Source organism: Helianthus annuus, chromosome 7 (assembly GCF_002127325.2).
Source record: "Helianthus annuus cultivar XRQ/B chromosome 7, HanXRQr2.0-SUNRISE, whole genome shotgun sequence".
In the NCBI taxonomy this organism is placed as follows: domain Eukaryota; kingdom Viridiplantae; phylum Streptophyta; class Magnoliopsida; order Asterales; family Asteraceae; genus Helianthus; species Helianthus annuus.
Genome location: NC_035439.2, coordinates 91793140 through 91865228, shown reverse-complemented (window position 1 = coordinate 91865228; position 72089 = coordinate 91793140). Strand labels below are relative to the sequence as shown.

Below are 72089 nucleotides of genomic sequence, written 5' to 3'. Positions count from 1 at the left end.
GTAGTGCTTCACGGCACTTTTTCTTGGATCACAACAGATCACCTGAAACATGTTTGAAAAAGGTTTTGTCGGCAGAGAAATACTGAGTGAATCATTCATTTTAAATAAAATGACACGTTGTTATAATTTACAGTATTAAGAGCGATTACAATGTTTCCATATCAACCAACTACCCACAGTATTTGTCACTCGACCGGATCTGTAACTGTGGTCATATCACTGTTGGGCCCGTTCACCCACAAGTGACGTAAATCACTATTTAGGTCCGACTACCTAATAGTGTATATCATGATTTAGGCTCGCTCACCTAAAATGATATAAATAGTAGTAATGTGCACAATACCCCACATACTGGCTGTAATTTGGTGATTACAAAGACTTAATCCCTGTAATTATAACTTTGGAAAATAATTTGGAGAATTGTAAAATAGTTGATAAAAAGAGAATGACTCACATTGTAGATTTAACGAGCAGAGTATAAGCCTACTGATTAGCCTTGTTTAACCTAATTTTAAATAACAATGCACACAAACTGGTTAGTAACTAATACAGCAGTTACGACAATTCACGAGATTAAACCCTCACAACGATTAACAAAGTGCAATACTTATTGATTCAGCGGATTCACAACGAATGACAGAGTATAGCCCGAGTTCGGACAACACTCAAACATTCAAGTCGAAATCACGATGAATAACAAAGTATAAGCTCAATTTGAGCAGCATTCAAACAATCGTTGGATAGTTTCAATCGATCAGACGTTGAATCGTAATAGCGATCGAGTTATTACCCTGATTGCGGCAGCGTTTTGAGATTAGTGTGTGTTTAAGACTATTTCTGTTATATCTCAGCGACTATTTGGAATTTTTACGTTGTTTCAGTGTCAGAATTCAAGTCCCAAGGCCCCCTATTTATACCCGAAATTTGCACCTCCCGCGTGTCGCGGAAGAATCCGTGGCACTTGCCGCGTATCGCCTGGGGTGTCAATTGAGGGTAGGGTAGGTTAGTCACTGGTATAGGCCTGGTGAGTCGACAGTTTATGAATTCCTAATTCAGACAACGAATTTCGAAGATAATTATCATTTAGGGTTTAACCCCCTTGAGTTTTAGGGGCCCTGATCCTAATTCCAATTGTTCCGAAAATTTTAGTGTGACACCTGTGTCACCGCGACCATCAAACAAATACCAAGCCGATGAAATATTGTATTTCATACTTGGGATCTTGTATAAATATGTGTATCTTTTGCACATATCAATTCTTGTTCAATTTCAAACTTTATATCGCTTTCTGGAGAATTATACGCAAACTGGTGCGTAAACGTACTTAGTTTAAATGCGACGAATACTCCGGAACATCAACATATACTTAACATACGTTAAATAACCTTTACATAACATAGAAATAAGTTTTGAAGGCTTTGGTATGGCAAAAACAAGTTAATTCGCTTACAGGGACTAAACTTGACAAACTGCGAAAGTATGCCAATTTGAACTGTAACGAACATTCCGGAACATGCCCATAAGTTAAACATGCCATAAATATCCTCTCCATAGCTTAGAAATAGGATTTGAGGTGTTCGGTGTGCTAAAATAAACTTTTGGATCATTCAGGGACTAAAAGTGTCAAAAAGTGCATAAGTTTGCACTTTCGCGCGTAACTTACGTTCTGAATACATCTGGACATCCAAAAATTTATGAAAGCATCATAATATTATGCCTTAGTGTTTCGCATGAGAAAAATCCATTCATCGCGTCATTTGGATCGTTTTTCGCGCTTATGCGCATTCCGTCGTAATTAACCGAACATCGCAACCGTACGGCCAAACGAACCGACATCCGGGATATTTTCAAGCATATTTCATGTTCCCTATGTCTTAACATCATTGCGGAGCTTCAAATTGGGTTTGACGGGTGTTAGAAGTGTCGTTACGCAACGAAACATGTGCAGGGACCATTTCTGCAAATTCTGCAGAAATAAGGGCTAGGCGTGACGCGAGGGGTCTAGGCGTCACACGAGGCCCCTTCTGATCAGCAAAAGTCATTCTCAGCAGTTAACAGCCCTTAGAAACCTCCAAAGGGCAATGCCACTTGTCAAATCCCTATGGTGGGGGCAAAATAAGCCACCACAACATTTCGACAAGTGTACGGTTTAGATCGTGGCACGATATTCAAGAAACGACCCTAACGGTCTTGCTTTTCCTATAAATACCCCCCCCCATTTTGGTGTAAAACCCACAAATCTGATCTAAAAGCTCTAAGTTGAGGCCTTTGCTTCATACCTGAGCTCCTGGATCGAGATTAGCTTTCGGGGACCCTTCGTAAGTGTTCTTTCGTTCTTTTATCGCTTTCTAGTCTTAAAGTCAAACTATGTTTGACTTTCTGCGTTGACCAACTTATGGTCAACACGAAGTTCGTTTGAACTTCATAACGTGAGCGTGATCACGATGGTTATAGTCTCTAATGACTACACCTACTGATCACCACGTTATCTAGGCTCAGTGACGAGTCGTAGTTTCGGCCAAAATGCGCATTCTTGCGTATTTTGTAACCAAACTACTCGTGGGAATCAAAACCGTTTGTTTTGATACCAAACCTGTTTTCTAAACTTAGTTAAGCATGTTCTATCATGCTTAGCTCGTCACTTTTAGTTTAGTGCTTATATAGGGTCCTAAGGTAAGCGATCTAAACAATCGCTTATACTTTCGAACCCGACCTATTTGGTCGATCATTAGGATCCGACCAAACACATTAGGTGACCATAGCTGTAACCTTCTGAGGTTATACCTTACGGTCACGATGTTAGGCGTTGTAAACGCGTTTTACGCGAACGACGCGTTAAGGTAGCATAAGCTACCTAAACAGGTCGTAATGGGTCATAAGCACTTAGGTTAGGTTTCATTTTAGAATGTAGGCTTTGTTAAACCATATTACACGAGCCTCTATACTCGTTTGGTTTACGAACCCTCATTCTACCCAATCTTCCGATTTAGGTCCGGTATATTAATATAGCTACCTACTAGGTGCCGTTTGATATTCCGTGATCTCTAGCGTTGTGTGATTATTACACAAGGACTTCTAAGCAATCTCAGGTGAGTACATAGACCCCTCTTTTACTGTTTTCCAAACTGTTTTGGGGTGAAACACATGTGCCTACTTGTTACTTTCATGCTTTCCATGTTATCACATCATATACCTGCTATGTTCGTTAGTACATTATAGTACATGATTTCATTACATTTCATGCTATGTATGCCCATTGTGTGCGTACTTAGTACATTGTTTTACATTACATTTCATGCTATGTATGCCCATTGTGTGCGTACTTAGTACATCGCTTTACAATATATTTCATGCTCGTACTTAGTACATTGTTTTACATTGCATTCTGTTGCATATGCTCATCTAGCATATGAACACATTATACTACATTTTGAACCGTTGTAACCATTTGACTATGTGAACCGTCTTAACCCTTTGATTATATGAACCGTTTGTAATCATTGAACCGTGTGAACCAGTTGTATCTGTTGACATGATTTACATTTGACAATAGACATTTGACTATACATAAACATTTCTACAATTGTTAAACATTTCATCTTGATGGTTTGGTTTGAGTAAGTGATCTAAGTAACGAGGCATGTTATGTACTCTTTGGTTCTTGTTTAAAACAATGTAAACTTTCATGTTTGATTAATAAAACGAAACTTCAATTGCCATGGATTTGAAACAATAAATTCTGTTACAACACTCCCCGACGTTTCCGCCACGTTTTGTATGTTCTTCGTGGTCGGGGTGTGACATTTAGGGTTTATGCAGAATTACTTGGGTTTCTCAATTAGGGTTTCCTTACTAGACAATTAGCATAATAAGTATTGATTTTAGTGAGAGTTGTTACACTTATGTTGACTTTGGTACCTTGGGTTGACGTTTGACTTTTGTTAACTTTAAGGTTAGACTTCCGTTTTGTTTGCTTTTGAACGTTGTCTAAAATTACGTGTGATGCCATTTTACCAACAAGTAGGGTTCCCGGATTTGGGGCCTTACATTTTATCTACGTATGGTGCTACATCGCCGACCCATATAATTACATCGTGTTCGAGGAACTTCATGTTTAACCTCTTCCTCTTTCTCCCCATAATCTTCTCTTGAATCATCTTCGACAATAATCAATGATTTGTCAAACCCGCAAAACAATTTTGTTACTTGAGTTAACCAAGGATGGAGATTTGATGTTTATAAGTTATACGAGTTGAAGTGAGGAAGCATGGGAGGTCTTCTAAAAATTAAAGTGAAAATGAGAGTTAATGACCAAAATACACTTGTACACAATGAGCATGTGGTGTTTCTCGTTTAATTTTGTAGTTAGTGTTAAACTCTAAAGATTATTTAAAATGACGACTACATATCTCAAACGAACCCCAACTAAACTACTATTTAAGTAATAACTCTAAATAAATATCTACTGCCTCAAATATAAATTAGATTTTCACTCCTAAACAAACACCACAAGTTACCAAGGATCAACATTTTGTCTCGGTGACGATATTGGGCCACAACAAAAGTGGCGGCCCAAATATATTATTGTTTTCTAAATGGATTTTTAAATTGCTACTAAGCTTAACTAAATTTAAAATTTAAAGGTTCACCACTTCACCTTGTATTTTATTTTGTCAATAATATATTCAGTTATTAAGATAACAAACATATACGATTATAAAAATAATATTTAGATATCAAGATGTAAACTAAATTGTATGTGAGTGTTAAAATATTAAGTAACAATCGTATATGGTTAACAAAATATAAATATTAACGTCGACGAGAAAAGACTAATACTAAGGGTGAATGGGGCACTCCCCTCTTAGGGGAGTCCCCTCTCTTACGCACGGCCAATCAGCACGCGCCACGTCAACTCCCCTCTTAACTCCCTTCACACCCTCAATTTGATGGCGCCACTCCCCTCTTAACTCCCCTTGTTTTTTTATTAAAAAAAGAAAAAAGAAAAGGTTTTGATTGGTTGAAAAAAAGGTGGCCCACCATCTCTCACCCATATTCAATCGGTAACCTCTCACCGATTCCCTTCAATTAGGTGACTCCCCTCGTTGATGGCGGCGGTGTTCCCGCTAGGGGACTTGGGTCACCGCACCCACTCCCCGCTGGTGCCCCGTTCACCCTAAAGTTTTTGTCAGGGTGATCAATATCAGATTTAAATCGTACACGGGTAGTCGGGTAACATAATATAAACTCTACTAAATATAAAAAGGGTATAATGTAAAATATAACAAAATAGATAACAACTTATGACACAATGCTAAACAAAAATTCTAAAATCTACAAGCTAAAGATCTGAAAGCGAAAACCTAAAATCTAATATCGTAAAGTTCGGCGAGACGGTTCAAGTGCGCCTAAAATAAGTTCAATCGGAGTCCGTTTGATACCCTTTTTACGACTTCCTATTTTTTGGAGACTGCGTATTTGAACCTTTCCCAGTTTGATTACGTAGTTAGGTAGTATTTGATATGTAGAAATGAGAGATGGAATGGAAGAGACTGTTGCGAGTAAATGAAATAAAATATGTTTTTGGTTGGTCAAGGTAATGAAATCACCCACTGCATAAGACATTTCATTCCCTTAAATTCATTCCATCCACACCCCTTGTTTTTTTTTCATTCCATTCCCCCTTCATCACCAACACCGCCCACCACCACCACCATCCGCCACCATTGCCACCGCCGCCGTCACCACCCGCCACCCTCCACCGCAGACCACAACCTGCCAACCGTCGTCGTCACCACCCGCCACAACCGCCACCAACCACCCCTACCTTGAAAATCGCTACCGCCCTCCGCCGCAGACCACCGCCACCACTGACCACCGTCACCACTAACCACCGCCGTCGCCACTGGTGGCCTGCCACCGACACCACCTTCACCGACCAACGCCATCGCTGACCATCGTTGCTGCCCTCTGCCACTAACCGTCGCCACCACCCATCGCTGTCGGCGCCACCTGTAACAACTCCTATCAAAAAGTCTTAATTATTATTTTAATTATCCAATAGGAAACCCTAATTAAGACACCCAAGTGATTCTGCACAAACCCTAAAATTTTCAGAACAATCAGAATCAGGATCAGGATCAGGGCCCCTAAAACTCAGGGGGGGTAAACCCTAGTGGACGATTATCTAAATAACTTGTTGTCGAATTCGAATTTGGAGAAATCATCAACTCAGCAGGCCTAGTCCCACACGTGGCAACCCTATGACCATTAGGTGTCCTTTACGGACCGTAAGGAAAAAAAGTCTTACGGTCCGTAAGCATGTCAAATTTTGTGTATAAATAGTAGACATTGGGACTTGATTTCTGGCACTAAAACGACGAAGAAATTCGTTATACACACTGAGATATCATAGAAACAGTCCACAACACACACAATTTCACGAAGTGCTGCTGCAAAACAGGGTAATAACTCGATCGCTATTACGATTCAACGTTCGATCGATTGAAACTATCCAACGTATGATTAAGTGCTGCTCAAATTGAGGTTATACTTTGTCATTCGTCGTGATTTCGACTTGAATGTTTGAGTGTTGTCCGAACTCGGGCTATACTCTGTCATTCGTTGTGAATCCGCTGAATGTTTAAGTATCGCACTTTGTTAATCGTTGTGAGGGTTTAATCTCATGAATTATCGTAACTGCTGTATTAGTTACTAACCCAGTTTGTGTGCATTATTATTAAATTTAGGTTAAACAAGGCTAAATCAGTAGGCTTATACACTGCTCATTAAATCTGCAATGTGAGTCATTCTCTTTTTATCAACTGTTTTACAATACTCTAAATTATTTTCAAAAGTTATAATTACAGGGACTAAGTCGTGGATATCTTGAATCACTGGCTAGTGGGGTATTGTGCACATTACTAATTTTCTCCCAGTTAGGTTCATTGACCTACTAGGGATAATCATCACTATTTGGGTTCATTGACCTAATAGTGGTATGACCATCGCCACCATTGTGACACGGTGCCAGATAGAAATAAGATATAAACCATTGTAATCGCTCTTATGTTGTAATTAATAACTATGCATCATTTTATGTAAATAGAATGATTCACTCAGTATTTCCCGCTGACAAAACCTTTTTCAAACATGTTTCAGGTGATCTATTATGATCCAGGAAAAGTGCCGTGAAGCACTACAAGCTTAAGAAAGTGGCTCATGATAAAATAAAGAAACATGTTTTGTAAAATAAAAGATTTCTTCGTGAAATCAAATGATTGTAAATTACCGGGGTTTTATCCCGAGTTGTGAAATAAAATAATCGGGAAATATTTCAGTTTTAAATATTGAAAGATCCTGTTTTAAAAGACTTTCGCTGTCGCCTAAATTAAATACCACGGGATTTCTGTCCCGCGGCTCCTGAAACGGGTCAAACCGGGTCGGGGGCCGTGACAGAAAAAGGTGGTATCAGAGCCACTGATCAAGCCACTAATTTAAGCCAATTAAGTATTTAGAAAATACTTAATTTTTATTAATTGCTATTCTGTGATTATGTGTTTTATTATTTGACTAATTGTGTACAATATGGGCAGATCTTTATATGCTAGCCAATGTAGCGATTAATGCAAATCCTTAAATAATTTGACCCAAGTTTTAGCACCTTTATTATCTACCGTCTAGAAACCTTATTCAGTAAATAAATAAATTTACAAATAAAACCTAGTGTGTTTTAAATTTCAGTTGTTTTGGTAGTTACCCAGTATGAAATAATATTTAAAAGTTTTTCTATAATATTTTGTTATAAATTTTAACTTAGTAATTGTGTGTATTTTGCTAAACAGCATGAGTGACTTGTCTGACGCCCTTCAGAATTTAAATCTCTATCCAGTAAGAATAGAGGTTTCCAGAGATTTCAATAGGTATATACCAGACATAGAAGAACCTATAGAATTCAACGCTTTACCTCTCGAGAAACCCAAGCCTAAGAAAATGGAAATTGGGGAAAGTTCTAGGCAAATTGAAAGGTTACCATCTCAGGAAGAGCTAGATTTTATATTGACAAGCTATAATACTATTAAGCCTGTTAATGAAAATGTTTTTATTCACTTTCTTGAAACACAACTACCAATGAACTTAGAACCAACTATTCCAAATTCTTCAGTCCACTCGCAAATAGACGAATGGTTAACTCATGAAATACAGTTCCAAAACAATCCCTATAAGCTTTTTCCTCAGCTCAATCCAGAACCTTTACCAAATCCACCAATGAGTAACAAGAATATGGCTAAACTCCGCCACTTTGGCAAAGAACTAATAGATACTGGGAATGGGATCCAAGAGATTGGGGGATAGATCTCCTGGAAATACGATGAGAGGGAACGCCATTACTAGAATATCATCTGACAAAGGATAGGGGATTTATGGAACTGTGGTTGTGTAATAGTAATAGTAAAAATCAGTCTGTAAAATAAACTAAAATAAAACTTTGTAAGATAATGGTGTGTATTGATGCATACTATTAAATATAAATGGAAATCAAGAAATCAATAAGTTTGGCTATATGCGTATTGTGAAATTAATATAATTATTTTATGTATAATTGTTATTATTAATACTAATAAATATATTATCAGATGGAAAACGCTAGTAATGAACCAGTTAATGAGGTTAATCAATCTGAGCAACAACCGGGGGATCAATATATGACTAGGCAGGATATAGAAAATATCGTTGCTCAAGGGATAGCCAACGCTATTCCAGCAATAGTTGCTCAAGGGATAGCCAACGCTATTCCAGCAATCGTTGCTGCTGTTAAAAATCCAATAGAACCACAAGAAATCGTTCCTAGCAAACGTATTTCTGAAGATAACTTCAGTAATAGCGTAAACGGAGGCAATAATCATACTAATCATGAGAATGAACCACGGCAAGCTCCTCCCCCTAAGAAAATGAAAGCTGCAACGCCTGGTTGCACTTACAAAGAATTTCTTGCTTGTAAACCCACTGAGTTTGCAGGCAATGAAGGAGCGACTGCGGCACTGAGTTGGTTAGAGAAAACCGAGGCAGTAATTGCCATAAGTAAATGTGCTCAGGATGATCAGGTCATGTACGCGTCAAACCTTTTCAAAGAAGGGGCGCTAGAATGGTGGAATACGGTGTTACAACCAAAAGAAAGAAGGATGGCGTATGCTATGAACTGGGAAGAATTTAAGAGCTTTGTAGAAAGAAAATTCTATCCCGAATATGAAAAAGAACAAATGACAAATAAGTTTTTAACCCACCGGATGGTGGGTGTAGATTGTCGAAAGTATACTTCGACATTCTTCGAGTATGCTCGAGTAGTGCCAACCCTGGCTTCGCCAGAGCCGGTACTTATTTCTCGTTATATTTGGGGATTGATTGCTGAAATCCTTAATGTCGTCAAGGCTGCGAAACCTCGCACGATTGATGATGCGGTGGATTTAGCCAATACTCCGACTGACGAACTAGTACGGACAAGAGAAGAAAATAGAAGGAAGGAAGTAGCCCAAAAGATTACCCAAGGATTCCGTCCGGGTAACCATAACAATTTCAAGAAAGGAGGGAATGGGCAATCTTCCACTAGCCCATTTTGCAATTCTTGCAAAAGGAAGCATTTTGGAAGATGCAAAGGATATTGCAATTTTTGCAAAATTCCAGGGCATCAAAAAGAAGACTGCAGGAGGAAGAGATTTTCAGTCTGTTACAACTGTGGAGAAGCTGGACATCTTAGGCCAGATTGTCCAAAACTGAACAAACTATCTGACAATAAAGCCAAACCTGCAGAAGGAGCACAAAGGAATGTAAGAGCCTTCCAACTGACTACTCAGGAAGCAGAGCTCATTCCAGATATGATAGTTGGTACGTTCTTAGTTTACAACGTTTACACAAAAGTATTATTTGACTCTGGTGCAAACCAAAGTTTTATAAATATTTCATTCTGCCAAACTCTTAACTTACCTTTAACCAGCATTAGGCAAATTTCTACAGTAGAAACGGCAGATGGGAATTCAGTTAAAATAAATAAGGTTCTGCAAAACATAGAAATAGAACTTTTAAGTCATAAATTTCTGCAACCCCATTATCTATGAAATTAGTTGAATTTGATGCTTTGTTAGGAATGGATTGGTTAGTAAACAACCATGCTTAAATTATTTGTGATAAGAAATCCATAAAAATTTGTGCACCCACTGGAGAAGTAATAATGATTACAGGAGATAAGCCATGTAAACCCATAAAGTTTATATCAGTAATGAAAGTTGCTAATTATGAACAAAAGCAAGGAATAGTATAAATGATTTCAGTAATCATTAATACTAAAGATAAAGAACTTAAGGAAATTTCTGTAGTTTCAGAATACCCAGATGTATTCCCAGAAGAATTACCAGGGTTACCACCAGACAGGGAGGTAGAATTTAGGATTAATCTAATTCCAGAAACTATACCGATAGCCAAGGCACCTTATCGGTTAGCACCCACAGAAATATTAAAACTGAAAAATCAATTAGATGAATTATTAAGTAAAGGTTTCATACAACCTAGTTTATCCCTGTGGGAGGGGGCACCAGTGTTGTTTATTAAGAAAAAGGATGGTCCGATGAGAATGTGTATTGATTATAGAGAATTGAATAAGGTTACAATTAAGAATCGATACCCACTACCTAGGATTGATGATCTTTTCGATCAACTTCAAGGAGCTAGATATTTTTCTAAGATATACCTACGTTCCGGATATCATCAATTGAAAGTACAAGAGGAAGACATACCTAAAACTGCTTTCAGAACTAGGTATGGTCATTACAAGTTTATAGTCATGCCCTTCGGATTAACGAATGCACCTGCAGCATTCATGGACATGATGAAGAGGATCTGTAAACCATATTTGATAAATTTGTAATTGTCTTCATCAACGATATACTTATTTATTCCAAAAGTCAGGAAAAACATTATCAGCACTTGCATGCACTCTTAACTTTGTTAAGAAAAGAGAAGCTTTTCGCCAAATTCTCTAAGTGTGAATTTTGGTTGCCAGAAGTACAATTTCTAGGTCATATGGTGAATCATGAAGGTATTCACGTAGATCCTGATAAGATAGCAGCAATTACCAAATGGAAGGTTCCGCAATCCGCAATGGAAATTAGGAGTTTTGTAGGTTTAGCCGGATACTATAGACGATTTATTAAGGATTTTTCCAAGATAGCTATATCATTAACTAAGCTAACCTGTAAAACAGTTAAGTTTGAATGAGGACCTAAACAAGAAGAAGCCTTTAGGATCTTAAAGCATAAATTAACAAATGCCCTAATCCTAGCCTTACTAGAAGGAACAGAAGATTTTAAAGTATATGGTGATGCTTCAAAGCTAGGATTTGGATGTGTGTTAATGCAACGCAAAAAGGTAATTGCGTATGCATCAAGGCAATTTAAAAAGCACGAAGAAAGCTATACCACTCATGACTTAGAATTAGGAGCCATAATTTTGCCCTTAAGATTTGGAGACATTATCTGTATGGAAGTAAGTTTACTGTCTATACGGGTCATAAGAATTTAAGATATATATTTGAGCAAAAAGAATTAAACATGAGGCAAAGGAGATGGATGAAAATCCTAAGTGACTACGACTGTGATATTCAGTATCACGAAGGAAAGGCTGAAGACGGCTAGAGATCGCCAGAAGAGTTATACAGATAATAGACGAAAGCCGTTGGAGTTTCAAGTTGGAGACAAAATGCTATTGAAAGTATCTCCTTGGAAAGGAGTTGTTAGATTCGGTAAAAAAAAAAAGGAAAGCTAAGTCCAAGGTACGTAGGACCATTTCCAGTGATCCAACGTATAGGACCAGTTGCTTATCGTTTACAACTACCAGGAGAGTTAGCTGGAGTACATGATGTATTTCATGTATCCAATCTCAAGAAATGTCTATCAGACGAATCTTTGGTAGTACCTCTCCAAGATATAAAGATAAACGAAAAATTAAAATTTGTAGATAAACCTCTTCAGATAGAAGATAGAAAGATCAAATTTCTCAAAACACAAACGATTAGTGTTAGTTCAAGTAAAGTGGGATTCAAAGATAGGACCCTAATACACTTGGGAACGGGAATCAGAAAAGAAGCGAAAGTATCCTCAATTATTCCAGTAAATCTCGAGGACGAGATTTTTATTAAGGTGGGGAGAATGTAACAACTCCTATCAAAAAGTCTTAATTATTATTTTAATTATCCAATAGGAAACCCTAATTAAGACACCCAAGTGATTCTGCACAAACCCTAAAATTTTCAGAACAATCAGAATCAGGATCAGGATCAGGGCCCCTAAAACTCAGGGGGGGTAAACCCTAGTGGACGATTATCTAAATAACTTGTTGTCGAATTCGAATTTGGAGAAATCATCAACTCAGCAGGCCTAGTCCCACACGTGGCAACCCTATGACCATTAGGTGTCCTTTACGGACCGTAAGGAAAAAAAGTCTTACGGTCCGTAAGCATGTCAAATTTTGTGTATAAATAGTAGACATTGGGACTTGATTTCTGGCACTAAAACGACGAAGAAATTCGTTATACACACTGAGATATCATAGAAACAGTCCACAACACACACAATTTCACGAAGTGCTGCTGCAAAACAGGGTAATAACTCGATCGCTATTACGATTCAACGTTCGATCGATTGAAACTATCCAACGTATGATTAAGTGCTGCTCAAATTGAGGTTATACTTTGTCATTCGTCGTGATTTCGACTTGAATGTTTGAGTGCTGTCCGAACTCGGGCTATACTCTGTCATTCGTTGTGAATCCGCTGGATGTTTAAGTATCGCACTTTGTTAATCGTTGTGAGGGTTTAATCTCGTGAATTGTCATAACTGCTGTATTAGTTACTAACCCAGTTTGTGTGCATTATTATTAAATTTAGGTTAAACAAGGCTAAATCAGTAGGCTTATACACTGCTCGTTAAATCTGCAATGTGAGTCATTCTCTTTTTATCAACTGTTTTACAATACTCCAAATTATTTTCAAAAGTTATAATTACAGGGACTAAGTCGTGGATATCTTGAATCACTGGCTAGTGGGGTATTGTGCACATTACTAATTTTCTCCCAGTTAGGCTCATTGACCTACTAGGGATAATCATCACTATTTGGGTTCATTGACGTAATAGTGGTATGACCATAGTCACCATTGTGGCATGTCACCATTGTGACACGGTGCCAGATAGAAATAAGATATAAACCATTGTAATCGCTCTTATGCTGTAATTAATAACTATGTATCATTTTATGTAAATAGAATGATTCACTCAGTATTTTCCGCTGACAAAACCTTTTTCAAACATGTTTCAGGTGATCTGTTATGATCCAGGAAAAGTGCTGTGACGCACTACAAGCTTAAGAAAGTGGCTCATGATAAAATAAAGAAACATGTTTTGTAAAATAAAAGATTTCTTCGTGAAATCAAATGATTGTAAATTACCGGGGTTTTATCCCGAGTTGTGAAATAAAATAATCGGGAAATATTTCAGTTTTAAATATTGAAAGATCCTGTTTTAAAAGACTTCCGTTGTCACCTAAATTAAATACCACGGGATTTCTGTCCCGCGGCTCTTGAAACGGGTCAAACCGGCTCGGGGGCCGTGACACCACCACCCGCCGCCACCGACCATCGCAACCCACTGCTGCTACCCACTGTCACCACTCACTACCGCCATCCATCGCCGATTTTATTCCTTCGTCTTTTCCTGCCTACCAAACAGTATAAGGTAATGATTCATTCCATTCTCATATGGTTATCAAATAAGACTATAGAACGGTAACGATCCATTTCATTCATTTGTTTATTCTATTAACTCATCCATTCCATTGTTTCGTCCATTACATTACCTCATATCAAAAACACCTTAATCCAAGCCTATATATAATGTTTAGGTTTTCAGGTTTTAATAACTAATCAATTTCAGTTATAAACGATTTGAAAAGTTTGAATATCGTAAAAATGGTTTGGTTAACGGCCCACATTGGATGTAAATGAATTCAAGCTAATTTGAATAAATAAAACTAGTTTAATACCCGTCCGGTGGACGGGGGTATTTTAATGTCATAGTAACACAAGTATTATTTTCTTTGCGTTCACCCTAGAGAAAACATTAGTTGTTTCAAATAGTGTATTGGTATGAAAGTAATTCAAACATCAATTCAATCCAACCATTGATACATAACTAAAAATGATTCGTCTCAAACTAAACTATTTGGCCCATTGACACATAACTAAACGAATCAAAGATATGAAAGTCAAACCCAAAACTGAGACAACTGGCCTTCTATTGCTACAAGAATCTGCAATATATAGTCGTCTCAACAAACTTACACATCAAAAATAGACAATAAACCTGTAATTATAAGAGGAAAATTTCACTAATAAAGCACTATTTACATTATTAGCGTGTGTAATGTGAGTTTAAACCTCAAAGTCAATAACCACCAACATACTGACCAGAAGCAATCTCATATCTTCCCAGTGACACATCTTCTCCACCATAAGCTTTAGAGACATTAGTCACTCCAGGATAATCTTTAGCCCAATGCATATATTTCCACATGTAGAAGGCATATTGTTAAATCGTCCAACTAAACCATTTACCGCACTTGGATAATTCATAGAGCTATTATGACCCATACCACCACACTTGTTGCAGCTAACACCATGCCTAGAACCAACATATTAATTCCCATAGGTGCTGATGCAGCAATTGGGATAATAATCTTTGGGTCCTCCTTTTTAAGCATATCGAGAAGAAAGTTGGTTTTTGATGAAGCTTTTATCTTCTCGACTTTAAGAACATTTGACTTCACACGTTGTTTAACTTCATCGACGAAGCTCTCTTCTTTAACCTTTAACTTAAATTATACTTATTATAAATAACATTCCTTACAATTATGTAAATCTCTCTTCGTCTTGCTCTTTTATTTAATACAGATATTTGGCAGAAATTCCCATTATGTCCTCCCTCGTTTCTTGAAATGCAGTTGCCATGTTAAACCAGTTTAGTCTTGTATTTTGTAACTAAAGAATATTTGTTTAGTTTTCATTAACTGTCTGATGAATCCTGTCACATTGCCAATTTCCATCACCGTTATTTGTAACTTTTTTACTTCATCTCCGTTCACCCAACATGAGTGGCCGAATTTTGGTCATATGATGTACCCACTACGCCGAATTTTGGCTCATGAAGCACTGGTGGATAGCAGGGCCATTTTGAGTGTTGTTCCGTGGTGTTCCTCAAACCTGACAAAATTAAAGTCATGACAATTCCTTTAAAGCTAATTTCCACCCTCTCACCCGTGACTTTGTGTATCGTTTATATATAAATCGCAAAATAGAATGTAATCTACAAACAATTGAATAACTTGTATTCTAAAAGTGATTTATACTTGGATGATGGTGTTACCATGTATAGAGGGCACCGCGCCATAAAATTGAGATGATGATTTACATCAGCAAATAGATCAAGAACTATCATTTTCTCAAATGGGACGGAATGAGAGAGCCTGAAGTTTACAAAAATATACTGGCGAGTCATCAATCAAGATTTAATCTTTTATCCAACACAACACAAATTCCATAAAATAACTGAAAAACGTACTTAGAATTCCACAGTTTAGTTATCAGAGATGGTAATTTTGACCCATTCAATTAAAAATGAAATATTTGACCTGTTCGCTAAAAATTACATGTTTGACCCGTTTACTAAAAACAATAATTTTTACCTGTTTACTAAAATGGTAATTTTGACCAGGTCGCTAAAAATGGAGAATTTGTCCCGTTTACTAAAAGTGATGAGTTATACATGTTAATTTTGTCTCGTTTACTAAAAGTGATGAGTTATACATGTTAATTAAAGTAGCTTCCTCGACCGCTTATTAGAAATGAAAACTTGACCCATTTATAGAAAAAGCACACACCGTGCTAACGGGAAGCTCAAATACACTATAAGGAAAAGTTATTCCTCAATTGTAATAAAGTTAACAGTTAGAAAACATAGAAAACATGATTCACATAGTTTTAAATTCAATTAAAAAACTCAAAATAGTCCCGTTTTGAATTCACTTGGTGCTATATTACTGCATATTTTCATGTTGAACGCAAAGATAGCACTTCATAATATATGAGATCTTGAAACTATTAGCATAAAGGAAAAAAGGTTAAATTTTACCTTAATTTTACGCTTACGGATTTCTTTTTTTTCAACTTCTGATCTAGCACTTCTTTGCACCTCAAATATAACAATAGCTCCTGCAACCTAAATAAAGTTCAAAATCTAAATAGTAATTAAATCGTTAAAAATTGATTTCAACCTGCAAAACGTTGTATGTACGTCTATATGTATATGTGTGTAAAACCATGGACAAAATCAGTTCGATACTTATCTGAACGCGTGACATCTTTCACGCTCTCATTTCTATATATACAGGAAGCCCAAATTATTTTATTAATACATAAAAGTTTTACATCACATTAAATTATTTGTGAAAATAATATAAATCTGTAATTGTATGAGACAAGCGGATTGTTTCAAAAACACATTGTGTTTTGGACAATGTGTTTGAGGTCAATATGACCCAACAAATTTCAACATGTACCTGTTATTACCTTAATTCTGATGAACAACTTCTCGCCATTGGTTGGGAACTATTAAACCATGCCTGCACGAAAAGTGAGATATGAGATCATGCCAATAGTCGTTGATCAATATGCATGAATATTCTCAATACAACGAACCTTAGCCAGGTATAAATTTCTACCCTGCAATCCCTTTTCTGCAGGATTCCTGATTACATGTAAAACATGAAATCAATATTTTGTACAGAATTTAAAGAGTAAATTACACAGCTTGTCCCTGTGTTATGTTAATATTGCGGTGTGGGTTTACACATTCTCTAAAGTAAAATAATCAAGATCAACTTAACAAAGCTGAACCACAAAAATCAATTTGTTAATCAAGATTATAAATGAAACTAATCGATTGAACTTTAAATAAAAAAATCATGTCAGATTAGTAGAAATCAGAGCATAATACCTGAATGAATGAACGTTTAAGTCTTGAAGAATTGTATGATACCTGGAACAAAAGAATTGTAGAACACAAATTTTCGCCGATGTCAACTGGTGCTTGGAACGTGGATTCTCTTGGTAGGGGTGATGCATCACAAACGCCAATTGTTGGTTAGAGCCACCATTTACAAACACTAGACCCTAATTCAATGGAAAATATAAAGATTAGCCCTAAAATATAAACAATATCTTCAAAACCACTTACATAGATAAAAATGTATACTATTTAGATGAAGGTGACCTCTAAATCAACATAAACACATACACAATCACCAGCGCAAAGATGCAATTGCATTTTGAAAGTGACGCATCAAACCTAATTTTACTCCATGACGAACCACAAATTGCAGAGAGGGACCTATGGCATGAAGGAGACGAAAATGAAAGAGTCGAGGTTCTGCGTTTTGATTTGGAGATTCGGATTGCGGATATGGGACGATAGTTTTATGGCTGGTTAGAAGAAGTGGACCTGCAATTACGGAGAGAGTGGGGAGTTGGGAGCGACAGTGTTGCAAGGAATTAAGAGGAGAGTGGGCATGGGAGTTGGGCGATGATGAAAACTGGCTAAACTGTTATGAACCGCCACAAAGAAGTTAAAATTAAGGGGCAGAAAAATGCGGAGCAAAACCACCAGCATGAAAACTGCCAATAACCGCCCTGAACCCTCATTAGAGCGGTTATTTTTTTGTGAGTTTAAACGGCTGAGATTTCATCTCAGCATGATCCGATGGTGGATATCGATTTGGATGGTGGTTAGACTTAATGGGATCCATATATATATATAATTAGTTACATACGGGTCAAATAAAATATCATCACTTTAATATTACTATTATGTTTTTTCTTTGAATTCTTAAATGAAACTTTTTTGTTTTCTGGTGTATTAACATATATAGAAAAATAAATAACTATTATGTTTATTCTTTAAATGAAGAGTAAACTGTCATTTTGGTCCCTGTGGTTTGGGCATTTTTGCCATTTTAGTTCAAATCTCAAACTTTTTACATCTGGGTCCCTGTGGTTTGCATTTTGTTGCCATTTTAGTCCAAAATACAAAAACCCTCTATTTTGACTGTTGAAAACTGATTATTTTGTCCTTTAGTGCAGGGGCATTTTGGTCATATTTTAAATTTCATTTGTTGTAGGGGTAGTTTACTCTTTTTTTTAACAATAAAACCCAAAAAATCATCATCATCCCCAAAATCAGCTCTCTCTCTCTCTCTCTTATCTCTCTCTCTATAGCACCACCACCGCCACCTCCTCCCTCTCTCGTTCTTCTCTCTCTCTATAGCACCACCACCACCGCCACCATCGTCATCGTCATCGAAACCCTACCGAAACTCAGATCCACCACCGTCATCTCTCTCTCTCTCTCTCTCTCTCTCTCTCTCTCTCCCCCCCTCCCCCCCTCCCCCCCTCCCTCCCTCTCCCTCCCCCCCTCCCCCCCTCCCCCCCTCCCCCCCTCCCTCCCTCCCTCCCTCCCTCCCTCTCTCCCTCCCTCTCTCCCTCCCTCTCTCTCTCTCTCTCTCTCTCTCTCTCTCTCTCTCTCTACAGTGCAGAATGTGGTGGGGGGATGGTGCTTGTTTCAGATATGTTGGCGTGGTGGTGCGCCGTGAGAGATGGTGGTTCAGATCTGCCGGTGTGGTGGTGGTGCGGGGTTGTTGGTGCGGGATGGTGGCTGGGGGTGATGGTAATGGTGGAAGCGTGTGGTGGTTGCGATGTTCTTGATTTCTGGGTTTTAGATGTTCTTGAAGATGAACGATCTCCTGGTTTTGATGATGTTCATCTTCAAATTCTTCACAAATACAATGGATGTAAGTAGTTCTAATGATCAATTTACTCTCAGCTACTTTCATTCTAGTTAAACGAAGTGAGATTTGTACTGAACTAGTTGGTTCGAATCGGATTTTGTTCAGAAATCGTCGGATGTGAGCTCTGGAGAGATTAATGAGAAGGAGAATGGTAATTCATCTTGTGTTTTTTGTCTATTTGTTTTTGTTTAGAAATCGTTTGCTGATTTTTGTCTATTTTCTGGGTTTTGATGATGATGTTTGAAGATGAACGATGTCTGGGTTTTGATGATGTTCTTGAAGATGATGTTCTTGATTTTCTGGGTTCTTGATTTTCTTGAAGATGATGTTCTTGATTTTCTGGATTTTCTGGGTTTTGATGATGATGTTCTTGAAGATGATGTTATTAATTATTAAAATGTTATAATAAATTAACATGGACCAAAATGCCCCTGCACTAAAGGACAAAATAATCAGTTTTCAACAGTCAAAATAGAGGGTTTTTGGATTTTGGACTAAAATGGCAACAAAATGCAAACCACAGGGACCCAGATGTAAAAATTTGAGATTTGGACTAAAATGGCAAAAGTGTCCAAACCACAGGGACCAAAATGACAGTTTACTCTTAAATGAAACTTTTTTTTCTGGCATATAACATATTATCCAAAAAGAATATATATAAATATTGGAGTTAATTACATAGTTAGTCCCTGTGGTTTGCACAAAATAAAATAGTTAGGTACTAATAGTTTAAAATCACATTCTAGGGTATTAACTTTTCATTTTGTAACGTTTGGAGGTATTAACGTTATTTGTAGTTTAAAATCACATTCAATTAGTACCTAAGTATGTTATTTTGTGCAAACCACATGGACCAACTAGGTTAATACCCTAGAAGTTAATACCTCCAAACGTTACAAAATGAAATGTTAATACCCTAGAAGGTGATTTTAAACTATTAGTACCTAAGTATGTTATTTTGTGCAAACCACAAGGACTAACTATGTAATTAACTCTAAATATTAGGTCATTTGGTTTGCGAATTTTTTTGGAATTGGAGTTGGAAAAGTTTTCATTCAAAATCTTGTTTGGTTGATCATTTAGGAAACTTTCATTCAAATTCAATTGATGTAATTCACTTTCCTTCTACTTCCTAATGGATTGTTCAGCATTCTAACGGAATGTTTAAAATTGACCAAAAACTCCTCACCTTTTCTTGAGTTATCTCATCTAATCGTCACCAACAAAAAAAATAATAATCGAAATTGTTGTTTATCGAAAGCACCCATATACTAACATCAATCAAAATATAATCAAAATTGTTGTTTATTAAAAGCACCAATATACCAACTTCAATCAAAATTCTTGTTTACCGAAATCACCATTTATCAAAATTGTTATTTATTAAACAAAAGAAAACAATCGAACAACATACCATCTGATCGGTCGCCGACTCGCCACTGTCCTCATCTTGTTAACCGTATATAATTTTTACTTAATATTTGATTAGACCTGAAATATTAGATATTTGATATGAAATATTATGTATTGCATGTTTTTGTTTTTACGTAATCACTCAGTGTGGTTTCATATAAAATATTATAATGAAACCACGTAATCACGAAATGGATATTCAAAATCACGTAGTCACGTAATAATACATAGTCAACTATTATTAATTACGTAATCACTTAGTGTGGACATACTATAATGAAATTACGTAATCACGTAATGGGTATTCGTAATCACGTAATTGGTATTTAAATCACGTAGTCATATGCTGGGTATTCAAAATCACGTAATCACGTAATGGGTATTCAAAATCACGTAATCAGGTAATGGGTATTCAAAATCATGTAATTTTTTTAAGAAAACTATAGCAATAGACTGCTCGAATTAAAGAGAATGAAATGTTCGTTAATATGTTATATATATTTTTTTTAATATTAATGTATTAAAAAAAGTTATAGCCGTTTGAAAATTAAAGGGGAAAAGGGTTTAAGTGGGAAAGGACTAGAATACCATATCTTTATTTGTTTCTAAATTGTTTGAACCTAAGATTTAGGAAAAATATCATTGCCTTGTTTTGAGTGATCGATCTTGACAGATCAATGGCTAAACTTCTCAAGAATAGTTCGTATGAGCTTGGTTTCTTGTACAGGATCCAGATTTTACTTTTATTAAAGAACTCACATGAAAAAAATGTTGTAGAATTTTAAATATTAGAAAGACGTCTGTTTGGTAGCTAATGGTTTTCATCTTTTTATAAAATAAATTGGTAGTGGTAAGTGGATTTGTCTTTTTTTTTCTTCTTTAGACTTGTAAAGCAAGCAGTCTTTATTGTATTAGTTTCAAATTTCGTATTTATTGGCCTAAATTCATCTTCGACTAATTGAGATTTTTATTTTATTTTATTGGTAATTGCTGGTACGGATGGGAATAGAATAACTGAGAACTAGTGGGTTACAGCCGCGCTTCGCGGCAGGGCGACCCGATTTTTGATCCGATATAGCAGTCCAAAGAGAAAACTTACAAAATAAAGTCGTCGTAAGTAGTACAAAAGTATGTCGACACGTGTTTTACATCGACCGGAAAACTCGATTACAAAAGTAGTTAGAAAGTTAAAGGGTTGCCAGTGTCAATGCTAAAAGTTGAGAAAATAAAAAAAAATTATGTTGAAATGTAAGTCAACTTAAGTTTATATCGACACGTAAATAAAAATAAAGACGTAAAAGTTGATTAAAAGCATTTAGAAAGTTAAAATGTTGTAAGAGTCAAGGTTAAAAGTAAAAAAAAAGAAAAAAAAAAGACAAAAAAGAAAAAGAAAAAAAAAGAACCGACTACAAAAGTATTTAGAAAGTTAAAGGGTTGTCAGTGTGAATACTAAAAGTTGAGAAAAAACAAAAAAAAAATTATGTCGAAACGTAAATCAACTTAAGTTTATATCGACACGTAAATAAAATAAAGATGTAAAACTCTGTTAAAAAGTATTTAGAAAGTTAAGAGGTCGTAAGAGTTAACACTGAAAGTTAAAGGTTAAAAGTAAAAAAAAAAACAAAAAGATAAAGTCAAAGATAAAAAAAAAAAAAAGAAAAAAAGAAAAATTACTGTAGCACTATTCATCCATATGTTTCAAATTAATACATATACGAGCTACTTCCTGAATTTATAGAACTTGACATGCTCAGTTTGATGAAATAACGTCTACATTCTCTGGGGCAACATCTCCTATTAATCTGATATCAGATAACAGTGTATATGTTGTACCTTTTGAATATGAAAACAAAAAGGTCCTAATCAAGCAATAGGGTAACAAACAAAAAGCACCTAGAATTTTCTATATTACATCCCAGAAACCTCTTTTCAAAAAAAACATCCCAGAAACCACCAAACGCCATCATGTTATGGTGCTTGCAGGTATCGAAACCAAAGTCAGGTTGACAGCTGACTTATAATCTACTAAACAAATGACGTTACCGAAATATTCTTCAACATAGCATAAAAGGTCCAATGATTTAACCTCCGCCTAGTAATGTACAAACAGTGATATTTCATTTCGGTCACCATAGTTCAGAACCTTGCAACTTAAAAGCAGTTGAGTAATAGAATATACTATATAACAAAATAAAACAATAGAAGAAAACTTTGATAATGTCTAATAAGTGAATGGTAAAAAGCAAATGATCTATGGAATGAAATAAACAGGCAAATACGTTATGTTCTAGATAGGGATGGAAGCATGGCCGGCCCTGGGGGTGGACGGGGAGGACCACCGGCCAGGGCACGATTTTTATGAAAAAAACCCGATATGTATATGTAAAATACCTTTTTAATCGGGTACATCCATACAAACACCAACATAGGCCCCCTTACAAAACAATTCTTATGGTTTAGATTAGTTATTAACCCCTTTGGCATTAGGTTTAGACCTTTAGTGAGCCAAATACCCAATTTCGTTAAGGGCTAGAGGCACATTTTTTCGAGCTCGAACAGGGTGCACGAATTCTCAGGGCCGGCCATGGATGGAAGTATAATAAAATTGAGGACAAATTCCACCAGTGAGTGTACGGAGCAAGCCTTGGAGCAACGCAACACCAACTCTACATGCATAACTGAGCTTCAAGCTCTTCGGGCATCCCATAGCCCAAACACGCACACGCCTCCTTCTCCGATCCGGGACTCCCAAAGCTGGAACACAACTTCTTCTCCCTTCCATAGCCAAAACACAACTTCTTCTCCAAACTCCCCCACACCCAATGAATCCTTTGTCGCTCCTCACTTTCCTTCATTGCCAATTTCATCCTTATTCCAACTATTTCCACAACAATTCATATGTTGCCACCATAGCCATCCGCGCTGCTAAAATCGAATTAGTCAAGCCGACCAGGGACCACCGCCACGACAGTTGTACTTGGCCCTCTGCGATGGCTCTTTGTTACACCTCAATGTCATCCGAAGAACCAAGTGGCGCATTCAGAATCCCAACTTGCGGACAAGGAGTCATAGGAGGGGGGGTTGATGTATGCACATCCACACATGCTATCCAAAGCAACGTGGATTAGTAGTTAGTAGTACTATTGAATTACCTTTTGATGCGTCAATGTAATAGTTAGATGGTAACTGTTAGTGGTATTCGGGCTTTAGTAATTAGTAGCAGGGTAAGCCTATAAATAGGCAAGTATGTATGTTCTAGATAGGAATGAAAGTATGAAGTTATGAACTAATCTCCCAAATTCGTACACATCACCCTCACCGCACATACGCCTAATGAAAGGGGTGCAGCTTGCATATGCTTGTGGCACATAGGCAAACCAAATCACTCACTTCCCCTGCAACCGAAGAAAGAGGCACGCCTTGCGTATGTTCCTCCACACAGCTTAGTATCAACAGTTTTAGGTAGCTCTCTGATGTAAGGTTTTCAAGTGTAGAAAGAAAGAATCATTATCATGAATTTCAAGTTATTACTGTCAAATCACATCCTAACACACCAATTGCAGACATATCTATAAAATTAACCTAACTGTTTCCATTTCTACTGTTTAAACACATTAAATCAAACCGTAACCTAACTAACAGCAGAAATTGATATACCTCAATTCGAGTGTATAGCGGTTGAAGACCTTTGGACAGATAGAAGTGATCAGCAGCCTCATCCGTTACCGCCGTACTGGATGAACTAACAACCACGTTGCTACTCAGACCTCTTTGATATTGTAGGCTATGACCACAGCACCACCACCGTCACCGCCGACGGCCTCTTTTCCTCCGCTGACGTCGGAAAAACACCCTCCCATTCTGTACAATTCTGGTTCTGATCAATCGATTTGGTGAATACAGCAGGTTCAGTTTCAACTGACAGTTAGGTTTTAGAGCAAATTTGGTGAATATGATGACGCCGTTAGTGTTAAAAGACCGATTGGGAAGCCATGGTGGGTGAGAACGGAGTGAGCGGTGGTTAACGATGTGGATGAGAGTGAAGATGATGGTGATTTGGTAGGGTTCGAAGAAGATGTTACAGAGAGAGATGAGAGCCCAATTCCTTTCAAGAATCAGAGATCAATATACTAACGCCGTCAGTTAAATGGCAACTGTAGACACTGTTCATCAGTTATGTTGTAAATGTAAATGTAAATGTAAATGTAAATGTAAATTAGTTATAAAAACATTTGCCGCGTTGCGGCAAACTTATTTTGTTATTTAGTCTGTGTTTATATGTGTTTGAAATCACTACGAGCGTGTTGCACACGGAACCGCTGACAAGAATAAAAAGAAAATGTAGAAAAAAACACTAAAAATAACCGAAAGAAAATCAACTAAAAAAGTTGTATGGTAATGATGTTGTTCGGTAGAAACCAGTAGTCAGAGATGAGCAAATAGTAATGGGTACCGGTACCGAATTTCCTGAACCGAAAGAACCTAAGTACCAGTTCGGTACTGACGTTTGACGTTCCTGGTACCGGTTCGCTACCGATTTTTATCTTCATATACTGATACCGTAACCGGGGTATCAGTTGGCACCGAGCTCATCCCTACGCCTAAAACAAAAAAAAAGTTGTACGATACCGTTGTTATTCGTACGGTATCTGTGATCAGGGATGAGCAGATGATACTGGGTAGCAGTACCAAACTTATCGAACTAAAAGGCTATCAAACTCAATCCAGTATCGACTTTTGGCATTTTATGTATCAGGCCAAACTTATCGAACTAAAAGGCTATCAAACTCAATCCAGTATCGACTTTTGGCATTTTATGTATCAGGCTGATGCTGGTTTGTACCTTCATGTACCGATAACGAACTGGTATTTTCGATACAAGTACTAGTTAACACTAAACCTATAAAGCTTAAAAAGTAAAGAAAATAGCTATAATATTAAAACTTTATTATGTTATAATATTTTATAAATACTATTCATTCCGTTTCGTTTTCAATATATAGACAATTATATAGACAATTAATACATATATATGAATATATGAATTAGTGTTATATGATAAGCTAGGTATTGTTACAATAATTTCTGAACATATCTCTTCTTGTTCTCAAGTCGCAAACTCTAGCCACTTGGGCTACATCCCAGTGATAGAGACACTGTCTTTTGGGGGGAATAAGTTTAGGATTGATCCTTGCAAAAAGGAGGCATTTGGTGTATTTAATTGAGGGTTGGGGGAATAAGTTTAGGATCGATCCTTGCAAAAAGGAGGTATTTGGTGTATTTAATTGAGGAAAGATTAGCCGTTGAAAAAAAAGTCTCAAACTCTAATGTTGAACGTCCATTACTATGAAGAAAAGTTTTTTTTTCTTTTATTGGTAATCTTCTTCTAAACATCAAGTGCCTGGGATACGGAGAACACATCAGTTTTCTCGTTATCTCTTCTCATTGGTTCTCTTATCTATGTATAAACGTCTTTAGGGCATTTGGATTTGACTTTATTCTTCAAAACTTTAGAGAAATAATGTTGAGTTACTAAGTCTTCCAATCTTTATTCCATTAAACCACTTACCACTTATATGTAAAATCTCATAGGTGAGGTAAAACTCTATATTTTTTTCAGAACGACTCGTTACCCGTGAGAGGTCTTGGGTTTAATCCCAAGCAAAGGATGTCTTATTTGTAAATATAGAAGTTTAGGGAGAGTAATACTTAGCCGTTTAAAAAAAAAAAAACACAATCCATCATTTAGCTTGATGTTTGACTTTGACTAAAGTGGTTTATCTTTGTAGTGGAAGGTGTAAATTCTTTCAATGTTGATACTTCGCACTAACCAACACATGTTTGTGTGGGATGTTACTCGTTTAATGCTAACGTGTCCACACTCGCAGGTATCACAAACACTACACGTTGCAATGTCGAAATTAATTTCGAATATGTGAATGTTGGATATATGAATGAAACAAATAAATATAGGGAGGTGATAAATATAGAAAAGAAAATAGATAACTCTTATTGAGTTGGAGATAATTGTTTAGAATTTGTTTATTAATTAACTAGGTTAGAACCTCGTGTATTACACGAGATGAATAAATGTAATTTTATATATTAAATAATAAAAAAGTTATATCTTTATTATCGAATAATAAAAAGTTATATCTTTAAAAACCATGTGTATTACACAGATTAAATAAATGTAATTTTGTATACTAAATACTAAAAACACCGTATCTTTAAAAAAAACCCGTGTATCGGGTTGAATAAATCTACCAAATAATAATAAATTACATCCTTAAAAACCTCATATATTACACGTGTTGAATAGATCTAAAAAAGTGTTATATCTTTAAAAATCATATGTATTACACAGATTAAATAAATGTAATTTTGTATATTAAATACTAAAAACGTCGTATCTTTAAAAAACCCGTGTATAGTCGGGTTGAAAAATCTACCAAATAATAAAAAAATATATCCTAAACAAATGTAATTTTGTATATTAAATACTAAAAACGTCGTATCTTTAAAAAACCCGTGTATAGTCGGGTTGAAAAATCTATCAAATAATAAAAAAAATTATATCCTTAAAAACCTCGCGTTTTACACGAGTTGAATAAATATAATTTTGTATACCAAATAATAAAAAGTTACATTTTTAATAAATTAGGATAACATTTAATATTAATTTATTATTTATATATTTAATATAAGATGAGTAGATAAGAGAGGTATTTGTTTTAAAAATATATTAAATTAACAATTAAGATTTGAGGATAATATTTTTATTAAAGTATGATAAGATTTAATATTAATTTATTATTTATTTATTTAGATAAATATAGATTTGAGGATACCTTCAATAAATGACACGTGTCCAAAAGTTGATTCCTTTTATTATAGTTAGATATTAGATACATAAAGATAAAAATATGCTTATTCAATTTTTTGCTAATAGTAATAACCATATAATATATTAATTTGTTCGTTAATAGACCCTTTTTCTTGACAATAATTTTTTTAATTTAATTTGTAAATCTTTTATAACTTTTAGTAAAAAATATTTTGTTATCTTTTATTGTATTAGATTAGATTTGAGATTTGATTAAATATTATTAATAATAAAAATTTGTATTAATTTACATTAAATATTATTATTATTATTATTATTATTAATTTTAATCAATTAAATGAGAGAATGACAAGTGTCCCAAAACATGTTTCTTTTATTATATAGTATAGATTTGTTAAAAGTTACATATTGATTAGAGTTAGATTTGGGTTAGAAGTCTTGCTTAGCAAGTTGTTTGTTAGTATAAATAAAGATGTTAAGGCCTTGTATTTTGTGTGATTTTCATTCTTTATGACAATTAAAGTCGATAGTTGGTTAACTCCAAAATCTTATGTGTTATTGTGATCGATAAAAGGGTCTGTGATAACATGCAATGTTGGCATATAAACACTTATTAGAATAATCTTAGGTTGGTTAACATATAACCATGTAAGCAACCATTGTCCCATAGTGTACTAAAACACTCCAATTTTTTAATTATAATCATTTTGAAGTTTTTATATATGTGAAACATTATCAATTCAATCACTATTTGGTGTTATTCATTTAATCATTCATACATACTGTGACATATGTAACATGGTTCGTAAATACTTGTATTTCAATCATTTTAAACATACGTTTATACATATTACGTATGTATTAAGCCTATAAAGTTTTAATAATAACATTTGTAGATCAATTTAAGAAGAATCAAAGTATAAATCATTAATTAAAACCCTAATTGAAACAATAAAATGTAAATAGCATAAATCGTACATTAACGAAATGTTTGAGGAATTTTTGAAACAACTAGAAACCTATCAAATCTAATCCTTTTAAACATCAAATTTGGATAATTTAACCCCACTTTTAAAGTGGAAAATGGGGTCAAAACCCTAAATTAGTCTCCAAGACATTACTAAAATAAGTTCCCCTTTCCTAACTATAAATACAACCCTCATTTTCATCATTTTCACCCTTTTTTTCTTCGCACTTTGCAAACAATTCACTCTCAAAATCCCCAGCCTAGTTCATTCCCCCTCCTCTCTTGTGTGAAGGATTTTACTTCCCACGAAATCCATGTAAGTCTTGTGTTCTTCATTTTTCCTATACGATTTGTTCTCTTGCATAGTTTATAACTTTTACTCATTATTTATCATTCTAACATATATTAGCTCGTATTATATCATCTATAACCTAAAAGCACATAAACTAATCAAAGGATTCTATTTGTCTAAGTTGGTTAAGCCGTTGCATTCGGTGAATCCTTCAAAGTAACCCTATTGCATGTTTTAATGCTTACGCTCTTCTTACCTAATCAAACCCTAAACCATGGTACTTGATCTTCAATATGTAGTAATCAAGGTGTTAAAACATGTTTTATTTTTTATTCATGCATAAAAACCCTAAAACCAATCAACGGGAATCACATAAGTGCTTTTCCTGTTTAGGACATATTTCTATGTTTTACTTTGGACGACCATAACTTGGTTATAACTTAATCAAATCGTAACACCCCAAAAAGGTTAATTATGCATATAAGTTAAATTAATTATAAACATAATTAGTTAAGAAATATGTTATGATATTTTCCTAAGAATGGGAAGTGACTAAATATAAACAAACACTTATACTAGAGGGGTTAAATATGGACAATATGAAAAGCAATGTATTAAAGCCAAATAAACTCAAAAACACACACCCAGGTGTGTGTTGGAGATCGACCAAGCAGAGGAAAAAAAGGGGGCAAACCCTTTTTGATCTAAAATCAAGCAATTGGAGAAGAAATTCAAGACTAAATTAGTGCAGGAAACCCAATTCTCAATCATCTAAGCTTTCTTAACAAATGGTAAGTTGAATTTTGTGATTTGATGATTATGAAGAAAATGGGTTTTAACCAATCTTGAAGATATATGAAAAATTGAATGATTTTAAGTTAGATTAACACTATAGAACAAGAATTATGTTGAGATTTCTCATCTTAGTGATTTATGTTAGAAAACCCAATTGTATGAAATGGATGATGATGAATGATTAATGTGTAGGAGTAACAATTGTTGTAATGTTGTGATGAAAACATGTATGATATGTATCTTTGATAAATAGGTTGTTAAAAGAATGAATGATTATGTGAAATTGTTGATTTTGATGAAGTATGTTATGAACTAGTAGAATCATGAATTGAACACTTGTACATGATGCATTGTTAGTAGTACACACGCCAAGTGTTCGACAAAATGCCTCAACTAGAAATTCTGCATTTTTGACTTGAACCACATATATGGTGATCATGTTTTAAGTATGTACATAAAACTCAAATTGACTCAAATTGAGTTATGATGCTTTATCCCAAAAATACTAATGATAAGTAAGAATGGAATGAGAAGATCTTAATGTAAACGTGTTTATGTATAGGGATAAAGGAAGAGAGTTCGAGTCACATAAAGCAAAAAGGAAATCAAGATCGAGGTACGTCACTTATACATTTTGAATTGTAATAAAGATGTTTTTATGTCTTTGATTGTAGAATTGATTTACTTATTGTATCAAGGTGAATATGTCAAATGACTATGTTGTCGAAATGACCCGTTTAGATCAACTTATTAGAAGCTCATGTTAGTTGTAAGTTTGTGATGTTGATTCATTGTAAATGGGTCAAACAATTGATATGTGAACATTAAGGATGATGTTGCTAGCACCCGTCTTGAATGGGTCGAATAATTAGGATGAATTATAATAAGAGTGTTCATGTTTGCAAACCGTTGTAACGGGTTAGAGTAGGAGGAATCTTATGAGAAAGAATGGCTAAGTAAGAGACTCGATTCGAACAAGTCATATGAGAAAGAATGTTGTAACCGATTTGGTTACAAAAACAAGAAGGTCAAACTTAAGAAAAAATAGATAAGTAATGTGCAAGTATAGTTATTGAATGATATCTCGTCATGTTCGTGAGAGTTAGTTGAATTATGTATGACTTACTAATGTTGTTCTTGTTGTTATGATTATAGGTAAAACTCAAATTTAAATGGTCATGCTTCGCTCGGATCGAACACACTTCAAATGCCCTCCATGCGCTTCCGCAATTTTTGTAAAGACGTTAACGGGTCGAAATACTTTTGTTATAAATAGCGTATGTTTAGTATTTAAACTTTAAACCTTAATAAGTTGTCTTTTGTAAGTCCTAGTTTGTTGTAAATGTTTAAAACACAATGGTTTTTGTATAGGCAACTACGTTTGTTCTAATGGTATGTAAAAACTTTAAATTGAGTCATGATTTTTGTCGTTAAAGTATTGATTTTTGACCTTACGGAAAGTGGGCTTTACACAAATATAGTAAACTATGATCATATGATTAAATTCACTAAAATGCGATTTTAACGATATATGATACGCCTAAAAACACGTCCATTTGGACCCCTAAAGATTCAAAACAAAGCTGATGCTCAAAACTGAACAGTCTGTAAAGATCCATGGTTTTGTCCTATTTCCGGGCCTTAAACAGAAATGTTTTTTTTTAAATAAAAGTTGTAGAGGACTTTCTAATTTAGTAGACTGAAAATTTTCAAAATTTATCAATGATGTTTGATATTTTTAAAACGTAAAACAAAACTAAAACAGAAAGATGTTAGAATTTACCTAACCGATATAGCTTAATAACATCATCATAACATATTTAAAACCCTAATTAAGCGTTTTTAATTATATTAGGGTTTACATTATATCGTTGAAAACGCACAAGCATCATCAATCATCAAGGTGAAAATCATAGTCCCATTTTATCGTTTTATTGTTTTGGGATGAAACATGCAAACCGTTACAAATCATTCGTTTTATTCAAATACAATTCAAATTGTTACACAAATACTTCATAAACATGAACTTTACTTTAAATAAGCATTCATAAAAATCATTTATTCTTTGCACGATTATTAACTTTTTCAAGCCAACAGAACTACAATTATAGCGCTATAGGATTGACAAATCCACCAGACGTTACCTGGTGGTTGAAACCGTAATCATTCGTAATGTCATGAGGTTTGATACCTATGTTTCTTACCTACTATTTTTAGTTGACAGATTTTTTACATGTTTCAAGTAACCATTCTTAAACAATTCGAGACAATATCATATAGGATTACCTAATTGAGTGATAAACGAGTTGTTATTTATTTTGAATTGATTGAACAAGTTGTTTCATTTTGTTTGTTTGGTTTGAGTTTGAAAACGTTGTAATCTTTTACATTTCAGGTTAACAGTAATTTTACTTTTTGTTGCCTTGGTCTCTTCCTGACATGGAGTCACCACCGTGATTTTCGCACATGTTGAGGATGTGACAGTAAACACTTAACATATGTTCCATAAGTTTGGATTAATTTAAACACTAACCCTTCAAAATAATGGAGGAACTACCCTTAGAATCCAACATTTCAAATGGCGGATAACAAAGCATGGGTGGTTCCTTCATTTGGAATGGCTTATTAGTTGTTTGAATAGTGGTTTCGTCAATTGGAATGGTGGAATACGTGTGAACTCTCCAACTCACTCGACAATGGCTGACATGGTCCGCAACGAAAAGCGGATCCGTCATTTGAAATGGCAGATCGCCTCGAAACCAAAAGCATTTTTGACCTCTCTCCTAGAAACCATTCATGCGGCATTTTGAAATATAAATCATCAATATTGTTCAATCTAATTACATGTTATAACTTCTCAACTTATTTGACTCACTTAAATAAATAGGTTACATAAATGATGATGTTCATGTTACAAGAATTTAAATGTACCACAAGTTTAGGTTATGCCTTTCATATGAATAAAAAGTTGTCATATTCGAGTTTGTCAATTCAATCTAACTAATTTAAAATGTGACAACACACGATTCACACCGATAATAGATGCGTAAATATTTTATAATTTGTTACATATCAAATGAGAGAACTCAACCCAAAAGACTAGTCTGGGGGGTGAGAACCCATTTGGTATATAAACCCCACATCAATTGCCCATACAACCTATAACCGATGTGGGACAAGTCCCATACCTTGCAATGGTATTAGTCCATAACAATCGACCCTCCTTAAGGGCCAACGTCCTCGTTTGTCACGGCCATGTTGGTCATGGCTGGCTCTTTCCAGGCCACCACTCCATGGGCCACCACTCCGAGCCTCGTTGGTCACGACTGGCTCTCTCCAGGCCACCACTCCGTGAGCCACCACTCCGAGTTCTGGCTCTGATACCAATGTTACATACCAAACGAGAGAACTCAACCCAAAAGACTAGTCTGGTGGGTGAGAGGGCCCATTTGGTATATAAACCCCAGATCAATTGCCCATACAACCGATGTGGGACAAGTCCCATAACTTGCAATGGTATTAATCCAAAACATAATTGAGTACCAAATAAAGTTAATTCAAAGGGATACGTGAAAAGTTGGTTTTTGTAATATTAAATTTAACCTCTTAACGTTATTTAATAGCAAATAACTTTTCTTTAGAGTTTAAACTAATGACAATTTTTAACCTCGAATTTAAATACAAAATTTATTTGTATCTTTTCTAAAGGCGACACCGAGAGCCAAACAATGATCAAAATGAGTACCGACAACCGACATCAACATGTTATCATGCATTCATGCGTAAAGTGACCGTTACTAGTTTACCTTTTAGGAAGTTGAAATTTAGAACCATATTATTATTGTCGGTATCAATCTCAAACAGTTACAAACGCTTTACTTCACGACCAATCTATTTGATTAAGAACATACAAAAAATCGAAAAGTTATTCTTAGCAAAAACAAAAGCAAAAGCAAAAGTAAGAGGTGGGGGCATGGGGTCGACTTATTTTAAGTCGGCTTATTTTAAGTTCATTTACAAATATTAATAACTAATAGTAATAACTTAAACAATTAATTACCATCATCCATACTATTTTTATTTTTTTGTTTGTTTAGAGAAAAGTGCCCGGATAGTATCTGTGGTTTGCCCAGATTTCACATGTAGTCTCTACAGCTATAATCCCTAATTTTTGCAAATTCGTTCTCGGATAGTCCCTGTAACAGATGGGGATTAGGTTTCCCAGTTAAATGGCATGAATTGATTAAATTGTCCTTACCATTAAAAACGATAACATAAAAAGAAATATAATTAAGAGGGACCCACCACCCTCTTCTTCATCACTCTAACCCTGCATAAAAATTCCACCACCACCACCACCATGTTCAAAAACCACCATCGCCACCACTGCATCCCTACCCTCACCCACCACCGTTGTAAACCATACAATCTGGTCACCCTCTAACCACCATCTTTACCCACCTAATCCCGCCACCAGTACCCTAGCCGCACATCCACCAACATCCGACCACAATCTTTACTCACCACATCTGACCACAACCTACTCACATCAACAGTAGTCGCCAGAAGTACGAACCACCACTACCCCTAAATCCCAACTACCCACCCACACATTCACACGACCACATAATGCAGTTGATCATTGTTGCCCAAGACCCGACTAAACAGAGCTATGCCATTACAAGACTCTGTCGTCGTGTCTTCGTCTCTTGCTTATTTGACGACGTTCGTCGCCGCATCGGCGGTCGAGTCTAGGGTTTCAAGGTCCATTTCCGGTGGAGCAGCTGATTAATCGTCTGCTGGTTGCGGTGCGACGGTGGTGTTGGTGGTTTTGGCGGTGGCGACGGTTTGTTGTTGAGGTTGTTTGGTCCAATGATAGAGGAGGAGTTCTAGTGAGATTTCGGTGCCAGAGAGTAGGTAGCGGAGATGGAAGAGGTGCGACAGTAAGTGTGGTTGTGGTGGTTACGGTGAAGTGAGGGTGGGTAGATGGTGGTGGTGGTGGTGGTGGTGAAAGGTGAAAATGGTGGTGGGTGGTTTAGAGTGGGGAAGATGAAGTGGGTGGGGTGGGTGATGGGTCCCACATAAATTTAAATATTTATTATATTTCTTTTAACTTTTTAGTTATAAATTTAATAGAAATCGCATTTTAGTCATTTCGCACCCACTTAACATCAAAAACTAACCTCCATCTGTTCCAAGGACTATCCAAGAACGAATTTGCAAAAGTTGGGGACTATAGCTATAATTTAAAAAATGCAGGGACTGTAGGTGAAATCTGGACAAACCACAGGGACTATACAAGCACTTTTCTCTTTGTGTTATTATTACTGTTTTTAAGTATTCATCTTTCATTCCCAATTAATCAACCTGGGTTTATATAGTTAGCTTGAGATTAGTTAAGCGACTGGGTTTAAAATTTAAATAGTTAGCTTGAGATTAGTTAAGCGAATAGGAATAATATGAGAACTAGGTTAGAACCCCGTGTATTACACGGGTTGAATAAATGTAATTTTATATATTAAATAATAAAAAGTTTTATCTTTATGAACCACGTATATTGTACGGGTTAAATAAATGTAATTTTATACATCAAATAATAAAAAATTATAACTTTAAAAACCATGTGTATTACACAGATTAAATAAATGTAATTTTGTATACTAAATACTAAAAACGTCGTATCTTTAAAAAAAACTCGTGTATAATCGGGTTGAATTAATCTACCAAATAATACAAAAATTACATCCTTAAAAACCCTATATATATATATATATATATATATATATATATATAGGATTAGGATCATGAGTGAACAACTTCTTGAGAATGAACTCAGTGAACTAATCTTGGCCCTTGATCATTTTTTACATTAAAAGGGTAAGATTGACATTAGCCAATTACTTTTAATTAAAATCGCTTAATTTTCTCCTCTCTTAACTATCTCTCTCTCTCTCTCTTATTTTTTATTATTTCTCTATTATTTTAATTATAAGAGATTGAAGGCTATTTTTTTTTAAATAAACTGTTATGTTTCTTTTAAAATTAAATATTAAACCTAATTAAATTATGATTTTTAACATATGTGTATACAGGTCAGTATATACAAGACTTATACACTTGTGTATTATTACATCTTGTTATCACCCCGTATATTACACGTGTTATCGAAAATTTTTGGAAAAAAAATTGTAATGTAAAATATGGGATTTTTATGAGCCCAACCCTCACCGATTTGGATTTTGAGTGTTCAGCTTCCATCGAGTTGTCGTTCAAACTTCATCACTGAGAATGAGAAACCATAGGTTTTGTTTGCCACCAGTTTGCTTTAAAACAGGACGATTTATCAATTGGGGTCCCATAATTTTTTTACCGTAGTGGCGGATAGAAATCATAGAATACTTAAGGGGGTGGAGAGACAGTGTCTCAAAAATAAAATTGTAGTGAGAATGATTTTTTTTGTAAGTTAACAGATAAAAAGTATATGGGACCGTCAGTATCTTTTAAAATCCTTTAATAGGCACGCACCTTGTGAAAGTAAAAGTCCAATAGTCAAGTCCAAATGTAAAGCCTTGCAAATGAGTACAATTGTTCAAACATCACCCAACCCAATCGGCAATTGTTGTTCTTAGCCCATATCTATATTGTAAACTAATTATTTGGTATGTTTCATTTAAGAAGTATTTTTATCGTAACATGTTGTAAATTATTTAGAACTAGGTTTGTTACCCGCCGCGCGTTGCGGCGGCGTAAAATCACGGCGTAGAAACTTGTGTAAACTTGAAAACGTGAAGAATAGCTTGGCGAATGCACATGGATGGATAAGGTCCGCACCTGGTTACTAAACTAACATATCATATATATCATAGCATTAGTTACATTGCCTAGCCTACATATCAAAGATGTACAAAACAGTTTAGAGTTATCTACAACTTAGCATACCAACACCTAGTGTGTTACAAAACAGTTTAGAGTTGTCTACAACTTAGCATACTAACACCTAGTGTGTTATGTGGATAAGTTGTACAAAAGTTGTGTATAGGCTTCATTAAGGCAATGACTTGGTTATGCTTCTGGCTGCCTAGTCTTCATTATGTGCAGCTGATCAAAATGCTTGCTGTTGGTAAATCAGTCCTCGTGCGTTTTTTTGGCGCACTGAGTTGATTCTGTAAGTAATAAGTAATAGCAAGATTTCATTAGTAGTGGAGGTTTTATTTCATTGTTATGTGACTAAGTATTAGATATAATGTAACTTACCTCCTGACTCAGCATGCGGACGTTTGAACTTGTTGGCCTTCAGATTCGGCGTTGCTGGAGGCAAGGCTGAGGACGCGACATGTTGAGCCGGTGAATCGACTTGGACAGTTGTCTCTGATTCCGAGACATTTGTTACCACCACATTGTTTTCCTTTCTGAGTGTTAGGTGCATGATCTTTGACTTGCCTATCATTGATGCCATTTGTTGGGGCAGCTTTTTGGGATCAGTGCAACCATGCTTTGTTATGAGGTCTTTGCAGGTTATCTTCAAAAGTGCTTCCATTCCTTCGTTGAAGAAAATGACCTCTATGGGTTTGGTGGAGTCGTTAATAATGGCGTTAACACTATACCTATAAACACATAAAGGGTTGGACAATGTTAGGTTTTTTAATAGGATTATTGTTTGTATACATAGGTAATTGAAGGAAATTGTACTTGAATATTGGCGTGACATCCTCACAATCTTTGCAAACGAAGTGAAGTTCTCCGTCTTCTTCCGGATATACTTTCTCATCGCACGTTGAGCAATGGACGTAGTACCAACTACGATTTATATCGATGCTTTCCATCCATGAACGACACCTGAAGCGGGTTACTCCCTGGATCAAAGTACATATACTCATGTTATTATGGTAATAAACACATATAGATCAATGAAACAATGTTCCACTTAATGGTTTAAAGCTGTGAAAATTGTTCTCCTATCTACATAACTACCATGGCAGTTATGTAGCTCTTGATGGTGGTTTATTTGTTATGTCAATAATCACGTGTGCTAAAGACTCGGTCAAATCTCACCACTTCCTACTGATCTAAATATATGACCCTTTTGAACCGTATCTAGTGACCCGTTAAACCGCGACCCGATAACGCACCGACCTGTGACCCGTAAACAAACTCGAATAATCCAACATTTTTCTGCCTAAAAATACGCTAATTTTTGCGCTCGCTCACCTACCAACACAACTGGATCCGCCCTTGATCAATGTTCACATTGTCACGAAAAAAGTATCTCATCAATATTGATGCAAAACCATTCCCTTTCAACATACTTTAAGATTTCAATGTGATTTTAAATTCTTTAATCCACATATGTGCTTGTTAATCTACATTTTCATTAACCTTGAATGGATTATTCCATTCCCTCAATTACTTCATACAAAATACCCACTAAGTTCATGTAGTTTGCCATTTAATTTTTCAGTTATATGATAATAAAAAAGAAACCAAGTCATATAATTTTGGCATTAATCTGAATGATAGTGTATTTATTTAACATGATTATCGACCAAGTTGTAACTTTTTTTTATTTTAGTAGGCGCCTTATCATTTTAGATATCATTAAAAAACTCTTCAGCAACTCAAACTTATATTGAAATAAATAGCATATGGTCAACTTTTAGGATGCATAGGTGCACAGATGGAAGATGATAATAAAATTAGTAATACTATTGATGTATATACTTGTATTGAAATAAGGTAGTTACCTCATGCTTTCGGCTAGTTGGTGATTTCAGTTCTTGTAGTGTGATTAGTGGATCGTTGTTATCTGCTTCGTCTAGGGGTGGAAGAGCTTTCAACCTAATAAGCGATGAAGGCAAAACTCAGTTTGGTTAGTATAAACACTGATTTTGGTAAAAACGTGTAATGTATACTAAGCTTTAATTAGCCCTCCCAAATTCTATGTGAGCTGAGCGAAAAACAATAAAAATGTATTGGACGGAGAACCTGGCTATCTTATCAGCGATGTGTGGGCATTCTGGGTTAACAACAACAGTGGCTAGGTGTGTTGACTCTAATTGAAACCGACCTGTTTGGTATAATACATAGCTGACTGATAAATAATTGTAGAAATGCGCAGTTTCTTAAACTTTTAAACTATAAATGCATACCATTGTGTTTAGAGATTTGTGCGCACATGATTGCCACTATGTCTCCCACTACAACTTCGTCCCCAATGAGATGCATCATTTCTGGCCAGAGAGTAATTTCAACTTTGTTTTTCCTATTTGACGATATTTAATTTGGGACGTTAGAAATAAAATGTGTTAATTAAAAATGTACCAGATGGATTCATACCATTCATCTGTCATGACGACCTTTCTCAAAATCTTTCCTGTTGTAGTTGGCTGTAAGTAATTCTTGTCAACACGACCAATGTAATCTGTGTATATTTTGCAAACACTTTAGCAAATAATTATATGTTTATTAACTTATGTGTATATGCAATTAAATGTACCTGTTAGAACTTTGTTGTTCTTAATTCTGTTTTGAAGCATCTCATAGCGCGCAAAACCAAAGCAGAATTTAGGTATTTCTTGACCTTCAATGGGTACGAAGCGTGCCTTTTTACCAATGATGAGCGATGCAGAATGGTTGACAGTAGCCATAAAATCACGTGCCTTGGTGCAAACGTATCCGGTTACTTTGTAACATGACTGTAACCTTATGATGGAGTCAAAGTACTCAACCTGACCAGCCTTTCCTACAGCTTCTATCCCGTCACCCTGTGTTTGGAATTAAACATTTAGTAGTTGTGCATATCAGCGAGGCCATATAATTGATTCTGTCACTTACATGGATGTCCACAAACTGGTAACATAGATCGCTCTTCTTGACATCACGGTCACCCGATTTACTTACTGCAATCCATTTTTTTACGACTCTGATTTCAATTGACTCTGCTTTTTGGCTAGGCCTTATATTTCTTAGAGGTATAACCAACATGTTGCCTTTAAACCTGATCAATAAGAAATAAGAAAGGTCAGTAGACAGAATTATAAGTTGAGTAATAAAAGGTAACGAAACATGTTAGAAACTTCAATAGTTTGTATATCTATGTAGTTAAATAACCTAGAGGAAACAGTTGTAAACCTTACCAGCGTTTTAAAAGAATAAAGGTGTCAATGTATACTGTTAAGTTTATATAAAAAAATCAGTGTATTCTCTGTGAATTGTATGATGTCAATTTTAACAAATATATCTTTCAAGAACAAAAATGTCAATGTATATTGCTAACTTCATTTAAAAAATCAGTGTATACGATATTTTTTGTTGTGTTACTGTCTCCTTTTTCGTCTGGAACTATAAGAATTCTTAGAGATTCGGGTGCGGTAGCTCTTGATAAGGCTACATACAATTGCCCATGGCTGGAAACTGGGTGAGGTAAATACACACCGATTTTGTCTAGTGATTGTCCCTGACTCTTGTTAATGGTCATTGCGTAGCATAGCCTAACAGGGAATTGCTTTCTTTTAAACTCGAATGGTAATTCGTTATCCTTGTGTATTAAAGAGATTTTTGGAATGAAAACACGTTTGCCGATAAATTTTCCGGTCATTATTTGTGCTTCGATGATCCGTGGCAGCAGTTGTGTAACTATCATTCTAGTGCCATTACATAGCCCTTCTAGTGGGTTCAGATTGCGAAGTAGAATGATAGGTGCATTCACCTTTAGTTGAAGAGTATGAGGTGGTAGGCCGGTGAAATTGAGAAGGTTTAAGTACTCTGGTGGATAAAGAGATTCAATTTCTGCATTAGTTACTGTGGTAGGAATGAGTGAATCGATGCTTAGATATGTTGTTGAGGAACCTGATGTCATGGCCACTATCTTTGTATTAATCTCATCCACTATATCATTCTTTGGACATACAATTGCCTTAGTTGATAATGTCGTTGCTGTTGGATGCTCAAGAGTATTCTTATCATAGATAAAGCGTATGAGCTCTGTTAACGCACTTTCTGTATGCCTTATTAGATGTTCAGACGGTATAGAGACAATCTTTGTGTTAACTGGATCGTTGACATCTGTCTCGCCAATTCGGCCATCTCCTATGTCTACCAGCCATGAGGAGAATGAAGATATTTGACTTTGTCTTTCAAAACTTAGATTAGGCCTTTGTAGACGCATATTTTCATTAAGCTTGAATAACCTGAAGTGCCTCCATAAGTAGGATCTTGGCAACGTTGAAGACAAAAGAGTTGCCTTACTGGACTTTGGTATAACAGGTAACGTTTGCCTAAAGTCTCCACCCAATAGTATTGATTTTCCACCAAAAGGTTTTTCTGTATTATCAGTTAAGTCTTTAAGAGCTCTGTCTAGTGCCTCATAACACCGACGATCACTCATTGGTGCCTCGTCCCAAACGATTAGAACAGTCTCGGTTAATAGCGCACCAAGTTGTGAGCCTTTCTTAATATGACAAACAGATTCTTCTGTTAGATCTAAAGGTATCTTGAACCTAGAATGAGCAGTTCTACCTGCGGGTAATAGAAGTGACGCTATTCCTGAGGCTGCAACAGCTAAGACTACCTTGCCTAAAGAACGTAGAGCTGCAAGTATTGTTGTCCATAAAAATGTCTTCCCAGTACCACCGTGGCCATATACAAATGATAGAGTTTGTTCATTTGATGTAAAACCAGAAATAACATGATCATATACCAATCTTTGTTCAGCATTGAGCTTTGCTTGGTAACATTGATGCTCAGATGCAAGAAGATGCCTATCGTAGTTTTTCTCTTCCATTAGTAGTCTATTTGTTAGTTGTGCAAGCATTGTTGGGTTAGGCAATGGCAAGCCAAAGTCTACTAATGATGAATCTGGCGATCCAGATCGGAGTAGAAGTTCTAATTCATACAAAACGTATTGCATCATGTCATCGTCATTAAGTAAGCCATAAGTTCTTTGTCCATCATCTGCCATTTTAAACCAATGTTGATCCCAAAGTTGGGTAGGATTTGAAATATCACAATACAATAGTATTTGTATGAATAAAGATCGTAGCTCTTTGGCAGTGGCCCAAACTGATGCTTCTTCGAATGTGGACGACCATTCTCTATCATCACCAATTAACCCCAACTTCTCACAGGCAGCCCGGTAAGTCTGGTATACTTGACCGTTAACAGTTCTGATGTGTGAATATGATTGACAACCTTTTTGATGGCCTAGTAACATTCGTAAGAAAAATATTTCACCGCAAGTAGGATGTACATATATTAGTCTTCCAATTGCAGGGATCCTGTTTGTTGCTCGTCGAAACCAACGCTTTGAAGCCAAATCCCATCTATACTCTTTAAGATAGTCGACATAACATAAATGCCGACCACTACTGTCATGAACATTATTGGACAGCCATTCTGTCAATGTGGTACGCTTTTTAAACTGATTTGTCGCTATATTATCAAGGACATCTTTGTCACGAAAGCTGAGATTCTGCATGTTTTCAAGATGCACTGCAAGAACTTGAACAGGTGGGTTTCTATCATGTATATAAAAGTTAAAAATACGCCAAGCAGCCTCATGTGGGCATATAAAACGACCATCTAAGAAGTTTTGTATCTCGTTCCTTGCATCAGAATTGCTATGGTCACCAGCTGAGCTGTCCGTAGGAGAAGTTGTAATCTTGTAGTGAACACGGTCTGCACCTTTTGAAATATACTTAAATAGGTACTTGATAAGCATGCTCCAGCCACAATACTCTACATTTATGTGTGCCATAAATCTAGAGCACAAAACCGGATTATAAGGGACAACATAACGATTGTCTAATTCGATGCCACTTTTGTTCACACTAAAACCAACTGAACGCCTTCGGTAATGCGCATTACCGTTACTATCAAACGAAGACTGTTCATGGTAATCCTTTGGGAAGTTCTTAGTGCATGTGCCAGACTCCATACATGGCGAATCAGGTTTCGCAATTCCGCACGGCCCATGCATCATAAGATCGGTGACCACCTTATACAAATCAGGCTTAGTTATCGGATTTGGAATCTCTGCGGAAATGAATTCATCAATTTCACAAGCTTCACGAATCTTGTCACTCGCGGCAACCCATAACAGAAGATGACAATGTGGAAGACCTCTTTTTTGAAACTCGATAGTGTAAAGATCTGTAAGAAAATCTTTAACTAAGCAAAATCGCAAAGACTAAAATACAAAAAGAAATGAACAGTATCGTACCAGCAACTATATCACCAAATGTTCGAGAGTTCCTAAGAAATTTTATCAAAGATTTGACCTTGACTTGGAAAACCCGTGCAATGATGTCTGGCCTATCCTGAGCTTTCAAACTCGGGAACTGAGAAAGATATCTCTGTATTTCTGGCCATTTTACATTGCATGTGAATGTGACAAAATACTGTGGGTTCCCATGTACTCGACAAATAGCCAAAGCATCTTGGTAATGCTTGTACATATAGCGCGGACCACCAACAAAAGAAGATGGCAGAAAAGTTCGTTTACCTACTTCGCGGCCCTCTGTATCACCACGCTCAATAGCATCATGAATGCCTTGTAAGAACTCACAACGTAGCTCATTTTGATTTCGTCTCACGTAATCAAGTCGACTTTCTTCTATACAAACATACGCATCTACAATATACTGCTGGAAAAGCTTACCTCCACGCAAAAGTAACGTGTATATATTAGCACGGTCGTGTAACACATAGCTATAGTACTTATTGATTGTCATCTTTTGACGTGAACCATCCTTTGTACGAAGTAATAAATCCGGCGACCAACCCTTATCACCAAATGGCAATAGCAAAGGATATTGCAAAGGCATATAGAGCGGGTGAAGCTTACTAATACGCTTCGGAATACCATCTCTTTCACGAATGATAATATCAAACTTGCCACACATAGCATCAGCGTCAGTGACAATGGCGCCTATACAATCGTTAGAAGGCCTCTCGTAGCAACGCTCAAACTGAGATCCATAAAGGCAAACATAAAATGACGGGGTGTCAGCAGATGAACATAGATCTCTAGCTGTCCGGAAAAGCTTCACTAATTGATTGCAACCTTCTAATACATTAAGAATAAGACCTACAGTTTGAGGGGACAAAACAGACTGACTTTCATTACTAAAGAAACGGAGTCTATTAGCGATTTCATTCTCAGTATCATAGATATACATTTGTAGGAACCTTGGTTTGTCATCATTCTCAGGGCATAAACTACCAATCCAATGGTGTATTTGCCCAGCAATCTTAAATACGTATGGTCCAGAACCTATATTTATACGATCATCAATATTGGCACCAAAAGATGTCATCGAAAACATAGAGTTATATGCCCGAATGTTTGCTAAGAAATCTGGCTGCTCGTAAAGATGCATAAGAGTAGTATAAGGCCTGCGAGGAAATGGCATTGCGACTGACCCAGCACGACAACATTGGGTATAACCAACACCACCCACAAAAGACCTTGAAGCAACACGTTCGTCAGACCAAAATACAGCACCACAAAACTCACACACATTATGGCAATCACCATTGTCTACATAAGACGGCAAACCCGGCGCTTCAGCAGACGTAGAAGCAATATCAAAAGTAACATTTGACGACAGTCTTCTCTTTTTTTGACTAAACATCTTATTCTAAAAAACTAATACTCTAAAACGTGGAAAAAAAACACAAAGGCACACAAGTCAACCTAAAAGAACTATAACAATATCTTAAAAAAAAACAGAAAAACATATACAAACAACACCAAACAAAAGTAAAAAAATAGTAATACTAACCTGGATAGCAAACTTCTCCTAAATATAGAAATTCAGCAGCGTATAAGATACCTATAAAGAAAACAGGTGATATAGAGAAGCATTAAAAAAACCATTAGTCTAAGAGTAATAGCTATAAAAAAAAGAAGGCATATATAAACATACAACTCTACCTAAACAACACACACCAAAGGAGTCAATTTGATACTGATAATTATTATCTATAGAAAAAAAGTCAAACTTTTTAAAACTATTTTCTCATTATTTAAATACGTCTAAGAGTAAAAACTTTTGTCCACACAAGTAGAGGTGCTCACCCAAACTAAGGAGCGAAACATATTATTATAACCGAGTTTTTTAAACTGGTTTTAAAACCGAACCAAACCGAAAGCTGAATTATCTCAGTGGGTCAATTAGAGTTATAAAAGAATCAACTTTAGAATCCAAAGTGCTTTTTTTAAACCATTTCCAAAACCGAACCAAACCGGCAGTTTATATACTGGTTCGGAAACCAAAACTGGTTTTAAAAACACAGCTTAAACGGTTAAAAACCTTTTTTTGGGCAAAAAACCGGCTAAAAACAAACCCAAACCGTTATTCATGTTTGTTAAACATTACCAACAACTCTCGTTTAATCTACCGAATTTCCCGTACCGAACCGTATGGTTCGGCATGGTACCGAAGAATCAAAAGTGTTTTTTTTTAAACCATTTCCAAAACCGAACCAAACCGGCAGTTTATATACTGGTTCGGAAACCAAAACTGGTTTTAAAAACACAGCTTAAATCGGTTAAAAAACCTTTTTTTGGCAAAAAACCGGGTAAAAACAAACCCAAATCGTTATTCATGTTTGGTAAACATTACCAACAACTCTCGTTTCATCTACCGAATTTCCCGTACCGAACCGTACGGTTCGGCATGGTACCGAACCGTACCGTGTATTTTCGGTATCGGTACCCATCAAAACAGATTCACGTTCCATCAAAACAAACACATTATTCCACTATACACCTTCGCACAACCCAGCAAAGAATTTACAAAATAGCAGGCATTTTTCAACCTAAAATGCACTTATTTCTAATTATTAAAATGATCAAAGATTGAGATGCTCATCATACAAACATGGAGATGGAGATATAAACTTAAGTTACAGTTACAGTTTTATAAATGGTGCCATTTGAAGGACACAATACCCATTGCAATCCCTGTTAATATCTCTAGATATATTTCATTAATTTGATAAAAAAAAATCATAGCCTTGTAATAATAACATTATTCCACTTATAAAAAATAGTGACAAATGTCACATAGTGATAGACTATATAAGGACCACAGTCACCATCATCCAAGTTGTGTACTTGTGTGGTAGGATGAGACATGCAAATAATTTTTTCACAATACTGTTGAAATGTTTTAGAAAGAGCTACATTCCCACTACACTTATTTTAGAAAAAACGCCCTATAATGCCCCATTGCTGACTGGATTGTCACATAGCGCAAAACACTCAAATGTGAGGCATTATTTGTGTCTTCACTACACATAGTCTAAGAAACAACATAATATAACCAATAGTTAACTTTATTTTTATTATTTTTTTTACATATGGGTGAACATTCCCTCTTTAAGTTATGGATTTGGGTTGACAAATTTGTTCATAAACTGCCATATAACAGAAGGTAGATTCCTTTTTTGTAGAAAGTGCAGCATATTCCTTGCTAATTAAGGGATGCCAAATTTATAACCCAAGCAAATAAAAAGGGGTCTGAAAGATGCCTTAAATCGAAGGTACTTCATTGTTACTTGATTAGATGTTCATGTTCATGCATGCATTGCATTTGCCTATAAGTATGAAGGTTATGAGTCAAAATAAGCACCAATTCAATACACAGAAACAATTCAATATACGTTTAACTGCAACAAATTGGTTCAAAACTTTTAATAGCATTATCGCCTTCTCATATTCATCTTAGAATTTGTGCATACACAAGCAAACAAACAAACAGTAACATATATACTTTCATAACAGGGAAGGTAGATACCAAAGGAGAAGTGGACAAATAACTAATTAAAGGGTCATCTTATTGGTACACCACAAGATCATAAGGAAAAGAAAAGGACGGAAAGGGTTCTTAATTTTAAGTCAAAATGCGGATGAAATCATGGGCTCAGCATCATAAGATCAGAGATCCGATGATGACATGGCAAGAGAGGGGCAACAACCCTTAAAAAACTCCCGGTCTCTCTCGCCGGGGCCTCCCGCTTTAGTCTCCCTAACGGTGACCCATTCGGCAAGCGATGTTCCTGGTCATCACTTCCGACATCGTTTTTGACGCTTCTGATTTACTGGCATTTTGCCGCAATCGCGGAATTCTTAATTTTAAGTCAAAATGGGGATGAAATCATGGGCTCAGCATCATAAGATCAGAGATCCGATGATGACGTGGCAAGAGAGGGGCAACAACCCTTGAAAAACTCTCGGTCTCTCTCGCCGGGGCCTCCCGCTATAGTCTCCCTAACGGTGACCCGTTCAGCAAGCGATGTTCCTGGTCATCACTTCCGACATCATTTCCGACGCTAGTAAGACTCTGGAACCAACGCTTCTGATTTACTGGCATTTTGCCGCAATCGCGGAATTCTTAATTTTAAGTCAAAATGGGGATGAAATCATGGGCTCAGCATCATAAGATCAGAGATCCGATGATGACGTGGCAAGAGAGGGGCAACAACCCTTAAAAAACTCTCGGTCTCTCTCGCCGGGGCCTCCCGCTATAGTCTCCCTAACGGTGACCCGTTCAGCAAGCGATATTCCTGATCATCACTTCCGACATCATTTCCGACGCTAGTAAGACTCTGGAACCAACGTTATGCATCGAAAAAAGATAGGCACACCGCTGTAACGTGCCAACTCCTAGAACCATTCATATTCCTTTGCCGAAGTTCTCTGGTACCGTTACACATTGTTAACCATAAGTCCACACCCATCACTATCGTCATCTATGTCTGTCTTTTAAATTTTATTTTTAATTTAATTTATTTAGAAAACTTCAAACTCTCATGAGGACATCGACCCATCATCTTTCAACCTTTTCTATAAAACCCCAGTTTTCCCTTCCATGATTTCTGCTCTCACCGGCTCTTTATAATATATTGTATACCCTTCATAATTTGTTTTTTTTTTTCTAAAACAAAGTACCAAACATCAAAATTGTATATTGTTGAAGGATTATCATATATCACTCTCATAAAGTCATAACCCACTCTCTCTGTAACTTTACCAAGCAAGCACCCCAACACTTTCCCTATTGTAGTTGTATGTTATGTTTAAAGTGTTTTCTATGCCTTTTGGTGTTGTACAATTTGCTTAAACCCTTGTACATCACTTTGCAATTCAGATTTACCCCTTGTGTGAACAACCATCCTACCCTTCCAATGGCATTCTTCTAACTTCCACATCTTCCATATCTATCTACAACCCCAAATCCATAAATTGTTCCATTCTTTCACCTATGTGCTATCTTCTTTGCATAAGCTTAGGTCTAATGGTTAATCCTTGTACTAAGGAACATGAATTCTAGACATGAATTCAACGACGGCATTTATAAATTTGATTATTAGTTTATCACAAATTTCACAAAATAATCAAGCATCTACAGTGGGATATGTGAAAATCCATTTAAACTCCAAATGAAAGAAACAATTCTAACACAAGATTGGTAAAAATAGATACATCTAAAAAAAATAGCCAAGCAAACATGCATCAAATATAACCCTAAAATTCAAAAACTCTCAAATAAACAAAAGCAAATACACAAACAACAAACCAAGAAACTCACCAAATTAACACTCCCAACAAATCAGAACAATGTCCACGCAAACCTAAACCATTTTCCTGCACAACAACCAAAAAAAAGAGATAATCGACCTTTTTAGACCATAAAAAACCTGCAATGCTAAAGAAGAACTGGAATTATACATCGGGCGAACTACCTGGACTTGGGACACCGATTCAGTAGAAATGCAAGAAGAAAAATAAAAACCCAACAAAAGCAAATAAAAGGGGTGGAAAAGACACCTCATTAGGACACATGGCAACTGATAATCCAACCTTATAAAGTTTTGAAGTCCATGAAACGTTTCCTGCACAAGTTACAACACACAAATGCACACCTTTGATGCTAATTTATAATAGTTAATGGATAAGATTTATATTAATTCAATTAATATTTAATAATTTAAGTTAAATAATAATTATCTACAATTAAGGATGATCTAGAATAATGACAAGTGTCCCTTTATTGGTTTCTTTTATTATATAGTAAGTATAGATATAGATTGGTTAAAAAGGGATATAATTTAACTTTTTAAAGTTAGTTCTTATATGAATATTAAAAATCAATATATTTTAACTTTAAATTTAACACTTTTCATCTCTGAAATCAAGATACTAACTTTATTAAAAATTTTAAACGAGTTAACAAACGGGTCATGTTTGGGTTGACCTAATTTTTAAATGGATCGTGTTTTGATTGACTTGTTTAGAAAACGGGTTGTGTAAGCCAACCCAAAACATGTTTTTCGTGTCATGTCAGAAATTGCCACCTCCTGTCACACCCTAAAAATGTCATAGCAGAAATCAAACGTGACAGTGACGGAGGTTGGTACCCATAACTATCTTAGTGGACGATGCATTGATTATTTGGACATTTAACTTAATTAAAACATAGTGTTTAAAGTTTTAAACGTAAAACACAATCACGATATCGTTGTTTGATCCTTTATGGATCTTAATACAAGCGTCTCAAACAGTTTTAAACGTTTTCCAAAACATTGTTTATTTAATTTTGCATCCACTAAACACAAGATACGCCAAAATCCCGAAGCTGAACTCATATACCTGAAGGACATGTAAATCAAGCGTCAACAAGAAAAGGGTTGGTATATTCACGTATTTAAAAGCTAAAAGTAAAGTTCTCCACAATTTATTTTAGGAAAAACATTCTTATTAAGATTTGAGAGTCTCTTTTCATATTTATCAAACATATTTAGGAAAATTTAATCAAATTTCCTTTTTAAGAATACGAGGGTCAGTTCTCTTGTCGCAAGCGTTTTTCCCAAAACCTTCGACTCAAATCATCTTCCCAATGGTTTATATATTAAATTTCTAATATAAAAATTTAAGATTCACTGGGTTGCAAATGTCACACCCGCTCATAGGCGAAAGCGCAAGGTCTGACTTGATTAGTTTTCATTGCATACGATGAAAGTAAAGAATCTATATGAATAAAATATACACGATGTTCATCTATTCTAAGATATAAAAAGTATACAAGTCACAAGTTTGCTCTCAAAAGACATCACTAATAATGTTGTTTTACAAAAGAAGACTTGTACAAAATAAAGTTTTAATAGACGGAGGTTTTACATTCAATCTTTCGCACAAGGGTGGGAGATGTGAACCAAATCATCCATAAGGAAGACATCATTTTCTTAACATGTTGGTTCTTGTTTCATGAAGTGCAAGGATCCACTAGTTACCTGAAGTACAAGTAAGTTTGAAAAGTCAACATAAAGTTGGTGAATTCAAATATCTTCGTACAAGGTGTCACACCCCGGCCGCGTTAAAACAACAAAACCGCGGCGGAAACGCCGGGGAGTGATGCGACATAATTATTGTTTCAACGACCATGGTAATTAAAGTTATGTATTATTGATTAAAGTGTTTACATTGTATTGAATTAAACAAAAACTTAACATAAATAACTGTCTTTTAAGTCACTAAGGCCCAAGTCCGCCTAAGTGAAGCACAAACATGATCAAGCATTAGCACCTGAAACACATGTAAAAGTAGGTACGTCAGCATAAAAATGTCTGTGAGATACATAGGTTTTGTTTATGCAGGATTCATGACTTGTAGTTAAAAGAAAATGTTTAACAAAAATGTAGTCATGAACCTTGTAAAATGTTTTCCTTTATGAAATCATATGAAAATCGATATGAAAATCAATTGATAATGAAAGGACAATGCATGGTTAAATGAATAACCAAGTAAAAGTGAATTTTGTATAAAATATGTAATTTGTAAAACAATGTCACGTTCTTGTATAAAATGTTTCATGTCCTTGTCAAAGTGGTTTAGATAACGCAACAATGTATAATACAATAAAAACACTTATATATAGGAAGTACCAGCGGCGCATCCACCATGATTTTATCATATAACACATAGCCCCGTTACATAAGTCACTTATCAATAATCAACCAAAAATGTCTTGTTCAATGTCAAAATATTTATGTATAAACCATGTTCAACATCATGTGTAAAATGTATCATGTATAACCAAATGTCATGCATAGCAAGTAGCAAGTACCTACTCAAACTATGTGATAATGTCAATGTGAAAACAACTGTCATGTATGGTGAATAACTAGTAATTACTCAACCTCATAGGAAAAATGTACAAAACAAGGTTTTCGAATAAACCTAAGTTTAAATCAAATGTTATGTTTTGCAGAAAACAATGCTTTATGATTACAAACATTTATGCAGTAAAGTTAATCGCATACATTCAAGCCTTGCGACTGTGGCGACAAACGTTTAAACAAATTAAAGGTTTATGTAAATTATATATATCGGATTCTATCATTCCCAACTTCCAAACAAACCTAGGAAGTCGGAAACGGGATTTGTCAAGTCCTATGGAACCATTACATACTACCGAGCAGCGTGATCAACGTTAATGAATGTATTATTGTCCCGATTAAACACACCAAATGTCATAACCAATGTAGCATGTGAAAACCATGTACTAAGGATGCTAAGTAAACATGCCTAGTAGAAATGTTCATGTAAAACAATGTACTAGCATGCTCAGTAAACATACATAGCAGAAATGACATGTAAAACAATGTGTACATATGCTAAGTAAACATATGCAACAAATGTGTAATAAATCAATGTGCTAGCATGCTTAACATACATAGCAAAACATAATTGAAAGCATGTACTAGTTATGTACAAGGTGAAACTAGCATGTTTATGTCATGAAAGCGATGAAAACACATAAGTAACAAGTATGTACATGTGTATCACCCCAAAGTATTTGAAAATGGTAAAAGAGGGGAACTATGTACTCACTTGGGATTGCCTAATAGTCTTGAGAATAAGACCAAATAAGGCTCCAAGGATCACGAATCAACCAGCACCTAATATAGGTAACTATGTTAATAATCGGATCCAAAATCTGGAGATAGGATAGAATGATGTTCTATAAATCAAATGAGTGTTTGAACTCATATGGTATGATTTAATAGAGCTAACATTCTGATTTGAAAGTCTACCTATGTGCTTTTGACCCGTTTCGACCCATTATGGTAGTATAAGCTACTAGAATGCGTCGTTTGCGTAAAACTATGTTCGGATGGTTAATTATGTGCCATGCCAAGTCTTACATGCCCAATTATCCCTAAACATGTTACTAAATCAGATTATATGTCAAAAATATGTTCACATAGGCAAAATACGGATTTATGCTTCAAAAGGGCGTTTTGGTCATTTCCTATGGGCATACAAGCTACTTTACAAATAACTAACCAATCCTACGTGATCATAAGGTATAACCTCAGAGGTTATTCCCTATGCAACTATGATCACTAAGCAAGCTTGGTCGGATCCTAATGATCGACCAAACGGGTCGGGTTCGAAAGTCTAAGCGGTTGTTTAGACCGCTTAACTTACGACCCCAAACAAGCACTAAACTAATAGTGACGAGTTAAACATGTCAAAACATGTTTAACCTACTTAGAAAACTGTTTTGGTATCAAAACAAAGTGTTTTGATACCTAAAAGTAGTTCCGCTGCAAAATGCGTGCTAAAACACATTTTGACTGAAACTTTGACTCGTCACTATACCTAGTTAACGTGGTAATCAGTAGGTATAATCGCTAAGGATTATAACCATCGTGATTACAATCGTGTTACAAAGTTCAACCGAACTTTGTGTTGACCATTGACTGGTCAAACTGAAAGTCAAACACTGTTTGACTTTTAAGCTAGAAAGCAATAAAAGAATGAAGGAATGCTTACAAAAGGTCCTTGCTAGGGAGAACTTGATCCAATAATCTCAGGTATGAAGCAAATTACTTCAACTTAGAGAAAATAAGAATCAATGGTGAGGAAAAAGAATGGAATGGCTTGCTATTTATAGTAGAGCATGAAGAACAAGATCATGACACTTGTTTGTGTAGCCTCCAAGCAAGAAATCATGGCCATACAAATGTTACAAGCAGATTAGAAGCCTTGGAGATGTGTTAACTTGGTTAACACACCAAGAACTTTGCATAACACCCCCTAATAATCAAACAGTTGCTGAAAATCAAGTTTCTGGAACTGGGCGTCTTCAGGCGGCCCGCGTAAGATTCAGACAGGGCTTACGGGGCCCGTGTGAAATCAGCAGATCAGCAACAGTTTGCAGATTTACAAGATCAGTCCCTGCAATGTGTTTAAGCGCATTTCAGGCACTTTTGACACCCGTTAAGCCATTTTCAAGGCTCTACAAGGTCATTAAGTTTAGAGGACTCAAAATATGCTCGGAAAACTCTCGGATGTCGGCTCGTTTGGTCTTACGGTCGCGTTATTCGTTAAATTATGACGAAACTCAAACGGACGCGAAAACGAACCAAATTAAGTGATGAGCGCTATTTTTTGCATGCCGATCACTAAAATAAAAATATTTTAGTGTGTACAAAAATTTTGGACATCTAGATGTGGTCAGAACGTAAGATATGCGCGAAAATGCAAACTTACGCCGTTTTTGACACTTTTAGTCCCTGTAAGATCAAATAAGCATATTTTCGCACACCGAACCACTCAAAGCTTATTTCTAAGCTATGTTTAAGTTATTTATGGTATGTTTAGCTTATGATCATATTCTGGACTATACATTGCCTTACGAAATGGCAGACTTTTGCAAGTTGACGCAAATAGTCCCTTTGAGCGAATAAACTTGTTTTTGCCATACCAAAGCCTTTAAAACTTATTTCTAAGTCATGTAAAGGTTATTTAAGGTATGTTAAGCTTATGTTGTTATTCTGGAGTGTTTGTCGCGTTAAACTGATTACGTTTACGCATCAGTTTGCGTATAACTTTCCAGAAAGCGATATAGGGTTCAAAATCCATCAAAAATCAAAACGAGCAAAATGTCAAACATAAATAACAAACATTGGGATCAAAACACACTGTTTTATCAGTATTGAATTGTTCAGAGTTTGTATTATGATTACACAAGCACAGATGTCAGAGTCTCCCCTACTTTAGGAAATTTCATCCCGAAATTTATGTAGAGGAAACTTGTGAGAATAGATGTGGATATTTCGCTTTCATCTGATCTTCACATTCCCAAGTAAATTCTGGGCCACGTTTAGATTCCCAGCGAACTTTGACAATAGGTATGTGCTTGCGTTTGAGCTTCTTGACTTCACGGTCCATGATTTCCACCGGTTTCTCAACGAAATGCATCGTGTTATCAACACGGATTTCGTCAAGTGGTATGTGGAGGTTCTCATTAGCTAAAAACTTTTTGAGATTGGACACGTGGAATGTTGGATGAACATTTCCAAGTTCAGGAGGTAGCTCTAGTCTGTAGGCTACTTTTCCGATTCTTTCAACGATCTTGAATGGTCCAACATAGCGTGGTGCAAGTTTTTCTTTCTTTCCAAATCTAATCACACCTTTCCAAGAAGATACCTTGAGTAGGACGTGATCACCGACTTGAAATTCTAGGGGTTTGCGTCTTCGATCCGCGTAACTCTTTTGACGGCTTCTAGCTGTCTGTAGGTTATCACGAATCTTCTTGACCTTATCTGTAGTTTCTAGAATGAGTTCAGGTCCAGTAAGCTGAGCTTCACCTATCTCGTTCCAGCAGACCGGTGAACGACATTTTCGACCGTATAAAGCTTCGAAAGGAGCCATGTTGATGTTAGAGTGATAACTATTGTTGTAGGAGAATTCGACCAATGGTAGATGCGAATCCCAACTACCACCAAAATCAATCACACACGCTCTAAGCATATCCTCCAGTGTCTGGATTATTCTCTCATATTGACCATCTGTCTGCGGATGGTATGCTGTGCTCAAATGAAGTTGGGTACCCATGGCAGATTGCATGGTTCTCCAAAAGCGAGACGAGAATCGAGCATCTCTATCAGATATGATGTTCAAAGGAACACCATGTCGAGATACAATCTCATCAACGTATATCTTGGCAAGCTTGTCAGCAGATAGATCCTCACGGATCGGCAAGAAATGTGCTAACTTTGTAAGACGATCAACAACAACCCAAATGGCGTCATGACCTCTTTTAGTGCGCGGTAGCTTGGTAATGAGATCCATAGAAATGTTTTCCCATTTCCAAACTGGTATCTCTGGTTGCTCCAATAATCCAGAGGGATGTTGGTGTTTTGCCTTAACCTTAAGACAAGTAAGGCATTTGGAAACATATAAGGCAATGTCTTTCTTCATACCCGACCACCAATACTGGGTTCGAAGATCCTTATACATTTTGTCTGCACCAGGATGAATAGAATAACGAGACTTGTGAGCTTCATCCATTAGCAAGGTGCGAAGATTGTCTATACTTGGGACCCACAAACGGCCCATGAAATAGAATATCCCAAAGTCTCGCAGTTCAAGCTTAGGCTTAGTATGACATGATAATTATTTACCCATCAAGTCTTGTGTAACACAAGTATGTTGAGCTTGAATTATGCGGGTTTGAATGTCAGATCGAACTTGAACACAGTGAAGCTTGACACGTTCTTTACGACTCAATGCGTCAGCCACGACATTCGCCTTACCAGGATGGTAGCGAATTTCGTAATCGTAGTCGTTTAGGAGTTCAACCCAACGTCGTTGCCTCATGTTAAGTTCTTTCTGATTGAAGATATGCTGGAGACTTTTGTGGTCAGTAAACACTACACACTTTGTACCATAAAGGTAGTGTCTCCAGATTTTGAGAGCAAAAACTACTGCACCTAACTCAAGATCATGAGCCGTGTAGTTTTTCTCGTGCACTTTCAGCTGTCTTGATGCATAGGCTATAACTTTGTTTCTTTACATAAGGATGCAGCCAAGGCCTAAGTTGGATGCATCACAGTACACGACAAAATCATCGTTGCCCTTGGGCAAAGATAGAATAGGTGCATCGTAGAGCTTCTGTTGCAAGGTCTGGAAAGCTTCTTCCTGTTTGGATCCCCACCCAAAAGATTTATTCTTCTGAGTTAAAGCAGTGAGAGGAACCGCAATCTTGGAGAAGTTTTCAATGAAACGGCGGTAATAACCCGCTAGACCAAGAAATGAACGAACCTCGGTAGGAGTAGTAGGTGTATCCCAATCCTTAATCGCACTGATTTTGGCGGGATCTACATGTACACCTTGTTCGTTGACGATGTGCCCCAAAAATTGAACTTCCTTATGCCAGAATTCGCACTTGGAGAATTTGGCGAAAAGCTGCTCTTTCTTTAGGAGCTCCATTGTAAGACGAAGATGTTGCTCATGATCAGCTCGAGTCTTAGAATAGATCGAAATATCATCAATGAAAACAATGATGAACTTGTCCAAATAAGGCTTACAAACCCTATTCATCAAGTCCAAGAAAACAGCAGGAGCATTTGTTAAACCTAAGGGCATAACAGTGAACTCATAATGACCATAACGCGTACGAAAAGCTGTCTTGGGAATATCTTCCTCGAGAACTCGAAGTTGATGATACAGAACGTAGATCAATCTTTGAAAGGCAAGTAGCACCCTGTAGCTGATCAAAGAGATCATCAATGCGAGGTAGGGGATATCGATTCTTGATGGTAAGCTTGTTAAGCTCACGGTAATCGATACACATCCTGAAAGATCCATCTTTCTTTTTCACAAATAGGACAGGAGCACCTCAAGGTGAAAAGCTCGGATGGATGAATCCTTTGTCAGATAGCTCCTGAAGCTGCTTAGACAACTCTTGCATCTCAGACGGTGCAAGACGATAAGGTGACTTAGCAATAGGATTTGCACCAGGTATGAGATCGATACGAAACTCAACTTGGTGTACAAGGGGTAAACCAGGTAATTCTTCAGGAAATACCTCTGGATAATCCCGAACAACAGGGATATCTTGAATAGTCTTACCCTTGCCTTTCTCCTCTACGACACGTGCCTAGAAAGCAACATTTTTCTTTCGTAGGTATTTGCGAGCTTGGGTACAAGACATGAGTTTAAGGCTACTAGCAGGTTTTTCCCCACGAACTTATAAGATTTCACCAGTCGAAAGGGGTATACGGACCAACTTCTCAAAACATACCACCTCAGCATGGTACTTGGATAACCAATCCATTCCTACTATAACATCGAAGCTCCCAAGTTGCATCGGTGTGAGGTCAATAGGGAAAAGATGGTTATTAAGGTTCTACTGGCAATTTCGACGAACAGAGTTGAGTACAACAGGTTCACCACTAGCTACTTCTATTGTCAAGGGCTTTCCTAGTTTTGTTCTAGTCATCGAAAGCAAAGGCTCAAATGCTAAGGACACAAAACTCTTATCGGCACCCGAATCAAATAGAACAGAAGCAGGATGGTTGTTAACAAGGAACATACCGTTCACCACTTCATTATCCGCACGCGCCTCATTTGCATTAAGATTGAAAGCTCTACCACGAGCCGGTGCCTGATTTGCGTTTGCCAACCTCGGGCAGTTGTTCCTGTAGTGGGTCAGATCCCCACAGTTGAAACATGAGCCAGGCGGATAATGAGGTCGTGCAGGATTCTGGGCAGGGTTTTGTACTGCTTGGTTTTGAGCTGCCTGATTCAGATTAGGAGCAAAATGGCAGGTATTCGCAAGATGACCAGATTTGCCACAATTTGTGCAGATGCGACATTGCAACTGTGGCTGGTGATGGCTATTACATCTGTTGCACAGAGGTGCATTTCCCGCATACTGCCTCTTGGCAGCAGGTTGTGCAGGATGATTCTGGGCTGCCTGATTAGTCTGAGTAGTAACAGCGAAGTTCTTGGAAGCCTTACGCTTCCTAGATTTCTTGGAAGACTCGGCAACCTTCTTGCCCTTTTTCTCACTGGTGCTATCAGACTGTTTCTGTTTCTTATCCCCCTTTCTGTGGAGTTTACCCTTCTTGACCTCTGATTCAGTAAGGGTTACAGCTAGCTCAATGGCCTGTCGGACGGTAGTGGGGTTGCTGCCAGTGACAATATCCTGAACAGGACCTGGCAAACCGTCTATGTACTTCTCAACAGCCTTATCTAAAGGCATGACCATTGTAGGACAGAGCAAGCTTAACTCCTCGTATCTATCAATGTAAGCCCGGTGTTCACCACTGTCTTGCTTTAGATCATGGAAATCATTTTCAAGTGCCCTCTGCTCGTGACGAGTACAAAATTCTCTCATCTAAGTTCCTCCCATGTCTGACCCAAAGCAACCTCAGCACCTCGGTCTCTCATTACCCCATTCCACCATGTGAGATCCCTCTTTTGGAATACGCACGAAGCAAACTCGACCTTACGATTGTTCGGACACTGAACATGGCGAAAAGTGCTCTCAAGACTCTCAAACCACTGGAGAATCCCTGTTGCTCCTTCAGAACCACTAAACTTGAGCGGTTTAGCCGAGTTAAACTGTTTAAAGTTGCACGGAGCAGGTGCATTATTGTTATTGTTGGCTTGGTTTAATTGAGTTATGAGATCAGGTAGCATAGCATCCATCTGCTGTGCTATAATAGCTGCCAGTTCGGCATCAGGTTGTTGAACATTACGTCAAGGAGGCATTCTAAAGGAGGAAACATGAGAGAAAATGAGTGAGATGATGTGATGAAAAATGAGGTATCATAAATATCGACAAAGAGGAAAGGATGGTGGTCATTTGTTCATTACCTCGTAACAAACAGTCGACACACAGTGATCAAAGTAAATGAGTCATAATAATGTATCACCGAAGACATGCTCGCCTATAAGTGAACACTCACCCCAAGAGTTCCCAGGTAAGAGTGACTGGTCCGATACTGCGGATTTGTACGAACACTATAGCCTTAGACATAAAACTCATGGTACAGGCAATCACTCTTCCAGTTTGCACTTGTTCACATTAGTTAGACCCAAACCTAGACGAGATTTTGAAAATTTAGAAGGCACAAAGCCAAAAATGAATCAAACTGGAAGGGTTCAAAACCTTATAATCAATCATCCAAGGATAGATGATTAATTTTTGAAGCGGATTTGTTATTGTGTTCTCGTTGTGGTTATCACCTAAGGATAGGTGACGTGCATTGTTTTAAGTTCTAAACACAAGATAACTTGTGTTAGGGTCCTAGAAAGTTATAGTCTAGGTCAAAGCATTGCTAATAACCTAATTCCTTATAACCATTGGCTCTGATACCAACTCTCCTGTCACACCCCGGCCGTGTTTAAACAACAAAACCACGGCGGAAACGCCGCGGAGTGATGCGACAGAATTATTGTTTCAACGACCATAGTAATTAAAGTTATGTATTATTGATTAAAGTGTTTACATTGTCTTGAATTAAACAAAAACTTAACATAAATAACTGTCTTTTAAGTCACTAAGGCCCAAGTCCGCCTAAGTGAAGCACAAACATCATCAAGCATTAGCACCTGAAACATATGTAAAAGTAGGTACGTCAGCATAAAAATGACTGTGAGATACATAGGTTTTGTTTATGCAGGATTCATGACTTGTAGTTAAAAGAAAATGTTTAACAAAAATGTAGTCATGAACCTTGTAAAATGTTTTCCTTTATGAAATCATATGAAAATCGATATGAAAATCAATTGATAATGAAAGGACAATGCATGGTTAAATGAATAACCAAGTAAAAGTGAATTTTGTATAAAATATGTAATTTGTAAAACAATGTCATGTTCTTGTATAAAATGTTTCATGTCCTTGTCAAAGTGGTTTAGATAACGCGGCAATGTATAATACAATAAAAGCACTTATATATAGGAAGTACCAGCGGCGCATCCACCATGATTTTATCATATAACACATAGCCCCGTTACATAAGTCAGTTATCAATAATCAACCAAAAATGTCTTGTTCAATGTCAAAATATTTATGTATAAACCATGTTCAACATCATGTGTAAAATGTATCATGTATAACCAAATGTCATGCATAGCAAGTAGCAAGTACCTACTCAAAATATGTGATAATGTCAATGTGAAAACAACTGTCATGTATGGTGAATAACTAGTAATTACTCAACCTCATAGGAAAAATGTACAAAACAAGGTTTTCGAATAAACCTAAGTTTAAATCAAATGTTATGTTTTGCAGAAAACAATGCTTTATGATTACAAACATTTATACAGTAAAGTTAATCGCATACATTCAAGCCTTGCGACTGTGGCGACAAACCATTAAACAAGTTAAAGATTTATCTAAGTTATATATATCGGATTCTGTCATTCCCAACTTCCAAACAAACCTAGGAAGTCGGAAACGGGATTTGTCAAGTCCTATGGAACCATTACATACTACCGAGTGGCGTGATCAATGTTAATGAATGTATTAATGTCCCGATTAAACACACCAAATGTCATAACCAATGTAGCATGTGAAAACCATGTACTAGGGATGCTAAGTAAACATGCCTAGTAGAAATGTTCATGTAAAACAATGTACCAGCATGCTCAGTAAACATACATAGCAGAAATGACATGTAAAACAATGTGTACATATGCTAAGTAAACATATGCAACAAATGTGTAATAAATCAATGTGCTAGCATGCTTAACATACATAGCAAAACATAATTGAAAGCATGTACTAGGTGAAACTAGCATGTTTATGTCATGAAAGCGATGAAAACACATAAGTAACAAGTATGTACATGTGTATCACCCCAAAGTATTTGAAAACAGTAAAAGAGGGGAAACATGTACACACTTGGGATTGCCTAATAGTCTTGAGAATAAGACCAAATAAGGCTCCAAGTATCACGAATCAACCGACACCTAATATAGGTAACTATGTTAATAATCAGATCCTAAATCTGGAGATAGGATAGAATGATGTTCTAGAAATCAAATGAGTGTTTGAACTCATATGGTATGATTTAATAGAGCTAACATTCTGATTTGAAAGTCTACCTATGTGCTTTTGACCCGTTTCGACCCATTATGGTAGTATAAGCTACTAGAATGCGTCGTTTGCGTAAAACTATGTTCGGATGGTTAACTATGTGCTATGTCAAGTCTTACATGCCCAATTATCCCTAAACATGTTACTAAATCAGATTATATGTCAAAAATATGTTCACATAGGCAAAATACGGATTTATGCTTCAAAAGGGTGTTTTGGTCATTTCCTATGGGCATACAAGCTACTTAACTAATAACTAACCAATCCTACGTGATCCTAAGGTATAACCTCAGAGGGTTATTCCCTATGCAACTATGATCACTAAGCAAGCTTGGTCGGATCCTAATGATCGACCAAACGGGTCGGGTTCGAAAGTCTAAGCGGTTGTTTAGACCGCTTAACTTACGACCCTAAACAAGCACTAAACTAATAGTGACGAGTTAAACATGTCAAAAAATGTTTAACCTACTTAGAAAACTGATTTGGTATTAAAACAAAGTGTTTTGATACCTAAAAGTAGTTCCGTTGCAAAATGCATGCTAAAACACAGTTTGACCGAAACTTTGACTCATCACTATACCTAGTTAACGTGGTAATCAGTAGGTAAAATCGCTAAGGATTATAACCATCGTGATTACAATCACGTTACAAAGTTCAACCGAACTTTGTGTTGACCATTGACTGGTCAAACTGAAAGTCAAACACTGTTTGACTTTTAAGCTAGAAAGCAATAAAAAAATGAAGGAATGCTTACAAAAGGTCCTTGCTAGGGAGAACTTGATCCAATAATCTCAGGTATGAAGCAAATTACTTCAACTTAGCGAAAATCAGAATCAAGGGTGAGGAAAAGAATGGAATGGCTTGCTATTTATAGTAGAGCATGAAGAACAAGATCATGATACTTGTTTGTGTAGCCTCCAAGCAAGAAATCATGGCCATACAAATGTTACAAGCAGATTAGAAGCCTTGGAGAGGTGTTAACTTGGTTAACACACCAAGAAATTTGGATAACAGCCCCTAATCTATCAAACAGTTGCTGAAAATCAAGTTTCTGGAACTGGGCGTTTTCAGGCGGCCCACGTAAGATTCAGACAGGGCTTACGCGGCCCGTGTGAAATCAGCAGATCAGCAACAGTTTGCAGATTTACAAGATCAGTCCCTGCAATGTGTTTAAGCACATTTCAGGCACTTTTGACACCTGTTAAGCCTTTTTCAAGGCTCTACAAGGTCATTAAATTTAGAGGACTCAAAATATGCTCAGAAAACTCTCGGATGTCGGCTCGTTTGGTCGTACGGTCGCGTTATTCGTTAAATTACGACGAAACTCAAACGGACGCGAAAACGAACCAAATTAAGCGACGAGCGCTATTTTTGCATGCCGATCACTAAAATAAAAATATTTTAGTGTGTACAAAAATTTTGGACATCCAGATATGGTCAGAACGTAAGATATGCGCGAAAATGCAAACTTACGCCATTTTTGACACTTTTATTCCCTGTAAGATTAAATAAGCATATTTTCGCACACTGAACCACTCAAAGCTTATTTTTAAGCTATGTTTAAGTTATTTATGGTATGTTTAGCTTATGATCATATTCCGGACTATACGTTGCCTTACGCAACGACAGACTTTTGCAAGTTGACACAAATAGTCCCTGTGAGCGAATAAACTTGTTTTTGCCCTACCAAAGCCTTTAAAACTTATTTCTAAGTCATGTAAAGGTTATTTAAGGTATGTTAAGCCTATGTTGCTGTTCCGGAGTGTTTGTCGCGTTAAACTGATTACGTTTACGCATCAGTTTGCGTATAACTTTCCAGAAAGCGATATAGGGTTCAAAATCAATCAAAAATCAAAACAAGCAAAATGTCAAACATAAATAACAAACATTGGGATGAAAACACACTGTTTTATCAATATTGAATCGTTCAGAGTTTGTATAACGATTACACAAGCACATATGTCACACAAGGGCGGGAGATGTGAACCAAATCCTCCATAAGGATGACATCGCTTTCTTGACATGTTGGTTCTTGTTTCATGAAATGCAAGGATCCACTAGTTACCTGAAATACATGTAAGTCTAAAAAGTCAACATAGAGTTGGTGAATTCATGTGTTTGTTTGCTTTGTATAAAATGAATCTCAAAAACCATTTGAAAATCTTGTATTGTAAACCGGTATGTGAAAGCGTCTATGAATTCGAGGATCATTAATGTTTTGCAAAGACATTAATATGTATGCCATAAGTAAGCAGCCAAACCTAGACGATGATATCCAGACCCTTCAGATATGGGACCACAAAAGAACCCGTAAAAGGTTAAGAAACCAGGAGTGGAGCTCGCCAAAACTCAATAGATCTACACCTTTTGCACCTCGGTCGTTATGTATGATTAATGGTTACTCTTGTTCATTTTCTACTTATGCGCACATGATCTAAAGTGATTTCATTCCATAGCTAAACATACCATTATTTGTAACATGTATTCCCCTCGAGTGTTTAATAGTAAAACATTGAAAAGTTTGAAAGGAGGGACATGAACTCACAGTTTTGCGTCCGAAAGATAAGTGCTAGCAAAGGGGTATCCAAACACGTAGAGCAGCCTACAAGTGTTCTAATTCATTAGACACTTAGGTCTTTACTAGACCGTGGACATGTTGCTCATTTTGAATGTCGTTAAGTTTGTGTTTGTTATTTATTTGGGAGCCCCTGTGTGTTTTAATACATTGGCATTTGATTTGTATGTTCGTTGTTAATGTATATATAATTCTCACACACACAAACACACGCACACACACACATCTCTATTATAATAAAAGACTACAAAGAATGCCATGTGGCATTCTCTCATTCAAACTATAATTTTTAAAAAATAATTTTAAAAAAACATACTCAATTCTTAAAAGTTTATCTTTTATGCTGTTTATCCAAACTAACATTAGGGAAAATGTTATACTTTTCTTGAAGATAACTATAAGATTTCTAATTTCTTCACGTATTGATTAGAAAATGAATTGTATTTAAAAAATCTTTTAAAAGTTTTGACCTTGGTATATATATAAATTTTAATGTCACTTTATTTGATCACTTAGATTAAATAAATATTAAATTTTGTATTATTTACATTATTCAATTAAATTATTAAGTATATAATAATAATTGTTATTTTTTTATTTAAACAATATTATATAATGATAATTGTTGTTCCTTTTTTAAACAGTATCATACCTCTAATAAATGATTACAATTATTATAACGGGACATTTTCTATTTTAATCTCACTATTAAAGTTCCGCTAATTTAGTTTTTTTTTAATTTGAGTTTTAAATCTTTCACGTCAAATATAAAACCGCTATGTTTGGTAACTCTAATATTTTCAATATAATTTAAAAAATACATATAGTTACCACTTACCATAGATCATTGTCTATAATGTAAGTAAAGATGGTCAAATTAAAAAAAAAAAACAAATGTCATGTATAAAGAAGTGTTTAAAGATTTGTACATTGTAATTGTAATTTCATTTTTTGATTGTTGTATGTCATGTAAATTTTTAAATACTGTAAGTTATAATATAATTCTAAACACAGTTTGTTATATAAAATCGTGTAATACACGGGACCATAATCTAGTATATATATATATTTGTATCGATGTTGTGTATGAACGGGCCTCACCCTCCATGAGTCTTCGTGCCTAGCACGATTGTAAGTGGGCCTAGCCCATAAGTGTCTTCGTGCCTTGCATGATGTAAGTGGGCCTAGCCCATATGCGTTTCCGTGTCTCGCACGGTGTACGTGGACCTAGCCCTCGATAGTCTTATGTTAAGTTGTTCGCATTGGATTCATCCAATTAGTCATATGTCTTGTCACGCATGACTGGGCCTAGCCCATAGTTTCGTGCTTGTGTCCACGCAAGTGTCGTTGTTATGAAACATATATATTATGTCACTAATATATATATTCATGGTTGAAGGGATCCTCGATCCTTATTTATATATATTTATTCTTAAATATATATATATATATATATATATATATATATATATATGCATGTATATCTCATTTGAAATATTGTTAAAAATAAATACTTTGAACATCGAATTTGTTATATGTACATGTATTGTGTCCTCTTGTAAGTGTACACTTCATCAAGTGTACTTGTGTACATTACCATGTACTTGTGTATTTATACATATATGTATACCACGTATATACTTTACTAGTATACTTTTAGTGTCGGTATTTGTACCAATACCGTATTTCACGTATTTTGGTACATGTACATTACTTGTAATCCTTGTATTTTACCAAGTGTTTTGATGTACGTATTTCATACGTATGAGTATACTTATATACTTCTTATTCTTACACTTAGTAAATTTTATATAACTTTCCGGATTCATGTAAGGTAAAATATGTATTAGTTAGGTGTCTAAAAATATGTTATTCTTAGAGCTTGTCGTCGTAGTCATTTATATATATTTTCATTGTCGAAATGCCCAAGTGTCGTCGGTGGATGTATAAGCTCCTCGTCGTGACGATATGAACGGTCGTTGCTGGTGACGATATATTTAGCTTATTATCGGACTATTATTATATCTTTAGTGGCAGTTTCGGATATATATATATATATATATAGGGTTAGGATCATGAGTGAACAATATCCTTGTTTGTGAACAGAGTGAACTAATCTCAGCCGTCCATTTGTTTTTTAATTAAAAGGATAGGATTGTAATTTTACCTTTAATTTTCATAAATTAGATTTAAATCATTTTGTTTTAATACTTGATTTCAGTTACACGTTTCCTATTTAAATCATTTTGTTTGAATTCTTGATTTCAGTTACATGTTTCCTATTTTGTAGAGATTATACATTTTCTCATGACATATTTACATATATGTACTTTTTAATTTACATGTGTATGTATGTGTATAAAAAGGATATACATATAGGGGTGAGCAAATTAACCACCATAACCAATAACCGAACCATAACCGAACCATTAGTAACTGATAACCAATATAACCAATGGTTATGGTTATGAAACTTTGTATAACCGCTCAATCGGTTATGGTTATGGTTATGGTTATGGTTATGAAGCTTTGGTTAACCGATATAATCGAAACCAAACCGAACTTGTGATGTTAACTTTACATAATGGATTTGTGTTTTACAAAACCATATAGAGGGTTTTTAGTAAGATAAAAATATGTTAGTAACAAAATGATCTTGATGTAGATGTTATTTATTTTGATAAAGAACTAAGGTGTTATGGCCATAATTGTTTTTGTTTGAGAATTACCTTATTAAAAAGAACCCTAAATCGGTAATTTAACCAAAAAGTTTAGTCTCCGTTATCTTATAAAATAGGCTCAAGCTAAGTTCAAATCGTGCACAACCCTATTTATTTCAAACCTTGCTTGGTTACTTAACCGAAATTAACCAAAACCGAACCATAACCGATTAACCGTAACTGAAGTTTGGTTATGGTTATAGTTACCAAAATTCCATAACCGAACTAGCGGTTATGGTTATGGTTAATAGTAAAAACCGAACCAAACCGACCCATGCACACCCTTACATATGTGTATAAAACAGTTTGGCTGAATAGAAACTGTGTATAAAATATACACAAACAGAACTAATAAATGGTTTATACACATATGTACTTGTATTGGATACTCAAAGTACACATATGTATTATTTAAATTACATATGTATGCATGTGTATAAAACGGATATACGTATGTGTATAAAACAGATTGGCTGAATAGTAATTGTGTTTATTTTTAAATTAATAAATTAGTTAATTGGTGAGAGAAATGAAGAGAGAGAATGTAATTAAATATTTAATTGGAAAGAGGGAACTAATTAATAATTTACACTTATACCCTTTTCATTTATTTTCTACACATAAATAATTAGGAAATTGTCATTATTATAAATGTCAAGATCTCCTAAATCAATGGACAAGATTTGTTCATTTTGTTCACAAAAACAATATGGTTCACTCTTGAACCCTACCCTATATATATATATATATATATATATATATATATATAAGTTAGCTTGTCCGTTTTTTGTTCATTGTCTGAATCTTGGTTTAGGGATATAATATAGTGTGTGTGTGTGTGTATATATATATATATATACATATATATATCTTTTCATGTGTCAATTTTCCAAGTATCAGTTCAAGGATATGTGTTTATATATATGTGCATCCATATATTTTTATACTTGATTATTTACAAGTGCTTAATGTCATGTATTTGTGTATCTTGTATTTAGATTATTATTCACCCTAAATATTCTAAATACATACACCTTAGCACACACTTATATACACATAAGAATGTTGTCTAAATATATATATATTGTTCATCCTAATAGTGTATATATATATACTTCCATTTCATTTATGAAATAAACATAAGTTTTTAAGGAAATATTTATAGTTTATAACTTCAACTTTCCAGCAAAATTTGCCTAATCATGATTAAAGTTGCTAATCTCATTTAATTAAAATAATCACTTGTTAAACCATACTTTAATCATGATTAGGATTTTTAGTAAATTTCGTCATAGTTTCCCCTATACTATGAGCGTTTTCCACGTTTTTAAAACATATTTTAAACAACATTTTATACCAAAATCATCATCAACACAATCAAATCCCCAAATCATCAATTTTCATGTATGATCACACTTAACCATCTTCAAGTTTTCATGAACCTATTTGTATATTTTTCAAGTCTTTCAAAAATAACAATATCTATCATCTTTCATCCATACCCTTTTTATACAAACTTGTTCATATATATTTCCCAAGATCACTAAAAATAATAATACTTTTAGGTTCATCTTCTAGTTTCACAAATTTATATAACTTTGTTTATGTTACATTTCAAGACCACTAGTTCAAAAATCATGTTTCAAGTTTCTTAATATACTTATACTTTTCAAGAACCATTTTCACAAAAAACACTTCTTCGTCTTCTTCAACATTGGATATGAAGACTCATTAACCAATGACCCTTCTCCATCTCCGTCAGGTGCATGCTCATCTGCTTCGAAGATTGACACATTAGAATCTCTAATGAAAATATGCTGGTGATAATAGTTTCAACATCTTTGAAATCTAATGAAATTAAGTTAGTGATAATTTCAACACCTTTGAAAAACTTGAAGAACAAAAAGAAGATAATATCAAGTTCCAACCAACACAAAGATCATGTTAATAATATATTGATCTCATTTGGGTCAAATCAGTTTTAAGAACACAACTTTAGTTGAACTTTATTTTGGTAGATCGAGGTCCTTATATTGACTCGAAGACTTGACTTATATTGACACAAAGGAATACATAAGCTCATTTTTAATATTGACTCAAAGGCTCAACTTATTATATATATCTATATCTATATCTATAATACTATATAAAACATTTCCTATGGACATAAAAGTAATTTAACATCAATTTTTTAAGATGACAGACCAAAAGTCTCAAATAAAACCTATATTTTTACATTTTCCTTCCCATTTTATCTTCCTCTCATTACATCGATATGAAATCCTCTCAATATTATCATCATTTTGTTCAGCTGAATCGTTCTCTTTCAATTAGGCTTTATGATTGAATCTCTACCACCACAAAGGAATTCAATTCTTTCGTATTTCCTCCATCATTTGTTACTGGTCATTCAAACCAAACATTGAAACCCAATACCTAATTCAATACACCAATTTAATTCCCAGATACGTTCCATACCAGCAATTATTTAACATCGAACCCATCATGGAACTGGGTACTCATTTGCAGTTTGATTTGGCTACACTCAGGTTTGAATTTCTACTTTTCTTGTGAATTTATACTTTTCCTTGTACTCATCTCCACACATTGGCGGCTGCATTCAGGATCAGGATGATGCATTATCAGTGGTTTTCAATTGTGGTTTAGTTATTTTGTGATTCAATGTTTCGTTATTATTACTTTCATTATGTACTTTCAGTTTGTGTCTTCTCATTTAGCGATTTAGTTATATGTTATCTGTACCACTGATTTTGAGTGGAATAGGTTTATGAAACTCGCAATCACTGAATGGGATCAATTGAATGCCTTCATTGTTACGTGAAGAATAATAGTTTAGGGGTATTTTACTAATTATTAGTAGTTTAGGGAGTCTAATGTAATTGTTTGGGTTATTTACTTATTTATGTACGTAATATGAAGGAAGGAAATCAGATTTGAAGTTTGAAATTCTCCTATCTTCTCCAAATATTCTCCTAGTTCTTCTCTTTTAGGGTTTAACCCTATCAAGGGTATCAGAGCCGTTCCGATCTCCGGTCGGAATTACTTTCGATTACCATGACTAACACTCGCAATCAAGAAATTGATAGCACTCTCAAGGAACATGGCAAGGCAATCTCAAATCTCCAAGAAACCCTAGCCGCCATGTTGAAACAACAAGAACAGTCGATGAAACAACAAGAAGAGATCTTACGAGCACTCAAGGAGCATTCAAGCGGCGGCAGTTTTAGCGGCGGCGGAGGCGGCTTCAGCGGCGGCGGAGGCGGCCCTGATAAAGGGCTGTTTAGCGATGATTCGCGGACGGGTACTCGGAAGACAGAAGACATAATTGTTGTTGATGAAAATATTAACAATGATAATTCCATTGTTGCACTACATGAGACAGTGAAAAAGCTCCAGCCCTTCAATGAAGACACCGTTCTTCATAAAGGAAGAAAACATAGAGACACACTTTGCATAATCCTTGCTAATGGCGCTTGCGAAGAACCCAAAACTAGACTATACAATGTTGTTAAGGCTGGCCTACTGGTTCCGAACAGTGATGCGGTTCCTGTTCGTCAAGGTCTTCATGTCAAATATGGTAGGAAGTTTGATACCCTTCCAGATGATGCTATAATTGACGTTGTTAACAACAATCTTTTTGGTGCCTGTTTAAAGGCAAAGGCGAGTTCCGTAAATGATTGGCGCCCACCATGGCGCATCGCTAGGATTTCTCCGATTGCAATCGGAAGGACCGAATGGCGTCCACCCTGGAATGAGTCGACCCAAAAGAACTCATGGATGATGCATTTTTTTCTATTTTGTGATTCTTGAAGTCAAGAATCTTTTAAGTGGGAAGTATTGTTACGTGAAGAATAATAGTTTAGGGGTATTTTACTAATTATTAGTAGTTTAGGGAGTCTAATGTAATTGTTTGGGTTATTTACTTATTTATGTACGTAATATGAAGGAAGGAAATCATATTTGAAGTTTGAAATTCTCCTATCTTCTCCAAATATTCTCCTAGTTCTTCTCTTTTAGGGTTTAACCCTATCATTCATTAATGTCTGCTGATCCACTCTAGGGTTCCATTAGTTCCCCTCTCGCCAATGAACACACTGTTCCGAATCACGTTCATGTCTCACGTCGAGCTCCATCCCGTAAGAGCTTTTCATCTCTTCCAGTCTATTTATTATTGCAAACGAATTCGGTATATTTGCGTTTTTTTACCTGAGTTTAAGCAGTAGAAATCTGTATTTGAATGTTCTTTTAGCATCAGATGCGGTTAGATAATATTGCAACTGAATAGTTACTCGGTATGCTAATCTGATTCTTATTCAACATATATTGCTCCAAATTGTGTATGGATTATAAAATTTAACCTGACATTTTTTGGTTACTGGTTTAGAATCAATTGATGACTTTTGTAGTGTCAAGTCATCTATATTTTGGTTACCTTTATTAGGCATGACAACTCTTGATTAGGGAAGTTCAAGGATAGTTGGGATGGCGTACCAAGGTGTTTTACCTGGGCCTCACCGAAGTCTTTGAAAACTATGATTTGTAAACAAACAAATGTCTTGTGTAATAAAAGTTTACTATTCTAAGGACTCACAACATGCTTATCCTATTTTGATACATGGCTCGAGCGTGTTATGAGGGTCTACATAGCATTATTGTATGTTAAATAGAAACACAGTTACATCTAGACCTTTTTCTTTTATAAATTTCTTCTATCGATAATTAATTTTACATAATCACGCAATTGCCATTTAAAATGTGGTTTTGGACCTTTGGTTGATTTTTATGCCTAATCTATACATATCTTTTAATGGTAGATTTTTATGCCTAATCTATACATATCTTTTAATGTTTTATGTCAATGAAACTACAGTTTATATATGAATACATTATATATGAGTAAGTATCACAACAATATAACTTTTTTAGCTTTTACGTTTATAAGGAAAATTTTCGATTATCATGGGATGGCGAGCATGTTTATTGTCCTATTAAAGAAAGCATCCATGAGTGAGAAGGATCTGCAGTAGCGTGCTGAGATCAAGAGACTGTTGAAAGAGGCAGCTGCACTTTGTTTGGACTCGCGCATTTATTCTTCATACTTTTCATTCGAACATGCTGGCAATTTTTTTTTTATTATTATAGAGCCACGACAATATGTCCTAAATAATAATTTTTCATGTTCCTTCGTTTTGTCAGGTGCCACCTTTGCACTATGTTTAGTTATCATGATCGGACCATTTCCTCAGTCCATTGCTCAAGGTAGCATATTAGCATTGTTTTTAAATACTTTACATCTTTTATTCTGAAAGTATTCATTTGCTAGAGTAAAATAGGTTTTCTATTTTGTTTCTGGTGAACGTAAAGTTTCGTAAACATGAAAAGAAAACAACAGCCCAAGCAAACGAGTATTTAATGAAACATTTCTTTCCATTGTTTTTCGTTTTTAGTCTAATGTTTTTTGTTGCTTTTTTCATGATGTTCCAGACGCAGGTGTTGTACACAACAATTTCGTACTTATCTTTCAATGGGTCGGGCTAACAGACACGGTTCCGGAAAAGGTCCAAATGGAACTGCCTTCAACAACAGGTTATTTTTTAGGCTAGCGATGTTTGGGAATGGACCATGAACGAGGGCAAGGTCGATTCTCTGTTAAGCAAGTTAGGCTGGAGATCATGTACAATAACACTCTTGACCACCGGGAGCAGATTGCGTGTACACCAGGATGGTTTGGTGGCACGTTTTGTGTGTGGTGCAAGATCCCCATCCTCGGGGAGTTCAGTTCTGTTACTTTAGTTTTGAGCTATGTGTGCACACTGGGAATCCAAAAGGAAAATGAATATATTATAGTATATGCTATTTTTCTTAAAACAGTTTGATGATTGTGGATAAACAGTAACGAGAGAGTGTTTAATCGCTCCTTTAGACTACATGGTATGGTGATGGACCATCTTTGGAGGATGATCCGCCACGTAGGCGCCACATCATAGTCCTCCCAAGGATGGATCATCCTCCAAAACTAGGGGGCATGGGAGGATGGTCCTAGTCATCATCCTCCACCACTTTTATATTTTTTTTTTAAATCTCCACATTTTTTTAAACATTTAAAAAATAAAGTAATAAAATATTTTAATTAATATTATAAAACATTACATAAACATAAAAAAAATTAAACTTAAAAAAAATAAACTAAAAAAACATAAACTTAAAAACCTAAAGTTAAAAAAAAAACGTAAAAATATCCTAACATACTAAAATAAGCTACTAGTCGTCGTCTTCCATGTGGTGGGCGGGTTCGTTTTCAGCGTTGTTCCAAATATGCTCCACCAAGTCCGCTTGTAGGTTGTGATGTGTGAACTCGTTACGTAGAGCGAAGGCGTTCAAATCTTGTTCTTCCTCACTAACTGGAACATAATTTCCAGTAGACGCGTTTTCGTCGTAATCGCATATCGCTCTCCCTTCGTCTTCAATGATCATGTTATGAAGGATGATACAAGCGTACATAATGTGTCGTAACCTCCTTGGTGTTTGCGAACGTGCTGGAATAGAAATGATGTGCCATTTTTTTTTGTAGAACACCAAAAGCTCGTTCAATATCTTTTCTTGCGCCCT

The 72089-nt window shown here is 35.8% G+C and overlaps 2 protein-coding genes and 3 long non-coding RNA genes across 8 annotated transcripts; 1 reads left to right on the top strand and 4 right to left on the bottom strand.

The window, feature by feature from the left end:
- Positions 1 to 14244: 14244 nt before the first annotated feature.
- LOC110868098 (protein CYCLOPS) lies at positions 14245 to 24486 on the bottom strand. Of its 4 annotated transcripts, none has more exons than XM_022117177.2 (8): positions 24010 to 24486; positions 20354 to 20430; positions 17094 to 17269; positions 16796 to 16844; positions 16667 to 16719; positions 16230 to 16316; positions 15465 to 15564; positions 14409 to 15301 (listed from the first exon to the last, which is right to left on the bottom strand). In XM_022117177.2, the coding sequence occupies exons 2-8, from the start codon at positions 20354 to 20356 to the stop codon at positions 15296 to 15298; spliced, it is 474 nt and encodes a 157-aa protein (XP_021972869.1). In that variant the 5' UTR covers positions 20357 to 20430; positions 24010 to 24486; the 3' UTR covers positions 14409 to 15295. The 4 variants fall into 4 exon arrangements, with proteins under 4 accessions (XP_021972872.1, XP_021972869.1, XP_021972870.1 ...); XM_022117178.2 differs by having other exon boundaries at positions 17136 to 17269; XM_022117180.2 differs by lacking the exon at positions 20354 to 20430 and having other exon boundaries at positions 14245 to 15301; positions 17136 to 17269.
- A 4612-nt stretch (positions 24487 to 29098) lies between these two features.
- Positions 29099 to 30671, top strand: LOC110866338. Its single transcript, XR_002551338.2, has 3 exons — positions 29099 to 29249; positions 29816 to 29869; positions 30409 to 30671. It is a non-coding gene; the product is annotated as an uncharacterized LOC110866338 (long non-coding RNA).
- Positions 30672 to 36099: 5428 nt separating this feature from the next.
- On the bottom strand, positions 36100 to 38507 carry LOC110866337 (replication protein A 70 kDa DNA-binding subunit-like). Its single transcript, XM_022115521.2, has 6 exons — positions 38400 to 38507; positions 38236 to 38317; positions 37995 to 38088; positions 36943 to 37106; positions 36508 to 36857; positions 36100 to 36416 (listed from the first exon to the last, which is right to left on the bottom strand). The coding sequence occupies exons 1-6, from the start codon at positions 38476 to 38478 to the stop codon at positions 36379 to 36381; spliced, it is 807 nt and encodes a 268-aa protein (XP_021971213.2). The 5' UTR covers positions 38479 to 38507; the 3' UTR covers positions 36100 to 36378.
- A 78-nt stretch (positions 38508 to 38585) lies between these two features.
- LOC118480601 lies at positions 38586 to 38842 on the bottom strand. The gene is made up of 2 exons (XR_004863503.1): positions 38747 to 38842; positions 38586 to 38671 (listed from the first exon to the last, which is right to left on the bottom strand). It is a non-coding gene; the product is annotated as an uncharacterized LOC118480601 (long non-coding RNA).
- Positions 38843 to 38850: 8 nt separating this feature from the next.
- On the bottom strand, positions 38851 to 44086 carry LOC110866336. Its single transcript, XR_002551336.2, has 3 exons — positions 44034 to 44086; positions 39085 to 39247; positions 38851 to 39014 (listed from the first exon to the last, which is right to left on the bottom strand). It is a non-coding gene; the product is annotated as an uncharacterized LOC110866336 (long non-coding RNA).
- Between the last annotated feature and the right edge of the window lie 28003 nt (positions 44087 to 72089).

Bases quoted from the DNA above. Each gene is read 5' to 3' on its own strand.
- LOC110868098 (XM_022117177.2), bottom strand. The intron at 16,845-17,093 runs GTATTATGCTCT...ACATGTAATCAG, and splicing joins TTAAACGTTCATTCATTCAG to GAATCCTGCAGAAAAGGGAT. The intron at 16,317-16,666 runs GTAATAACAGGT...AACTTTATTTAG, and splicing joins AGTTGTTCATCAGAATTAAG to GTTGCAGGAGCTATTGTTAT.
- LOC110866337 (XM_022115521.2), bottom strand. From the start codon at position 38,478: ATGATGCATCTCATTGGGGACGAAGTTGTAGTGGGAGACATAGTGGCA. The intron at 38,318-38,399 runs GTATGCATTTAT...TATACCAAACAG, and splicing joins ACAAATCTCTAAACACAATG to GTCGGTTTCAATTAGAGTCA. The intron at 38,089-38,235 runs GTTCTCCGTCCA...ATCGCTTATTAG, and splicing joins ATCGCTGATAAGATAGCCAG to GTTGAAAGCTCTTCCACCCC.